Genomic DNA, 72,089 nt, shown 5'->3' with positions numbered 1-72,089 from the left:
CCAAGCTTCAGTCTGCAGAGAGGTACAAGACAGGGTTGCCCACTTTCCCCTCACTTTTTGCTATTTTCATCGAACCTTTAGCAGCTGCTATCAGACAAGATAGAAATATTAAAGGCATCCAACCCCAAAATATTGAGAATAAAATAAATCTTTATGCTGATGACGTATTACTTTTCCTTCAGAACTCACAGACGTCTTTCACTCACACGATCACACTCATAAATAAACTCTCAGCACTTTCTGACTACTCTATCAATTGGTCTAAGACCACAGTTCTGCCCATTAACTGTAGGGTCCAGAATATACCTGTGATCACTTTACAGTCAGGAAATATTAGATATTTAGGCATAAACATTTCCTCCAGGCTCTCAGAGCTAACAAAGCTAAATTATGTGCAATTATTAAAGACAGTAGAGGACGATCTCTCTCGTTGGAAGTCCTTACCTATATCACTTATGGGGAGAGTTACAACCATTAAAATGATGATACTACCAAAAGTTAACTATTTGTTCTCAATGATCCCCATAAAACCATCTGCTACTTGGTTTAAGTCACCAGATTCATGCATCTCCAAATTTCTGTGGAAAAAACAAACCACCACGTATTAGTTTAAAAATCCTACAGAAGACCAAGGAAAGTGGTGGATTAGATTTACCCAATTTTCAGCACTATTCCTTAGCCAATAGGTTACAACATATATCAAAATGGTTTAAACCTAGCCCAAAAGATGAACCATGGATAAATATAGAACAAGCATTGTGTGATAATCTGGAAATCTCTGACCTGCCTCTTATTAGTCAAAACATAAAAAAATCACAAATGTTTCAAAAGCATTAACATCAGCACCTCTCTGACAGCCTGGTGGGAATTTCTTAAAATAACAAAGTCTTCACTTGTCCCGTGTAAGCTTACACCCATCTGGAACAATCCTAACATCCTACAAAACAAAAAAATGCTAAACTTCACTCTGTGGAAGATCAAAGGAATCAAACATCTGGAACATATAATCCAAAATGGACATTTTATTTCATTTGATGAGCTCATATCACAACATGAGATAGGCAGCAATAAATTCCTAGAATATCAACAACTTAAGTCTATAATAACAAAGAAATATATCCTCCACCAACCAGACTTACAACTCCCGATTAGGGTAGCAGAATTCCTAAGCATCTGCACCCCAAAACTACTATCAAAAATATATAAATTATTGTCTAAGATAGATGACACAATGTCTCTACCATCCTCAAAAAGGGAGTCAGATTTATCCATCAGTTCTATTCATAGCTTCTGGCCACAAATATGTTTGAACACCTTCAGAATGACTCGAAATCTTAATTTACAGCTAATACAAGCTTAGCACACATGATCCTCACAGTGTTATGTATCACAAAGAAAACTATTCTCATGAACTGGAAAGCGAAGAACAATCTGTGTATTAACCAGTTTAGAAATGTTCTTTTAGATTATATTAGCATGGAAACAATGTCTGCCTCCTCAAAACATCAATTGGCTGAATTTCATTCTCTCTGGTCCCCGCTGATTAGCTCTATCACATAGTGGTGGTAGTGGGTTGCTGTCCCATTGCTCTGGGTGGTTTGGTGTGTGCTGGGGGGGGGCTATGTGGCTTCGGGCGTCTGGTGGTCTCTCGGGTCGTGGGGACCGGGTTGGTCATTGCTGGGGGGGATTGTGTGTCGGGCTTGGAGGGCAGTTTTGGGAGGGGGGGCTGCATGTGCCTGTGCCTGTGCCTGGGGGGTCTGGATTGCCCTGGACACGCCACGGTATGGGTGGGTTGGTCCTGGTGCCGGGCTTGTTGCTCTGGGACCTCCAATGTGTCCGCAGGAGGTTGTTCTTTTTAGGATGAGTGGAGTGGGGCGGGATGGGCTATTTCCCCATACCCCTCTCCCTTCTGGCTCCTGTACACAGCACACACTCACACATGAAGGGTTTTGGGGGCGTGTGTGTTCTGTGGGGTGTAGTGGATGGGGCCACATAGGTGGTCCCCTTGGCTGCACTCTGCAGTTCCCCACCCCTGTTTTAATTACACCTTAGACATCACTACTTATCAAACACACACACACATTAGGTCTTGGGGGGCGGTTGCACTGAGTGGCATCTGGTGGGCGGGGCTCTTTGGGTATGTAGGTTGCACAGAGGGCCGCGCTCCGAGTTCTACAAGGTTGGCTGCCCCTCAATTTTAATCGCTCACTATTAGAAAATATTGAAGAGCCAGAAGGGTGAGGGGAGGGGTCTTCTCACACCCCTGCTTCCTGGTTGCTGCTCGGGGCAGGAAGGGCCAGGAGGATTAATTATTCTGCTGGTTCGGGGTCTGTGGTGGCTGGGTGGCTGCTGGCACACACCAGCGGAGTTGAGGGAGGGAGGACGTGTGGATGTATGGGACGTACAAGTGTGTGTGGTGATGATGATTGGGCCTGGGTCTGGGACTTGCTGTCGCCTGGCCTGCTTGTGCTTCTCCCAGTGGGGGGGCGGCGTTACCTCTCCCCGCTGCTTCACCCACCTGTGGGCACGTCTTGACTCCCAGGGCACTTGGCCAGGGGCGCTGGGGCAGGCGCTGACCCACTGTGTGGCTGTCTGGGGCGCTTGGCCCTCTCGGGTATTGGGTAGGGCCTCTGCCGGGGGGTTTGGGGGCACTCGGGCTCCTGGGGCACGGCCCATGTCTGGGTGGCTGGGGCCTGGCGGGGTCGGTGGGCTGTTGCCCCTGGCTCCCGGGGGGCCTCTGCAGTCTTCTGGGTGGATGCGTGGTTGTCCCTGCGATGGGCTTCCTGGTTTCTGTGCTCCGTGGGGGCTGCTGGTGGCCTGGGTCTTGTGGCCCTGCCTGCTTCTGATTCTGATTGCTTGGGGGGGCTGTGGATTGTGGCACTGTACACTTATACACTCATAACTAAGCACGGTTATCATGTAGATCCTGTGCCCTGGGTATTGCATGTTCACGCACCCACGCGCGCGCGCACACACACACACACTCATTAGTCCAGTAGCATGGTTGCTAAGCAGTTGATGTATTATCGTCGTCTCAGGTCATATATATCCACAGTTGTGTTGTATGCACTTGCTGCTACTTGTGCTTGTTTTTGTTTGTTTGTTTGTTTGTTTTTTCTCTGCTTGTCTGCTTTCAGGTGCTCCTGGTGGCTCTAAGGCTTGATTCCCAACAGAAGCCATGGATTGTTGTCTGTTTTGTTTTTTACAGGTGTAGCAGCTGGTTGTCTGGTTTTTGTTTCTATTTTTGTTCTGTTTCCTCTTCTTTACTCCTCTTCTTTCCTTGTCCCCCGGCCCGGTTCAGCCCTATTACATGTTATATATTGTAAACAAAAATAAATAAATGGGCATCAAGGGGAGCTTTACATTTATAAAACTTCCCTTGGAAAGCAAAAGTAAGTAAGAAAGCAAGTCTGGCATACAAGGTATTCAGACTACAATTCTGCTGCCATAATGCTGCACAGGACAAGGGGAAAAAAAAAAAAAAAAGAAAAATAACTGAACAAAAACATCATGGATAAGGACCAGGTGGACGATACACAACAACAAACACAAGAGGTTCTTGTGATTTCCACTTTGGGAAGGAAAAACTGAGAATCAGAGATTCAAAAGAGCTAAAACTCATCTTGGGTCTAGGACTGAGTAGTAACCCTGATCTGAAGATAGCTGCCACTCCTCCTCCTCTGCCTGTGGTTCGAGCAACGTGAACATTTAAATAGTCAGAGGGAGTTGATTCATTAATGCTAACATGATCCTCCTGCTGCAGCCAGGTTTCTGTAAGACAAAATAAATCAATATGATGATCACAGATTTAGCAGTGGTCCAGAGAAAACTACGGTGTCCGACATTGTTTTTGCAAAATTACACACCGATGCAACATTAATTTTAGTGACCTCCGATTGGCGTAACCTGGTGTCATTACTGCCGACGTGAATAACTATTTACCGTATTTACACTTATCCTTAGTCAGCAGTTTTAAATAGGATTCTATGTCGCCCACTCTGGCCCCTGGAATACATTTGACTATGGTCGCTGGTGTCGCTAATGCCACATTTCTGACTATAGAGCTGCCAATTACTAGGGTTTTGTCCTCAGCGGGTGTGTTTGAAACATGGGCAGGTTGATGGTTGACTTTAGGACTATGACTCTTCTTCCTGACAGTTACCCAACCACCCTTAAGTCTCGGCTGCTCGGGATCTGCTTGGGGACGACTAATAGAGCTAAGTAGGCTAGTTGGCGCCGCACTGGCTAAAGGGGTCTGGCTCGCTATCGGGTGGTTTTCAACAGTGCAGAGCCGAGCTTCCAATTCAGATAACCTTGCCTCCAAAACTACAAAAAGACTACATTTTATTACATGTACCATTACCACTAAAGGAGGCAGAGGAGTTACTAAACATCTGACAAACGGAGCAGGTGAAAGCAGGAGATGGAGGAAGAGAACTGGTAGCCTTACTAAGCTAGAGAACCCGACACACCACTAAAAAGTGAAAAATAAAGACTAAAGATCTGTAAGCGTTAGAATATAACAAGTATGCGATAAAGTTAACTATGCAAGATGTGTAAATTATAGGGAGAAATAAGGTTATTATTAGTAGTTCAAGAGCAAGAAGAAATATCACAGTGCACACACAAAGCAACAGGAAGTGATGTAGTACGTCTTACCGCAAAGCAAAGCCGCAAATAACAAACAAAGAAAATCTAACACAAAACACAAGTCCTATTGTCCTATTCTAAGTACTATATCAGACTGTAATGGTGATAACACAATTTCAACTTCTGCAGGCTCATCAGCTATTATGCAAGCAATGGGTGAGAATGCTCAGGAATTTGGAGGTGAGATGGGTATCATTATGACTTCTGAAATTTCAACTTCTGTAGGCTCATCAGCTATTATGTAAGCAGAGGTTTGAATGCTGATCATTGATGACAGTGCTACATACTGGGCCCTTTAGCTTTAGCTAACTTTTTCAACAGCTGTATTAATTTCTGCTTTGTATCAAGATGTTGTTAAACAGAGCTTGTATAGATACCGGCTAAATAGTCCATTAACTTGGTGAGAACTAAAAATGCATGGAGCCTGGATGCAGTGAGAACACTCAAATTACTTGTTTATTGGTACAGACGCAACTTAAATAGGACATCACATGGCACGATCACATGACACACACCTGTGAGGAATCCACCATAATTGGGAGCACAGTCATCAGCCACTGAATCAATTGACAAGATGCTTATAAGTATTCAAAATCCTGCACTTTCTGCAGGGCCTCCTAGAGGGATTACTCTTTTTGTGTCTTGTCCACCTTCTCTATTTGGACTTGAGTTGAAACCAACTCTTGTTTTGTGAGTTTTGAAGTGACTGTACAAGCTTTTTGTTATTTTCATTTAGTTGAATCATTACTTTGGTGGACTTTTCATTATTAAAATAATTACTAAAGTTATGACGACATTAAATTGGCGAGTGGCCCTTTCAGTGAAGTTGAGTTGGTGTTGGAGGAAATTATTTTTTTTTCCTGTAGTAGTGAGATGTTCTGGGACTTGAGTTTAGCGCCGATCTGTTTTGCGATGAAACAGTCCCTGTTAAGGTTACCTGGTTTTGAAAAAGAAAACAAAAATTTTTGACCAAATAAATTCAAACAATGTTTCCAAATAACATAGGTGATATTAATTCAGTGTTGGTGAATTTAAATCCAATGAGAGATAGGGTCAAATTGTGAAATTGTTATTTTATTTTAAAACCAACAATTACTATTAGTATTCAAAGATAGCTGGCATTCATTAGCATAAGGCCAAATGATTAGCTTTTTTTTCTTTGTGGTTTATTTTTCTTTCGATGTAATTAATCGAAGCATCAAATAGATGATGCCAGAACTTCTGTTGGTGTCACAAGTAGGGACAGGGCTGAGAGAAGGAGGTAAGGCCTTGATGTCACCAGTGACGATTTTTAGCACCGCTCACCAATTGTCATTCACAACTTCAGGGGTTCTGTCTCTGTTTCCCTTGGGAGCGTTGAGGTCAACTTCTCTCATACAGACACTTCAAAACTACTAAAAACAGCACACAGAGAAAAGCGCTGCCTTTGCATGTTCTTTCAAGCACTCAAACTTTTAGGACACAAGACAAGCAGCTTTGTCAATGTTTCACAATTCTCAAAAATACAGCAGTCTGTTTCAGATGATATTTTCTTTTTAGAACCCCCTTAATAATAAAGCCATCAGAATCATTAGCTCAAATGTTCTGAAACAAGATTAGTTTGCCCACAAGTGCAGTTAATATTGCACTCAAAAAAATGTAAAACTTATTGAATGAATGAATGAATTTATTTCAGACAATTACCACAAAAGTGATTGGTAAACAGTATTTACAAAAAGAACAATCCCAAACAACATATACATATTCACCAGTATTCGCTCATCATCACATTATATGTCTGAACATAAATAGAAACTAATAATATAAACAACATTTCCAATTGAATAAACTTGTAAGTATATGTACCTTCAGATATGACATTAATGCAAATTGTCTGCAAATTGGTATGAAGAAGCAAAACTTATTTATTCATACCCCTTCTCCCTCTAATTGCCCTAATAGGGGTGGCAACACCCATTCCGAAATTCCGACATCCCGCTATTCCGACATCCCACCATTCAAACGTCCCACCATTCCGACAAGGCTTTCCGTATAAGGAAATGTGCGTTACTCAACAGGTGAGTCCCTTCTTTCTGTTCATGCAATTTATATGTTTAACACATGTTTACAGATAAGCGTTATTAAAAACACAAAGTCTCAACAACTGGAGGAGGAGATGCAGACCGCTGTGGTTTTCAATCACACACTCCAATGACACTTGTTTCAACTTCCGAAAATTTAATCCAGGAAAAAAAGGCTTACAAATATGGACCGAAACGGCTCCATAACATGCACAAGAATCCAAAAGAAACGAAAGTTAACTAAAAGAAAGCAAATAAACAGCATGAAGTGGTCAAGATTGGTTTTACGCATGCCTATTTGCGTCTAGCACATGCGTCTTTGGGCTCTCCCACGTTGGTTTGTGGATGAAAGCTATATGTTCAGCTGTAATGTCATGTAAAAACAATCTCTACATGACATTTACTCCCAGGTGTGACCAGTTAGGTCCTTAAGATATCAACAGGCTGTATAAAGCCTTGCGCAATAAATCACGTGAATAACATGAATAAACGTTTTATACATTCTATGCTGTAATTGCTGTAAAAGGCAAGGCAGAGTGCTCGCAACTGTGTCCTGTGCAGTAGCCATGATATCTATAATTGCAATTATTACTTTTGCATATGATGACAGCGTGCAAAAGACGCATGGGCTCTGTGGAGAGCTCGCTGCTGTGACAGCTCACTGACACTATATTTCTGCTTAATCAGTTTCAGTCTCGCCAGAGTTACATTAATATCTGTATTTTTATATTTGAAATTTCAGGGGATTTTGATAATATATTATTAAAGTTTGTTTGCGAGGCTGTGGCCTCTGCATGTGCAGAGTTTGTGCGGCCAAACTTTAGGGCGTATTTGCGCCGAAATATCATTAGTGCAAAATGTTTTGGGTAAAAAATAGGCTATTAAACGGAACTGTCAGAACGGCGGTATGTTAAAAAACAAACAAAACAAACATACCGCCATTCCGACCATAAGAGGAAAAAAGTGTCGGAATGACGGGACGTTTGATAAAAAAATAAGTGTCGCCATTCCGACATGGGTCTCCAATTGTCGGAATGGCGACACTTACATGGCAGCATGTAACGCCCTAATAGTAACCTTCCTGTTTGATTTCTATGCTTTTATCCCAAAGTCACAAAAAAAAATCAAATAAATACATATATATATACACACATACACATACATACAATACACACATACCAAACTGTATTCAAACCTATATAACAACAACCCCACCGCAGCTTGTGAGACAATCCCACCTAAATACACATTCACACCATTGTACATCAGCACTCAGAGTACAGAGACCCTCCGCAAACCCCCAATCATCTGTGCCACAACCCACCACAGTCTCTCTGCCAGGCCCCCTCACCAATCCCAACGCTGCACTCCAGGTGCCAGGAGTAAGACAAAGTCCCTGAGAGCCGTGCGAACCAGCCCGGGAGCGAAGTGCAGACACCACGGGCCTCATGTACAAAGACTTGCTTGGATTTCCTACTGAAACATGCGTAGACGCAAACCAAAATGCCCTCCAACAAAAATATCCGGATGTATCAATGTGTGCGCACGCATGAATCCAAGCACATTTCTTTTGTACATCCCAATCAACGTGGAATTGAGCGCACATGTCAAAGTAACCGACTCCTCCCTATCCACACCCCTACTTAAATATGCAAATCATATTTAAATGAGCCCTGAACCTGCGATTCCTCTCGCTGTGCGATCAGAAAATAAAGAAAAAATGAGTAAGACGGGGAAAAAGAAGAACTTAACGGAAAGCGAGATGGAGGTGCTACTTTCTGAAGTGGAGGCCCGCAAAAATGTGGTCTTTGGCACACTGTCCTACGATATAAGCAGCAAATGTAAGAGGAGTGAGTGGGAGAGCGTGAGTGAGGCCTTTGATGCTGTGGGGTCTTAGAAGGGCACACAAGCAGAGGTGAAAAAGAAGTGGTCCGATATTAAGGTGGATGTGAAGCGGGCTGCCGAAGTGTGGCCAAAACAGGCGGGGGAGGCTGTTTGAACAGAGAGTCGGAACAACTATGGGTGACACTGCTCTCTCAGGGGTGGTGGGTGTGAGAGTGTGAGTGACTCTGATTACCCCCAAGGTAAATACCTATATTTGTCTAACTCACAACAAATTGTTCATACAGTAACCAGTGCAGAAGTAGCCGGGGAAAAGGTGAGGCTGATTAAGACATTTCACACTTTAAGCACAAGGTTATTAACAATTGCACACAGAGATGATCAGGGGCTTGTTAGAAAAATCTTAAGCTGTTGTTTAACCAGCAAAAAACAGCAAGTTACTAACTTAGACCACCAACTATGATGCTGTGAAGACGGAATAGAAATCGGGGGCGCACATGCTCAATGCACGTCACAGGGAATAATATTAGGACAATTACACGAATAAAGGTACTGACCAAGAAGCCACCCATCGCGCACAGTGCCAGTTTGTAGTCTGTTCCCAACAATTCTGTTACTGTATGTTTGAATCGTGCTCTCGCTTCAAATTGCGCTTCAATGTTGGCCTGTTCAACTGCATTGTGGGAATTTGATATACCTGCTGAGATGCAGATAATTGCGTCCTACTCGGCTGGCATGGCTCGGCTCAGGGTCGACTGGCACAGTCCCAATCGGTTGGCCAGCTCCCTCTGGAATGCCCCGGTTGCTTAAACCCCAGTGTGCACATCACATGTGGCACAAGCAGCGCATGGCCCCTCGCTGTGTTGAGCTCCTGCGTCGGCCGCAGCTCTGCCACAGTTCCTGGAGGATTGCCCTCAAAACTGCTGATGAGCCAGTTGTTTTCTTCCAATTGCACCATTTATAATGTCTTCCAATACTGCCCAACTAGCCATTGTTTTTAATAGTATGCATTGCACTGCTTTGCACCTGCTTGTATATCCACTCGTGTAATTGCAGACAAATGAGTCTGCAATTACTGTGTTAATTGTTTATCAGTGATAATTGTTCGTGTGTCTCAGATGTGCACATCAGTCAGTCTGAGGACAAATTGTGTTCACATTTATTTATTATAACAGTTTGCCAACATCACCTCTAAGTGTCGCCAAAGAATCAACAGCTGTAGAAAAGTGCGTATGACAGGCCTGTAGTTGGCGTGAGGCACCGCACATTTCCACGGTCATTTCACTCTTGATACATCTGATCGTTAACGTGAAAAAGCTCGTACGCCACTTTTTTGTGTGTATGCACCCTTTGTACACGAGGCCCCAGCTGAGCTGTTTGAAATTCTACCAGATCTGGGAGTTTGAGGAGGCAGGACTCTATAAATAATACGTTAGTATAGTCGTGGAATCCTGCCTTATGAACCATTCTGATGGCTCTTTTTTGTAATGTGCATAACTGTTGCAGCAAAGTTTTGCAGGTGTTGCCTCATACTTCCATACAATAACTCAAGTAAGGCAAGATAAATGAGCAATATAGAATATGAAGTGCAGCATAATTTAGAAAATGTTTAGCTTCGCTGAGAACAGCAACACTTCTTTTTAGACTGAATGCATTTAATATGTGGTTTTCAGCAAATCTTACGGTCTATCCTCACTACCAAAAACTTAATTTTATTAACTCTCTCCACTGACACATCATCTATTAGGATTTGGAAATTTGTTTTGCTTTTGCAGTTTCCAAACAACATAAATTTAGTCTTATCCCAGTTTAATGATAATTTATTAATATCAAACCATGTCTTAAGTTGGCATAACTCTAAGTTGATTTCAGCCAAAAGCTGCTGCAAATTATGACCTGTACAAACAATATTTGTATCATCTGCCATCAAAACAAAATTAAGTATTTTAGAAATTTTACTGATGTCATTAATATAAAGAATAAACCGCTTTGTCCCAATACTGACCCCTGGGGGACGCTACAAACAATGTCCAAGCAAGATGACTGGCAGTCATCAATTTGCACAAATTGTTGCCTGTTGCTTAAATAGCTTTTCATCCAGTGCAGGACTACTCCCATACCATTGCACTCCAATTTCTTGATTAACATTTCATGATTTATTGTGTCAAATGCTTTTTTGAGATCAATAAATACAACAACTGCAGATTTCTTTTTGTCCAAGGAGGTGGTGACTTCTATTAATTCAAGGACTACATACTGCCGTTGCTGTGGATCTTTGTGATCTAAATCCATATTGACTTTCAGAAAGTAGTTTGTTAATTAATGAATGTATCCAATCTACCAACAAATAATTTTTCTAAAATTGTGGAAGTAGAAAAACAGGCCTATCATTTGTGAAGTGGTGTCTGTCCCCAGATTTATAAAGTGCTTTTGACCACTTTCCATATGCTTTTGCAATTTTCATCTTTTCTGGAAATTTACCCACTTGAAATGGCAGATTACAGATGTACGTTAGAGGCTGAATAATTTCCTCAATTACCTTCTTAATTATTGTTATGTCAATACCATCACAGTCAGTTGACCTTTTATTTTTACATTTACTAACAATATCCAAAATTTCTCTTTCTGCCACTGCAGTAAGACACATTGAATAAGGATTTATGCTGATTAATGTTTCATTCAGAGCTCCAGCTGTTTTAGGATCAGGGATTTTTTCTGCCAGTTTAGGTCCCACACTTACAAAATATTTATTGATATTTATCTTTACTGTCCTCAAAATTGTCTTCATTATTTGTAAAAAAACAAACAAACTGGAAAACAAATTTTTTAAATTTTTCTTGATAATATTATTTAATACATTCCAAATCCCTTTCATATTTTTCTTATTTCTATCTAATAATTTACTGTAGTAATCCTGTTTAGCTATTCGTTAATTTGTTCTCTACCTCCAATGATCTATGCTTTATGAAATTTTTTACAGGCATTTTGCAATCCTTTTGTGATCCATGGAGCTTCTGAGTATTTGTTTTTATGAGAGAAATGGTATGATTGATAATGATTCTTCTGTTCTTACTCTTTAAAACTGCGGCTTAATTTTCTCCTTATCTTTCATATAGAACTTGTCGCCAACTACAAAGACTGGTAGATGATCACTAATATGCTGAATTATTAATCCACTTCTTTTATTGTTAATATCTAAGATATTAGTAAATATAGTATCTATTAATGTGGCACTGTTAAGTGTGATCCTGTGATCCTGGGTCGAGTGACTCTGGGGAAAAAGGCTCAAACTGTACATGTTATTAATGAACTCTTCAGTAGGATTTTTTCAGTTTATGATTGTTTGAGTTGAGTCACCACAGATGAAAAAGACCTTCTGAGATGTAACTGTACATGTTTGCTCAAACCATTCTCTAAATATTTCCATATTAGAACCAGGAGCTCTGTATATGCAACTAACAATAACATTTTTAGTTTTTTCCATATATATTTCAACTGTTATACACTCAAATACATCTTTAGTCACTCTGGTCATGTTTTCTACTATTTTCTACTTTAGGTTTCTGTCCACATACACATACACAGCTACTCCTCCACCAGTTTTCCCTTCTCTGTTGATATAATTGAACTCATATCCCTCCAGGTCAAAGTCAGCCCCCTTCTCAGAGATGATCCAGGTTTCAGAGATGGCAATAATGCTAAATGGCTGTTTAAACTGGCTCAGACAGTCTTTGATGCTGTTAAAGTTTGCATATAAACTTCTGCTGTTGAAATGTATGATTGAGAACTTATTTTCTACTTTAACTGTCCTGTTGTATTGATCCGTTGTATAGTAGCAGCAGTTATCAACAATGTCATTGAAGAAGTTATTATCTGGAGCTGTGTCCGAAATCCCTCCCTAACCACTATATAGTGACCACGCCATTTTGTAGTGGTGTCCGAATGTTTAGGGATTTTTGATGCGCACTATATAGTATGTATCCCACAATTCACAGCGAAATGTATTGAGCATCCGATGGTCACTAACCGGAGCAAGATGTCCCATAATGCATTGCCAAAAATTTCTCTGGGCTGCGCGTATTATGGCAGATGGACATTAAATTAATATTTAAACTTTAGTAACGGAGATGGCTGCAGCTTTATCTAGAAAATGTACATAGATCGTTTAATAAGTAAAGCTTAATTTGCCATTTATTAATGATGGCTAGTACAGTGTGTGACTAAAAGCTGAGTGAATCTGACCATTGTGACTACTCAGACACAACTGGATCAATCAGTTTGTCCAATATTGTGAGACAGGAAATAAAGAAGCTGCCTAAGGTTCAGGCAGTTTCGCCAGTAGAAGTTGTAGTTTGACGGAGGGTAGTTTATTGTTCAGAGAATTAAAAAAAAAAATATTACTCTAATTAAAAAGGCAGTAAAAAGTAGGCTAACACTCAAAATTTGACGACGTCTACAAGAGCAGCACGTCTTCTCCTTTCACTCTCTCTCGCAATTCTAATTCTCCTCCGTATCATCATTAATTGAATTATTGTTAAAAGAAACACGGCCAGATTGATAGAAGACGACCTTGACTCGCAATCCGGTGATGATTACATCGTTCATCCTGGTTTATTGTTCCAAGTCTGCCACTCGGTTCTCCAGAACAGCGATCCGTTTATCCTTTTCCTCGTTGAGAAGTTGCAAAGCCTTCACACCTCTAATACCAAGTCCAAAATGGACTTCTGCTGGAGTCGGATAATAATAAAAAATTAATTTCTTCATTCTTTTGTCTTAACACACCTTTGTTCAGAGGGTTCTGAAAACAAAATACCTTAGTAAGATGTAGAAAAAGGCTAGCAACAATGGTTAAAAATAAACAATAGACACATACTTAATAATATGGACAGCAAAGCACAAAAATAAAGGTATGAAATTAAGGTATAAAATAAGCGACATACTCTGAACTGAAATCATATCATTGTTGGGAATCTTGAATACTTTTGAATACCAAATCCAGGTGAATGTCTGTAAGGTTACACCAGTTTGAGTCAATTCTCTAACACAGGAATGTTAATGGACCTGCCAAAGATTGAGTCTCACATTAATCCACTCCCGAATTTGCAACAGACAACATCTTCCATGGTTTGACATATGTTATTAATTTCAACTTTTAAGTGCACTGACATCATCAAGGTTATTTATTTTTTTTATATCAAGGTTAGATTAGACCCTGCAACTTCATATAAAAGACCTCTGTTCTAACCCACAGTCTCATAAAGCTAGTATTTAACCGATATATAACAGTACAAAGAACTGTCTACCACATCAATGTTTTTTACAAGTCTAAAGGCAGGAACTGTGTCATTTGCATTGGTATCATTAGAGACCTTTCGCTTATAGAATTATTCCCATTGAAAATAAGCCACTTTATTTCGAATGAATGTTGTATGCAGTTTTTTATTTATTTGTGTCAAGGTGTGTGAGTTCTGCACAAGAAGCAGATCCCAGGTACAATTAGTGTCCATGTATTGGATATTTTTCATTATATTCTTTTTTATTTACTCTGCTTTGTGTAAATAAAACTCCCCAGTATTGGCTGATCTACTGTCCCCAGTAGGGCACAACCGACATAAACACACTAAATGTACATGTGATTTCTCATCAGCAGTTTTATCTACCTTGATGTACATTCTCTGTCGAGAATTTATTGTTCAATGACAGATTAAATACAAACTAAGCCAACTCTAATGGTACACTGCCACCCTCTCACTGATGTAAATTAAAAAAAAAGAAATCAGCACTAGAACTCCCATACTCATCACATAAATGCAATACATTTACTTTTCTCTTATTTAGTTTGATTTAAAGTTCTGCACAAACCCATGACAATTAATCACACTATGCAACATAACACACTCTACATGCCATTCCTTGAGACTCTAAATGGGGTAATAACCCTAGTGCTCACCATGCAGAAATACATTTTGTCAAACAAATATGATCAAAACAAAACTAATGACGTGTAAATAGTTTATGTATTCTGAAATGAGCAGACGCAGTGCCCTGTCTGGGAGTAATCAGACAGGAGAAAGACATAATCAGAAGGAAATGAATATAAACATGACCGCAGTGCACTGTGACACTCTCTACTTCAGTGGTATGAAAGTGTATGATACAAATATGTCATGTCAGGCAGCAGGAAAACGTATTTCCTGCCATTTATACTTGCTGAAAAAAAAAAGGCTGGTCGAAGAGTGAATGATTCCTTGTCTCCATTTAATAAAGGAGCAATCACAATGCAAATGGTTATTTGAGAGAGGCGTGCTATATTGAATTTTCTGAACCAGCTACTATTGTGCAGGGATTCCATAAATTAACTTGAATGGTATCATTACAATACAATTAGGCACCAAAGAGACTACCAACAATTGTTACCATGTGCAAATTTTGTGTGTTGTAGCCATTGGCGTATATAATGAAAAACAACTCAGAAGTACTGACAGGTGAAGGAAATAGAACTGAATATAGCTTTACAATAGCACCTATTGCAGTGTGGGCTATTTTATAACAATCATATCACATAATTTGCCCGAAAGCAGAAAAACATTTTAAAAATGGGAAAGTGTAACAGTCTGAGTTATTCATTCAAGGGTAAATTTATTTTCATTAAACTGCACTTATTTTGGGGTGTTCCAAGTAGGCAGTAGTTACTGCTTACCAAAGTGGTAGAAGGAAGGACACCAGCAGTTTTACTGCTGCACATGGGGAGGTAAAGCTGGACTGTGTGGTCTGACCCAAAATAACAGCTACTCTAACACAAACAGCTGTAAACCTTATTACTGGCTAAGATAGAGAGACGTCAGAAAACAGTGTCAGGGATAGTGGTGAGTTAGGACCCAGATGCAGTTCTCTTTAGTTCAAATACAAGGTTTATTCCTCAAAACAAGACAGGGAGCATGAAAAAGGGCGTGGCACAGCCGGATCATCAAAATGACTTAACTGTGAAAAAAGGACTATGAAAAACAAAACGAGGCTATGAAAAAAACACTATGGCTATGATTATCTTAACAATGCTATGAGGCAGGAAAACCAGACTTATCTGTGCAACGCATGGAGGGAACGTGAGGATTCTGCAGTGACTGAAAGTAAACCAGGAAGCTAAATACTGTGAAGGGAGTGATCAGTGACATGAGGTGCAGCTGTGAACAATTAACCAGGTGACTTGAGTGAACTGAACGTGACGGGGGGAAAACATGACTAGAACAAAACAATGATTAAACATAAACTGTGACATGAGAAACTAATAGAACACACAGTGACAGAGCCCCCCCCCCCCCCTCCTCAAGGATGGCTCCCAGACATCCAACGAGGGTGGGAGGGAGGGGCTCTGAAGGGCCTAACACCGGGTCCCGTCCGGTGGACGGCCCGACCTCCGGTGATCCGGCCGTCCCTTCAGGGCAAAGAGCAGCGGTGAGTCCGCCCGGGCTCCCACCGGTGGCAGCGGAAGGTTGCCCGAGCCTCCATGGGCCCGGACCATGAGCCCACTCGGGCTTCCATGGGCGATGGCGAGGACAAGGTCTTGCCCACCCAGGCTTCCATGGGTGGCAAGGTCCAGGTTTTGCCCACCCGACCCACCCCCGGCGACGCCCATAGCCCCCCCCCCCCCTCAAGGAATGGCTCCCAGACGTTCCCAAAATGGGGTCGGTGGGTGGGACTCCGACCACCGCAGCAGGCTTAGTCGTGGTCGTGGCTACAGGCTTGGTCTTGGTCGTGGCTACAGGCTTGGTCTTGGTCGTGGCTACAGGCTTGGTCTTGGTCGTGGGCGAGGCGGCAGAGACGTGGAGGAACCCGACAGGACGGGCGGCAGAGACGTGGAGGAACCCGACAGGACGGCCGGCAGAGGCGTGGAGGAACCCGACAGGACGGCCGGCAGAGGCGTGGAGGAACCCGACAGGACGGCCGGCAGAGGCGTGGAGGAACCCGACAGGACGGCCGGCAGAGGCGTGGAGGAACCCGACAGGACGGCCGGCAGAGGCGTGGAGGAACCCGACAGGACGGCCGGCAGAGGCGTGGAGGAACCCGGCAGGACGGCCGGCAGAGGCGTGGAGGAACCCGGCAGGACGGCCGGCAGAGACGTGGAGGAACCCGGCAGGACGGCCGGCAGAGGCGTGGAGGAACCCGGCAGGACGGCCGGCAGAGGCGTGGAGGAACCCGGCAGGACGGCCGGCAGAGGCGTGGAGGAACCCGGCAGGACGGCCGGCAGAGGCGTGGAGGAACCCGGCAGGACGGCCGGCAGAGGCGTGGAGGAACCCGGCAGGACGGCCGGCAGAGGCGTGGAGGAACCCGGCAGGACGGCCGGCAGAGGCGTGGAGGAACCCGGCAGGACGGCCGGCAGAGGCGTGGAGGAACCCGGCAGGACGGCCGGCAGAGGCGTGGAGGAACCCGGCAGGACGGCCGGCAGAGGCGTGGAGGAACCCGGCAGGACGGCCGGCAGAGGCGTGGAGGAACCCGGCAGGACGGCCGGAGCGGCAATCTCAGCGGGCTGGGCCGGAGCGGGGAAGGCAAATGGGGAGGCGAGGATCTCGTGGTGAGCGTACGACTCCTCGTCCAAATCTGTGCCGAATACTTCCACCAACGCCTCATGGTGGATGGTTCTCACTCCCTCCCCGACAGCCTGGAGTGCGGCTTTCCCTGGACCGCGTCCCCAGCGGAACACCTCCAGGACCTGGCCCGACAGCGACCACCGCTCGAACATGTCGCCGCCCTCGGCAAAGCATTTGTGCAGGGCAGCGAGTCTGTTCTGCAGCTGCGCCAGAACTGCTGGGTCCATTTCTGGCAGAATCCTTCTGTCATTGACTGTGGTGAGTTAGGACCCAGATGCAGTTCTCTTTAGTTCAAATACAAGGTTTATTCCTCAAAACAAGACAGGGAGCATGAACAAAGGGTGTGGCACAGCCGGATCATCAAAATGACTTAACTGTGAAAAAAGGACTATGACAAACAAAACGAGGCTATGACAAAACACTATGGCTATGATCATCTTAACAATGCTATGAGGCAGGAAAACCAGACTTATCTGTGCAACGTATGGAGGGAACGTGAGGATTCTGCAGTGACTGAAAGTAAACCAGGAAGCTAAATACTGTGAAGGGAGTGATCAGTGACATGAGGTGCAGCTGTGAACAATTAACCAGGTGACTTGAGTGAACTGAACGTGATGGGGGAAAAACATGACTAGAACAAACATGATTAAACATAAACTGTGACATGAGAAACTAATAGAACAGACTGTGACACACAGTATGGGTCTGCAGTGAGGTGATAATTCCACGTCACGTTGATGTATCTCACAAAGTTGCCAAAAATGTTTATTTGCTAACTACATTTGAACTTGTGTCCACACAGACCTAGTAAGTAGAACACCAGTTTGTACATAGTTTTAGACTTTTTGCTTCCTGCTTCTGAAGAGTACAGATGTGTCTCTGCTTCTTCCGACTGCTTACTACTTTATTCACTTTTAAATCATTCTACTTCTTTCCACAAGTCTTGGATATAATTTTATTATTTTCTTTTTAGTATATATATATATATATATATATATATATATATATATATATATATGTAAATGGTATTAGCCTATTTACAAAGAGAATCGGACAAAACAATGGGCCTCATGCAAGAGCCGTCCGTACGAACAGATTTGTTCTTAAGTCGTGCGTACCAGTTATTTAAGAGAATTTGCGCATTCAACAATGTTTTCGTATTTTAAGTTTTCTTTCAGGTATGAACAGAATTTACGAGTCACCTGTCATAGGAGTTACGTAAAATAGTCTGCTGTTATTCGAATGAAGTTTGCTTGACTAATGTATTGTATATTTAATTACTTTTAAGCAATCATAAAATTATAACCCATATTTATTCTGACATTATTCTGCTTGACTGAAATTAGGCACTAATTGAAGGTTAATTTGACTCTGTATTTAACAAGGTAAATGGAAAGTGTAACCAGTGGCAGACTTGCTACTTTTGGATGCCTTAGCCCATCAGGCTCTTGGAAGAGAGCGTGTGTTCTGAGACCGTGTAGATATCCTTGCGAAGACAGACTAATGGCTGACATCACGATTTAGATTGCCTAAATGTGACTTGCCTACTCCAGAGAGAAACAAGTAGATCAAACCCAATTCCACCACAAGTCCAGGTCTTCACCACCCTTGAATTTTTGGCCACGGGAACCTTTCAGAGGGAGATTGGAGACAGATCAGGTGTGCCCCAGTCCTCTGTGAGTCGTGTACTCCCCTTGTTCATCAAACTCTCAGTTTATCACCCATGGTACATCAAATTCCCATACACTACTGTCGAACAAGTACAAATTTAGAGGGACTTTCATGTCATGGCTGGACTGCCAAACGTAATCGGAGCAACAGACTTGCACACATATGCATCATTCAAAGCACCCGTGCCATTGTGGAGCACACTGAGCTGAAGGCCAGGTGATTGTGTCTTGATACAGTGGGGGCCAACTGCTCTATAGCCCAGAGAAGGGATGTCAGAATAATTTTTTTCTGTGTTTTGCACAATATTGCCATGAACGAGGGTCTCCCACTACCTGAACCAACTCAGGCAGACCAGAAGGTGTGGTGCCTGGAAGACCCCTCATGGACCACCCCATCAAAGGGCTATCATGATGAGGCAACAACTAATTGCATGGCTTTAGTTGCAGTAAACGAACACCTGGCCATGGCGAAACTTTTTTTTTTAAAGCCATTTTCATATCAAACCATTTCTTCTTTATTTCGGTGACATTATGAACTACAAGTGACACGGAATTAAAAGCACTCGTAATTGCTTCCCATTTCTTCACTTTAGCAGGTCCTTTAGCAGTGTCAGAAGTGGAATTACACTTCTGACACTGCTAAAAATTACAGATTTTCCATTTTGGATATCTGAAAGCAGAATTTCAATCTCAGAGCCCGTAAAGTTGCTCTTTTTGCACCTTGATGCCATTCTCATGACTCAACATTCAACACTTCCTGGCACATTAGAGAGGAAGCGTAGCCTTATATGGTATTATTTTAGGCATTGAGTATGCAAATTTACTATCCTCGTGCACATGCGCTTAAATACGCACGGGTGGCCTTCATCATTTACACAGGTCGTTTACACACTTTTTCCGAAGATAAGAGCATTTTATTGAATCTGACGGTGTGTTCGTACGAGATCTTCATACAAAATAAATGAGAGAAATTTAGAATAAAAATATGAAAATGTTCTTGCATGAGGCCCATTGTCTCCTAACCCTGCAATGCCACTGAGCTGCACAGAGGGTGAGTGACTTTCTGTGAGGATAACACAGCTCGAGAAGAGGATTGAAGATATTTGTGCAAATGAGGAATTCGCTGACTCTATTACAGCTCCTGTGCAAGCTGTGGAGCCTTAATGTGCCAAAGGACTATCTCAGATCTTTCTATGTGGGATCACAGCTGATGTGGAGCCTCGCACTGCAGACCTGGCTGACACACTTCCCTGGATGTGTCCAAATGACACTGGAATATCTGGTAAAGCTCCCAAACCGGACGGCCCGACTGACATCTCCTACTGGAACAGTGTTGCTGCCAAACCAAAGTCATCAACCCCAGCCAGGACCTGGTCTCATGTTGTTCGTCGCAGAAGTAAACATACCCGAAATCTAAACCTCCAGCACTCACTCCACCACCTGAAGTCCCATTGCATAACAGATATGATCCACTGACTCCAAATAGAATGTGTGACGATAAATGTAATGCAGAAATGAATAAAAACTAGAACATTTCTGAAGAAATTTTGATGGGTGCCAAGCTGCTGCCCGTCCAGAAAGAGAGACAGAGAGGCTGTGCTGTGCTGTGCTGAGAGAGCTGCTTGTTGCCAGTCAAGCATTAGATATTACAAATCCAGTCTGAAATATGAGACTCTGGCTTGTTATGGTGAAACTTGCCTGCTTTAGACAGCATAAATGAGGTTACCACACAGAAGGAACGCCTAAGCCAAAGAGACACAGAGGAGGACAGGTTGTGGCCTCTGAGAACAAACAGCTGTTTGAATGGATTTATAAGTCAAAATAAAAAAAAGATTAGAACCTTTCAATAAGAGAAAGGTCTGCTGAAGACACTCATGTAATTTATATCAAGATCCTGTGTATAATACAGGTTTTATTGCAGTTTGAACACAGCCCTCACTATCAATATCAAGGAGAAAAGGACAGCCTGTTTATAATGGAAAAGTGTGATGTCTAAGAGACAGGAGCTGTCACGTTATTTTGTATTTTTTGCACAGATAACACAGGCTGTTACAATAGGCCAGCCATGTTGTTATTATTATTATTACTATTAGAAGAGGGCAGCCATGTTGGCTTTGGCCTCATAAGCAGTGAGGGGCTGACATGAACCTGTTATCACACATAAGGTCCGGTTGATCTGTTCAGAATAATGGGAACATGTGAGTGATTAAAAGTTAGGAGAATTTTTTCCAAAGTCTGAAGGGTGTTTGAAGCGAAGATCGTGTTATGGCGTTTGTCGATTAAAATTGATATCATCACCGCAATGTCATGAAACCTGGCACACATGTCTATGCTGACGACCTCATACGTATGTAAATAATAACATTTGTGGCCGGAGGAAAATGGCCCTGTAGCGCCCCCTACAAATTTTCAAAATACCCCTGCCATTGGGCTTAGTTTTGCGTAGGCTGGTCAAATTCTGTGCACACCTTCATCATGCCCAGGCGCACAAAAATGCCTCTCGACATCATGGCACTGGGGCCACAGGAAGTCGGCCATTTTTAATTGAAAATGCAAATTAGTGCCGTTTTTGCCTTTTTACATGCGTATCAGTTGATCGAATGTCTCCTACAGATTTAATGTTAACGGCTTCAAACTTGGTGTGCTTACTCGTCAGCCATGGGGGATTAAAAGTTGTGATCAGATTTTCCAATTTCTAAAAGGTGTGTCCATGGCAGACCCTCAAACTTTGATGACTCGTCACTGCTCGTCACAAAACACAAAGTCACTCATAACTTTTTCATACATTGTATGAACTTCACCAAACGTCATTGGCTTGCCAGGGACTCTGCCCGGAGTGCATACATATGCACATACTGACACTCACATATAGCGCCACCTGCTGGTGGTTGGATATGTCACTGTGTTTCCACACCTCCCATATGATCGAACTCCAACAACAGATTTAATGGTGTGCTTACTCATCAGCCATGGAGGATTAGAAGTTGTGATCAGATTTTCCAATTTCTAAAAGGTGTGTCCATGGCAGACCCTCAAACTTTGACGACTCGCCACTGCTCGCCACAAAACACAGTAACTTATAACTTTTTCATACATTGTCCGATCTTCACCAAACTTCATAGGCTGCACTTGGCCTCCACCGCAGAACGCATAAATATGCCAGAAATACACATGCTTATAGTGCCACCTACTGGTGGTCAAATAAGGCACTTATAACTCCTCAATACATTGTCTAATCTTCCCCAAACTTCATAGGCTACACTTGGGCTACACCCAGAACACATACATATGGCCAAACTTACAAATGCTTATAGCGCCACCTACTGTTGGCCAAAAATGCCTGGCTGGGATTCTCACATCCTGCTCTACACTTGACAGATGGCTGTGCTTTGTGCATCGGACGGAGTCCAGCGAATACCCCGATGTGCACACCTGCGAGGCCCCGTTCATGTTTGCTTGCAGCTTTAATTCTATTCTTCTATTCTTTCTTGGTGACAGGTGACTTTCGACCTACTTCCGGTTGCTCACAGCTGGACAGGTGTTCTTTTGACATCTAAAGGAGGGGGGTTGTGGGTAGGGTTAAGGAGGGTTTACAGCTAACGTCAGGAGGTTGTGAGAAATATATCTGTTGAATGTTCAAATAAGAGAAAGGGTTAGGGTTAATAGGAAAGATTAAGTTGTAGAAGCTGTCAGCATTTTAAGTTTCGTATGAGTACGGGTCAGGGGTGCTGGAAAATAATTAGATGTGCGAGGTATTGTTTGATCAGTGGCTTTGAGGGTCAGTGAGTGGACAGTGGCGGGGTTTTGGGTAAAGGAACCCTGAGACAGTCCGTGTGTACAGAACGACTTCGGTGTGAAAGATAGCTTATTCAAGATGGCCAGGACAAGAAGCAGAGTGAGAGTAGAAGAGAAATCTACGCAGGCACTGGAGAGGATATCTTGTCAGCGGTCTCATTTGTGAGGCTCCAATATCGATATATCAAGATCCACCCTTGATAACAAATGCTCCCAAGAAGAGTGTGATGTTTCTGTGCAGAACACAGCAACCACCGCCTGAGTCTCTATAGGAAGAATGGTCACTGGAGCCTTTTGGACTGCGGGGAAGATGGGGCTATGTGTTCAAGTATGAAACAGGTGACCTCTGTCTGTATCAGCTCGATGAGGAAGCTGGGAAGCTGGGACCTCTGACCACTGTGGGTATGCTAACTTCCAATGACTGGGGAGTGTTGAAACTAGCAATCCTGCATCATTTAGGAGGAGGTTTGGGCTCGGCTGAGGAGGTGTTAACAGTGAAAGAAGAACCCGAAGAAATCCCAACAGCGTCTGCAGCCAAACGTCCGAGATTGGAGAGTCCTCTGGATGACATTGAGCTAACCAAAACAAGGATCGTTTTCACTGCTGTGTGGCAATCGAAAACAGGTGTTACTGGCCGCTCGTTCTTCCGTGCAAGCTACTGGAAATCAAATGAGAACAAAGACGGGGATCTTTTTGTTCTTGAGTGTTTTAACTCTGGCTGTGGTGTGTTTGGTACACTGTTAGCAATACCTCATGCAGCTTGTGTGGAGAAGATGAATGAAATAGCAGATCGGATTTCCACGCTCTTCCGCAGCTGCCAGATCTGGGGTGAGATTCTAGCAGTCAAGAAAACCCTGGCTCTGTAGACCAGCCACCAATGAGCTTCTTCTTCCTCCTCCTCCTCCTCCTCCTCCTCCTAAACCTCCACCCCCAGACAACACCCCTTCGGGTTTAGAAGGACACATTCCAGCACAGGTCATGCACCAATCAACACAAAGAACAAGATGATAACTAACATCCATAAGATATTGTGCGAGGAGACCACTGATAGCAGTCTGGAGAATGCTTCTCCATCGCTCTTGATGCATAAAGCGAGCCCTTCTGCATCATTCATCTCACTGCAGTTTGGATCACCAGACAGCGACCGATACAGCCAGGAGCCGTATCACCCTCCTTCACCAGCGACTTCGCCTGAGTGCTTCTTCTCCTCCTCCTCCTCCTCCTCCTCCTCCTCTTCTCTCGAGATCGAATTCTCACCCTCGGCACCTGATGACTGCCTCTCAATGCTCTACCGGGTAGGATCCACCATTTCCGTAACAGTGGAGGAAGCTGAGTCTAACAAGATGGAGGACTCTGAGCTTCCACCAGGCCAGGGGCCCCCGGCAGGCACTCAGGATGACGGAGAGGAGGACGAGGATGAGAGAGGAGAGGATGAATTTGATGGATGGATTACAAGCCAGAGCCTGTATAAGTGCAAGACTTTTTATCAGAGCAAGATGCATATACTCTACATAAACCTGCAAGAATACATTTTCCGAGAAACAGAATGTGAGACCCCTAAAAAACTCCAAACTGATGCTGGGAAAGAATTTTTTAACAAAAGACTTTATTAGAGAACCACGGAATTGTGCATTTTGCTACGCTGAGCGAGGTAAAGATGTCTGTGATTGAGAGGTTTAACTGCACATTAAAAACCAGGATGTGGAAATATTTTACGGCTAATAACACGCATCGATACCTTGACGTCCTGCAGGATCTTGTGGGAATTTTGAGATGCCGGTATTGTTCACGGGCTTGTGGATTATTCACAGCGGAAAAAGGTATGTTAAGTTCATTCAGGACATTGAGAAAACTTGTCCAACCTGTTGGTTGCATGGTTTGGGCTTTTCCTTTATAAGGGAGCAAAAGGTTTTTAAGTAAATCAATCAAATGTGATCCTCTCACAGCATGTCTCTGATAAACAAATTCTCCTCTGGTGGTCCAGCCATTTCTGTCAGATAATTTCCTCAAGATGTATTCACCATTTCTGCGATCGTGCTTGGGAAGAATTTTTAATACCTCACTCGCTGTTGCATTCAATTCTAACTGATCGGGTTTGTGAACACAGCCATCTCACTGGAATCTGATTCAGGTAATGGATCATTAAGACTCATTCCTGACTCGTCGAGTATCGCTCTCATTTTATTATCCAAATCATCCTCTGCCGTTTGTCTGATAAAAGTCTCTGAGTCAAATGTTTGAACTGATGAGGTGAGATGAGAAACATCTTTTGCGCTGTCCTGAGAGACACAGTTCACACAGCTCAATCTCACACAAATCTTTAAGAAAGTCAGGTGAACAATGGCTGAGAATGTCCCTACGTTTCTGAGGTGTGGCGTGGTACAGAGCTCTGAGTAAAGGAGCATTCCTTTTTATGTGTGCAGACATGATAAATTACTTTGCTTTCGGAACATAGACAACAGGCCACTGACTAGGAAGTAAACCCGTTCTCAGTATGTATTGGACATGAGTGCGTCAGGTCGATGATTAAATACCCATGAGGCTCTCTGGTAGCGACTTGAAAACTCTACAGGAAGAGAGCTTTCTCTGAGGGGAAGATTTGACGGGCTAGTACATTCACCTGCAATTTGTCTCTGGGTTTCTTAAACAGCACCAGATAATTACTGTTCAGACTAATGGTGCAACTGTACTTCCCTTGATGAAATACATTTTGAGTCACCATCATGACACTCGTATTTCTGTGATGTCTGTACTTCAGGATGGTCTGAGGCCTGAGAAATAACATCATCCAAAATAACCAAGTGGTTACGATCAGGAGGAAACAGATTTTCATCTTCAAAAGAATGAGGCAATCCTTCCACAAATTTGATGTTTTTATTCATCCGCTGTAGTTCAGCATACAAAGGTGGGAAGGAGGTGTAAATCCAAATAATATTTTCAGGTACAACATCCATCACATGGTTACACTTTTGTAAAACACTTTTAACAAAAAACGATTTCCCATATCCACTGGGCCCCGCAATCAGACATGAAAAAAGAGTCTTTAGTCTGGGGTCAAAATCAATCTCCCTCACATCAGATAAGAGGGACATTTGTTTTCCCTCTTAATCACCTTAATACCCAAAAGGCAGAGTTATAGTGTCAGGAATAAGGTGTCTCTTGTCATACACCACCCGGAACTTTTTCAGGAATGTCGCATTTTTTAACAGAAACCTATTTTATCTCTTCTGATGGTACGCTGAGGGGTCTCGATCACCGTTTCTCTGGAGTCACTGTCAAAGTTGACCTTCTCGCTGCATTCATGCAGTTTGAGTGATGCCTTTAACATGTATCGATACTTTTTTCTGGTTTTTGGTCTGGTAGGCATAACTTTTAGGTCCTGCTGCAACAAACACCTGAATTGTATCACCCCCCAGTTCATCGGTCAAATCCTCCAGATAGTTTGCCAGTTTCAGGGGAGTCTCACCCTTTTTCACCACATAGATCAGACTGTCTGCGTCTATGTAGAGAATTTTGTCCTGCATTAGTTCCAGACAACTATACAGTTTTAAACGTGCATAAGCGATGGTAAATGCTGCAATGAATACATTGTTTACCTTGTTGGGAGGAGCGATGCATCGTTTGTTGTTACTCCATTGCAACATGCACATGTCAGGGTTTAGAAATTGGAAATAGGTGATCTTGTATTTACCCGAGAACATGAAATTAAAAAATTAATTTGGGTCAGTGATGATGGTTGTCTGAGCGAGATGAATCCTTTGTGCAAATTTCCCCCAAAAACTTTTCAGACACAGTTTAGCCACCTGTCTTTTAGCGGGGTTCACCTCTATTTTGCTGGTATCCAGCTGAATACCTTGATGGACTTTGTAATCTCTGACATACCTTAACTTACTCTCCTCATCAACTGCATCAGCTGGATATCCTGAAGTCTCTTGTTTACCCTTGTGTACACCAAATGTGTGTATGTAGCCTACAAAGATTGAGCTACTGCGTCTGTCAAAGTGCCACACCTCTGTGATTTTAGCAAGGCAATAACCAAGCTTTAACACCTTGCTAAACTCCACACTCACCCACACACCTGTTAGTGTATATTTCAACCTTTTATTTTTTCTCTAATGTATTATAATACATACACATACATGTGATCATGAAAAGCAGGAATGTTAGTAATATAGGATTTAAAAAGAAGAAAAAAAAAGTTAAATGTTATAACAACATCAAATTATCACAATATTAGTCTAAACACTTCCAACTGATGGAAAGAAAGAATATTACATCCTTCTTTTAACCCTCCCAAAACTTTGTCATGGTTTGAAGCTGTTGCAAATTCTTTGCATCTTCTCCAATCAACTGCTCATGCATATCATGTATAGAAGTGTTGATTTGTTTCACAAAAGTTAGTTCTCATCCTCATCCTCCTCTCCTCTCCTCCATCATCCTGAATGTCTGTCGGGGGCCCCTGGCCTGGTGGAAGCTGAGAGTCCTCCACCTCGTTAGACTCAGCTTCCTCTGCTGTTACGGCCACGGTGGATCCCACCCGGTAGAGCGTTAAGAGGCAGACGTTGTCGGGATTTCTTCGGGTTCTTCTTTCACTGTAAACACCTCCTCAGACGAGCCCAAACCTCCTCCTAAATGACGCGGGATCGCAAGTTTCAACACTCTCCAGTTGTTGGAAGTCAGCATACCCACAGTGGTCAGAGGTCCCAGCTTCTCACCTTCCTCATTGAGCTGACACAAACCTGAGGTCACCTGTTTCATACTTGAACACATAGCCCCATCTTTCCCGCAGTCCAAAAGGCTCCAGTGACCATTCTTCCTATAGAGACTCAGGCGGTGGTTGCTGTGTTCTGCACAGAAACATCATACTCTTCTTGGGAGCTGTGGAGGGGGCGTGGTGCATCAGCTGCAGGAGAGAGCTGTGGAGAGAGCTCAGGGGAGCAGGACTAGGTGAGTGATTAGTACACCGGAAGTCACTTGTCTAATCACTCTCTTCTTTTAAAAACTCAGTAGCGTGCTGGACGGGGGGCTGGAGCTGGAACGAGATTGAAGTGGAGTCGGCAGCACGAACCGGGAGGGAAGGCCTGCGAACGACTCCACCGATTCGTGTAAAGGGTTAAAAAAACTGTATGTTGAACCGTCCTCTGTCTCTGAGTCTCGCTGAGAGAACCCGCAGTGGCAACAGGCACGCCACATTGGGATTCAGTGGAGGAGACATGATGGAACCGCAACAGCCCATAACAGCTCTGTCCCAAATGCTGGCGGAGGTCGCGGCGATGAATTGGGATCAGGCAGCTCTCGGCAGGCAGCAGCTGGCCACTGCAAGGCCAGACGGAACGGCAGACGGAGCTGCTGGAAGCACTGGTGGCTCGAGCCGGAGCAGCGGCACCGGCCCCCTCGCTTTCTGGGGACGGCCTTTATAAGATGATGACAGAAGACGACCCTCAATCATTTCTGGGGATTTTCGAGGCAACGGCGGCGGCGTGCAGATGGCCGGAGGTGGAGTGGCCCGTGCGGCTGCTTCCCCTCCTGTCTGGGGACGCCCAAACAGTGGCGCTGAGCCTTCCTGCTCGCTCTCGAAGTCAGTACGCGGACGTCAGGAGGGCAGTTCTGGATCGCCTGGGGTACTCAGCGGAGGACCATCGCCGCCGGTTCAGAAGGACCAAACTGGGCCCCACGGACCGTCCGTTCACCTATGCGCAGCAGTTGAACGATGCAGCAACACAGTGGCTGCTGCCAGGGGACTCAAATGGAGAGCGAAGGATGCTGGGACAAATCGTCCTGGAGCAGTTCGTGGAGGGGATGCCGAGTGATACGGCGGAGTTGGTACGCTGCCACCGACACACTGACCTGGAGACCGCAATCACCCTCGCGGAGGACCATCTGGCCATTTTTTTCCAGGGCCGGACACTGGAGGCTCAGCCAGCATCGCTCGGCCGGCCCACACCAGCGCCCCGGGGGAGGCTGTAAACAGCTGGCTCTCAGCTGGCAACAGCACGACCGTCTCCTCTCCCCCGCACTCACCTTTCCTGTCCTCTCTTTCCACCTCAGGTTCCAGCCGCTACAAGTGCTGCTCCCGACCCTCAGGTGGCGGGGCAGGAGTGTTGGAGGTGCGGGCAGCCTGGTCATTTTCGCCACGAGTGCCCGCTCATGGAGGTTGGACAGGTGGAGTGCCCTCCCCCGGTCCAGGAGGGACGTACAGCGGTCCGGTAAGGATTCAGGGGGGTACACATCAGGCAATGGTGGACTCGGGCTGCACGTAGTCTATAGTTCACCAGAATCTGATTCGACCTGGGGCTTTGATAGAAGCAGAATGGGTGGATATTAGGTGTGTGCATGGGGATATTCACAGATACCCCGTGGTCCCGTTTGAAATTCACTGTAAGGGGAAAAAGCATAGTGTGAAGACCACGGTTAGCTCCTGCCTGGCTCACCCCCTGATTTTGGGAACCGAATGGCCCGGGTTTGATAGATTAGTGGGGCAGTGTGTGGGGGTGCGCTCACGACCGTCAGGGTCATGGGATATGTGCGCTGTGCTCAGTGGTGACGCGAGGTTATCCGACACTGCAGACGGGGAGGGGGGGGCCGACGGTATCTTCACAGGAGGCTCCGTCGGTTCCCGTGATACTCTACGCTATGCCTTGGATCAGGTGATAAAAATTGATGGTCATATGGTACGCCCTGACGCAGTGTTAACATATCTGCACTTTTCATTGTGCAGGGACAGAGTGTACAGAGTGAGTCGTGACACTCAGACAGAGGAAATCATAACACAGCTGTTGGTGCCGAAAAGCCGTCGGGAAATCGTTTTCCAGGCGGCTCATTATAACCCGATGGCGGGGCATATGGGATATGAAAAAACACTGAATCGTGTAATGGCCCGGTTCTATTGGCCAGGCATTTGGCCAGACGTGCTCCGCTGGTGCGCGTCCTGCTCCGAATGCCAGCTGGTTAATCAACCGGCCATCCCAAAGGCGCCTTTGCGCCCATTACCGCTGATTGAGGTCCCATGTGAGCGTATTGGGATGGACCTCATCGGGCCCTTTCATCAGAGCGCACATGGATATCGCTTTGTGTTAGTTCTGGTGGATTATGTAACACGATATCCAGAAGCAGTGTCGCTGTGCACCATCTCTGCAAAGAGTGTAGCGCAGGCACTGTTTCAAGTTATCTCCCGAGTTGGGATCCCGAAAGAGATCCTGACTGATCAAGGCACCCAATTTATGTCAAGAACACTGAGAGAACTGTACGGATTATTGGGCATCAAGTCGATTAGAACCAGTGTTTACCACCCTCAAACTGACGGCCCGGTGGAGCGCCTGAATAAGACGTTGAAGTCCATGATCCATAAGTTTGTGCACGAGGATTGTAGTAAGTGGGATAGGTGGCTTGATCCGCTGCTGTTTGCAGTGCGCGAGGTACCCCAGGCCTCAACGGGATTTTCTCCCTTTGAACTGCTTTTGGCAGAAAACCACGTGGGGTTTTGGATCTGGTTATGGAAAGCTGGGAGGAAGGTCCAAGCCTCAGTAAAAATCAAGTTCAGTATGTCCTGGACCTGAGATCAAAGCTCCACACACTAGGGCAGTTGTCACGGGAGAATTTGCTCCGGGCCCAGGAACGTCAGCAGCGGCTGTACAACAGAGGATCTAGGTTAAGACAATTTTCACCGGGAGCTAAAGTGCTTGTATTGCTCCCATCTTCTAGCTCCAAATTACTCTCCAAGTGGCAAGGTCCCTTTGTGGTCACACGACAGGTGGGTGATGTCGATTATGAGCTTGTACGATCTGAGAGGGGAGGGTCGACAAAGATTTATCACCTCAACCTCCTTAAAGCGTGGAGAGAGATTTCCTTGGTGATGGCAATTGCAGAGAGGGATGAGTCTGAGGTCCCAAAATCGACCAATCCCGCCTTGCTCCTTTGTGAAAACCACCTCTCACCGTCCCAGAGAGCAGACATAGCCCAGTTGTAGCAGCATTACGCTGATGTGTTCTCCCCCCTGCCAGGACGCACAAGCCTTATTCAACACCATGTTGAGACACACCCGGGCGTGACGGTGCGTTCATGTCCCTATCAGTTACATGAGCACAAGAGAAAAGTGGTTCAGGCAGAATTGCAAGCTATGCTGGAGATTGGTGTAATTGAGGAGTCTAACAGCGCCTGGGGTAGTCCCATCCTTCTTGTAGTCAAGAAGTAGTCTATCCGGTTCTGTATGGACTATCGCAAGGTGAATGATGTGTCACGATTTGATGCCTATCCTATGCCCCGGGTCGACGAGCTGCTGGATCGCCTGGGCACTGCTTGGTTTTTACGACACTGGATTTGACCAAGGGCTACAGGCAGATTCCCTTGTCTCCAGAGTCTAAGGAAAAAATGGCCTTCTCCACTCCGTACGGGTTGTACCAATTTGTCACACTTCCGTTCGGGTTGTTCGGGGTCCCAGCCACATTTCAATGCCTTATGGAGCGGGTGCTGTGGCCGCATGCTGCATATGCTGTCGCTTACCTGGATGACGTTATCATCCATAGCAACAGCTGGGCGGAGCATGTGCAGCAGGTGGCGGCAGTGCTGGAGTCACTGAGGCAGGCGAGGCTCACGGCCAACCCAAAGAAGTGTGCAGTTGGACGGAGGGAGTTACGGTATCTGGGGTACCACTTGGGCGGCGGGCAGGTGCGTCCACAGGTAGACAAGACAGCAGCGATTGCAACCTGCCCAAAACCTAAGACCAAAGAAGAGGTGAGACGGTTTTTGGGGCCGGCGATTTATTCCCAACTTCGCGGAGCTGACCAGCCCCTTGACCGACCTTACCCGAAAAGGTGCCTCTGATCCGGTCCGGTGGACGGAGCAGTGCCAGGCGTCACTTGAGAGGGTAAAGCAGACCCTCTGTGGGGAGCCTCTTCTCCACACACCTAACTTCTCTCTCCCATTTTTCCTGCAGACTGATGCATCGGGAAGGGGGTTGGGGGCTGTTCTGTCCCAGCAGGTGCGGGGCGTTGACCGCCCAGTGCTTTACATCAGCCAGAAACTATCCGAGAGGGAGACCAGGTACAGCACGGTGGAGAGGGAGTGCCTGGCCATCCGGTGGGCGGTGGGCGGTCGGCGCTCTGCGGTATTACTTGCTGGGGCGCCCATTCACCCTCTGCTCAGACCATGCTCCCCTCCAGTGGCTCCACCAAATGAAAGATGTCAATGCACGGATCACCCGCTGGTATCTGGCACTGCAGCCTTTTAAATTCAAGGTGGTCCATAGGCCAGGGGCACAGATGGCGGTGGCCGACTTGCTTTCCCGCTCGCATGGCGAGGTGGGGGGGGGAGTAGGTTAGGCCGGACGGCTCCCCGGCCAAAGTCAGGCGGTGGAGATATGTGGAGGGGGCGTGGTGCATCAGCTGCAGGAGAGAGCTGTGGAGAGAGCTCTGGGGAGCAGGACTAGGTGAGTGATTAGTACACCAGCAGTCACTTGTCTAATGACTCTCCTCTTTTAAAAACTCAGTAGCGTGCTGGACGGGGGGCTGGAGCTGGGACAAGGTTGAAGTGGAGTCGGCAGCACGAACCGGGAGGGAAGGCCTGCGAACGACTCCACCGATTCGTGTAAAGGGTTAAATAAACTACATGTTGAACCGTCCTCTGTCTCTGAGTCTCGCTGAGAGAACCTGCAGTGGTAACAGGCACGCCACAGGAGCATTTGGTATCAAGGGTGGATCTTGATATATCGATACTGGAGTCTCACAAATGAGAGACCGCCGACAATATATCTTCTCCAGTGCCTGTGTAGATTTCTCTTCTACTCTCACTTTGCTTCTTGTCCTGGCCATCTTGAATAAGCTATCTTTCACACCGAAGTCGTTCTGTACACACGGACTGTCTCAAGGTTTTATCCTTTACCCAAAACCCCTCCACTGTCCACTCACTGGCCCTCAAAGCCACAGATCAAACAATACCTCCCACATCCAATTATTTTCTCATCTTTACCTTACAGGGACCGGTCTTTGAAGCTGTCAAAAAAGGAGGACTTTCCGGCACCCTGAGCCGTACTCATACGAGACTTAAAATGCTGACAGCTTCTACAACTTAATCTTTCCTATCAACTCTAACCCTTTCTCTTATTTAAACATTCAACAAATATATTTCTCACAACCTCCTGACCTTAGCTGTAAACCCCACTTAACCCTACCCATAACCCCCCTCTCTTAGATGCCAAAGGCCACCTTACCAGATGTGAGCAACCGGAAGTATGTCAAAGGTCACCTGTAAAACTGCTTTAATCGATCAATAAGAGGTCAAAGGTCACCTGTAAAATTAGTTTGATCGAAGGGTGTCCATTTTTATCTCTCCCCTCCCTTAGATGTCAAAAGGTCACCTGTCCAGATGTGAGGCACCGGAAGTAAGTCAAAGATCACCTGTCAAATTACTTTGATCGATCGATAAGAGGTCAAAGGCCACCTGTCAAATTAGTTCGATTGAAGGGTGTCCATTTATTCTCTAATATACATTGATGAGTTTGGCTTCAACTTGGCCATAAACAGAGCAGACTGCACCAGCACAGGAAATCAGACACAGAATCAGCACATGAACTTCCGTCCGTTCATGTAGCCAATCGTAGCTTTACATCGACATTACGTCATGTCCAGTGGCACCAGGCCAGTTGTCAATCGATCAAAGATCAGCATGGCGACATGGACGACGAGAAACTTATAGTTGAAGTGAAACAACTCACAATCATATGTGATATAACACATCCTTTTTACAAGAACAATGGAAGGAAGGAGAAAGCCTGGCATTTAATTGCAGGAGTTGTTGGAGTGGATGGCGAGTACAAACTACTAAGATTATAAAAATGTGAATTTAAATGAACTTTACAGGAACTACCTCTGGGTAGCAGTCAAATATTTTATTATTCATCAAATTAATTATACATTGAAATTACAATTACTTACATATTTATTGTCTTGATCAGTGCAAAATTACTGAACATTTTTAATGACTTTAAAGTATTACTTTCCTTTAGTATTTGACTGAATAACTTTGAAACTTTTGTACTTTCAACCATGTTTTTATTCTAAGCTGTCTGGAAAAAAAGAAATACATAGAAAAGATTTCACACAGCTATGGTATCAAAGGTGTATACAAATATGTACTACTATGGAAAATGTTACTACCCAGTGTTAGATACTCTTGATATGGTCAGGTGTGGGGTAAGTGCATGAACATTCAGTCTCTACCTTATGCCATTTTAGCAGTGAATTCTCTCGATACCCACCGCATACCGTCTGAAATGTAAGAACAGGGCAGATCTTACTGTTAAGTCAGCTCCGAACCACAGGTAATAGCCAGTGGGTCCAACTGGGTTTATCTCAGTTCCGCATCTCGCGGCCTTCATGATGGTGTACTTTCGGGGACTGGACCGGTCACTCCCCTGCGCCGGAGGGGCTTCTGGTGGCTTCTGGTGGCTCAGAAGACAAACGGGGTGGTGTACAGGAATTCACTGCAAATAATGACAAAATTGTCCAAGGATCGTGTTGGTTTTGGTTGCTGACCAACTCTGATGAGGTGAACTTAAATCCACAAAAGATTGACAAAAAGGTTGACAAACTCAACGCTGGCTGTCTTGGTGAGCAAAATAGGTGAGGATGTGTGCAGCAGCAGAGTTTAAAGAAGGAGACAGGATGACAGACGAACAAAACCGCAAAACATATCTTTCTATTACATTCTTCTCTTTCCGTCTTTATTCGGACCTTTTTCTTCCATCTCTTCTTCCTCTCCTGCCATTTTCAAAGACTCTCCTCAAGACTCTCATTCCATCATTTTAGAACTCTCTGTTCTTCATGATTCAATCCGTTCAATTCTCTACCATCTTCTCTCTTCTCCGACTTTCTTCTGATTTTTCCTCGCGGTTTTCGGAGTTTGATTCGCAGAGGCGGGGCATGATGTAGGCTTACGCTACACTTTCAGCCGATGGTATGCCTGAAACTGTTGTGACGTCTGCCTGGGCGTATTTTGTAAGACGAGCCATTCTGGCTTATGAGTCTGCAATGAGGGTGCAACAAAGAAACTTGTTTCTTCATTTCTCATTGTCTCATAAATATTCGTTCAGAGGATTCTGAAAACACCGTAACTTGTTAATATATAAAGGTTAAAGATATAGCATAAACTTAGGATATAAGGACATCAAAAACAATGTAACATGACGATTATGAGTCTCACAATTCAGATGGATATATGTAAAGTTGTGACGTATGAATAACGAACCACACAATAATATCTTCCTGTGTTAACCATGGAATACAATAAGAAACAGCAGGACACATTGGTTGCATTATTTGATATAAATGTCACATGTCATATGAAAGTTGTTGACTTCATTTTGGGTTAAACTATTCAGTACTATGGACCACCAGGGGGCAATGTGCCCCCATAAGCTGATTAGTCATTTTCCAAAATAATAACTTCTTCGGTATCATTCCACGTACGATCATGAAAAAGGTATTAAAATGCAGCTTGTGATATCACTGAGAACATTCACCTAAATTTATGGCACAGGTCTGTGGAAAGGGGGGCTGAGAAACTCCCCCAAAATGCTTTCATACGCTGAAGGTTGGTGTAAATTTCTCTTTTTTGATGTAGAAATCCCCCATCTGGTATTTCGACACTGACCATCCCTACAAAAGAGTGTTGGAGTCATTTAAAGTCTTGAGTTTGTATTACATTCCACACTTGAGTTCACTACACATGCTTTCCATCTATTGCTCCCAGGCAGTTTGGAAAGTTCAACTTCTTCCAGAAGCCGTCAGCTACTTCCTTCCTGTGTGTTGTGTTGGCCTGGGTGGGAACCTCTCCATCATCGTTTTCTCAATGGCAGCACACACCATGGGGACTGAGTTCATGACCATAGTGTGCCCCGGGCGATAGCTATATGTCAGACTCAGTAGTGAATCTCCAGAAGTCATGTACCTGTGAGGGAAGAAGCAAATAAATATAAGTTATATGTAAACATTGTTAACACCGTGTCTCTCCTTTGTTTCAGCTGACACGTGTAAAGCAAGATGGAAGTATTATAATTGGCTTTGTTCTTAGACATTATGTATTCATATTCTGTATTTCACTAAACAATCTATGTTCCTATTTTGTACTTGTCCACTCTGGTCATACAACACAATGTATGTCCAAGACTTTAGAATGACATAGCGGGACAAAATAACTGGGTGTCACGTTTGTGTTTTGATTATTCTTGTTTTCAGGCCTTTTATCATGTTTTCAGTTTCTTTGTTATGTTTTCAGGTTCTTGTCATGTTTTTTCCTCTGTCACTTAGTCTCACTCAAGTCACCTGTTTTCTGTTCCACAGCTGCACCTCGTCACCAATCACCTCCCAACAGTATTTAGTTTCCAGGTTCACTCACAGTCATTGCAAATTCCTCACTTACCCTTTATGTGACAGTCACGTAATGTTAAGGCTTGTTTTTGCCTCATAGCCACACTTAAGTCAAAGTCTCTGTTCTCATAGTCTTGTTTTTGTCTTGCTTTATTTCTCACAGTCTTGTTATTCATAGTCATAGTCATAGTCTTGTTTAGTTGTTTCTCACAGCTTAGTGTTTTTGATAATCCGGCCCAGCCGGACAAAAGCCTTGCCTTTTTGTTCTTGGAATAAACCTCATTAGTTTTTTTTCTGCATATGGGTCCTCCTTTCCTGCATCGTTGTTGACACTGGGTCAGATAAAGTGTCACTATTAGAGCAGATAGGTCTGGTACATTAGATACATGCCTAAAGCAACTCTCTCTCTCTCTCTCTCTCTCTCTCTCTCTCTCTCTCACACACACAACGTTTATCACATCCAAAGAACATGACAAAGCCAGTAGTAATCCTGCTCATGTCACTAAAAACTGGTCAATTATACTCTGTCAAGTGTAAGTACAACCTCTGTGAGATAAAGGTGAACATAAATATGAAATTATTTCAGATATCGGGACTCAGCCTGACGAGTTTCCTGCGAAAACTCTGTCACTCCGAGTCCAGTACTGCCATATACTTTACATGTGACTGCTAATAAATACTTTGTTTAACTTAAGATTTCTCTAGCTTGTTCTTGGGTTTCCAATGAAAGAATCGGGCTAACAGAAGGCTTTAAGAGATGCGTTTGTGAAGAACCGGAAAAAAGGCCTTCCAAGTGGATCGGCAGGTGGCACACAAAAGGACTGGAAGTGAGCAGAGATCATGTCCTTCATTTTACCCTATATTCAACCAAGCAGGTATGTATGAATTACTTCAACAAAAGTAAATGTCATTACATTATTTAAGCCTCAAACAAGATTGATAACAGCATTTGTGTTGTCTTATTGTCAAAGTGCATTAAAGTGGTGAGAAGTATGTGAAACTGGTATGTTCATATACAAATTGTTCCCTGTGTGTAATTTATTTCTTTTTGGTTTTTGTACAGTTCAAAAACCAACCTGAGCCAGTTACATCATGAGTGTCAGTCACTGCCAGCCCTCAGACTGGTCCAGCCCCCCTGGCATTTCATGTCCACAATCCTCTACATCTCCGGCTCCATCAAACTCAACACGTCTACCTCTAGGTCCAGTAGCCCTAGGGAGAGCACTTCAAGACCGGCTGCTGCAGTGTAGACTCCCCGGGAACCCAGATGAGGAACCCAGACAAAGACCACCGGACACGGGCATTGGGGAGCGGTTGTCTTTGCTGGAGCAGCCAGTTCCGAAACTACATATGCCTGATGGTGAGCTGGATGAGGCATACCACTTTGCCTTAAGCATTGTGCCAATGCCACACAGACTGGATAAGGACAGAAGGAAACAGGCCACAATGGAGATACTGACTGTACTTCATAACCTTGAAAGAGGCCAGGGTTATCAACATCCTCCACCTTTACCTCCCTCTGCTCTCAAATTTTTATTTGAAAGTGAATTTAAGTATTATAAAATGTTGCTTCAGCTTGTGGCGTGCGATTGCATTTGTGGTTTACCTTTGTGCCACAGCCAGTCTCTGCTTAGGCTCTGCTGGGAGCTCTGTAGTTTGTGCTTTGCCTGGTCACTTCAGGGCTGATGAGGGATAGAAGTTCATCCATCTGCTCTGCACTCATCCTGAAATACTGATGGTGGCGTTGGCTATCCCTTCTCAGTTCAGCCACCAGATGGTAAACGTCGCCTTGAAGTCTTCTTTGCTGGTTGAGGGGATGAACCCAAAATCGTCTCCTGCTCCCTCTACCCCTCCTCTGCAGTCCTTCAAGTAGGAGAACTAATGCAAGTGTTCTCCTTCCTCGTTTCATGTGTATTGCTCACTGTATGTGAGCAATACACATGAAATGATTATGATGAATTAAACTCATTGTTTTATAAACAAACAATACAGCCACAAATCTTTGATAATTCATAACTGGACTTTTAACAGTATTCACTCTGGAATAAGATTAGATTACATTACATATACTTTATTCATCCCACATGGGGGAAAGTGTAGTATACGCTACAGAATTAAAGTAGAAAGACAAAAAACACTATAAACAGACAGAAATACCTATAACCTACACAATAAACAGGAAAAACAAGCAACTTTCAAACAGACAATGTGCAAAAAAACAAGCACTGAGGATAAAATGTGGCATTATATAAAAAGAGTATTATAATGTCAACTGACAATGATATGAGAAATAGTGCAAAGAAAGTGACCATGATACAAATAATAATATTGCAAGACTCAGTGACTATAATATGAATAATATTACAAAAGTGAGTGACAATGACATAAATAATACTGCAAGGCATAAATGAAATAAAATAGAAAGTGTCAATACAGCACAACAAAGTACGACGTGACGAAACAACAATTAAAATCTTATAAACCAGACAACCATAGAAACTGAGTAGCAAACGTACCTATGATAGAAGTAGAATGTAGAAGATAGATGGTCAAATCCACAGTTCTTACAGGAATCAAAGTAATCCGTTTATTGTCGTTTCCTTTATACACAGTTTATCGCGGGATTTCGCGGGCTCACGTATGTTCCGGATTATCGCGGGATCTAGCGATCTAGCGTGAATACGGCAGGCTCGCAAGTCAGCGCTCCGCTGCCGTTACGCGCCAGGTGGGGATGAACGCAAAACACAGGACGGACCAAAACCGTTCCCGGTGGAAATCCCCCTTTAGTTTCTGCTTTGCCTCCGTTTGCCTGGGCAAAGGTCCTTCCGCAAGAAGGCACTGGGGCCTTGTCTGTTGCATCTTGTGTGTTTGCTTTGTAGTGTTGCACCCAGGCTAGGAGGAGCACTTTCCCAGTTGTCTGCATCTCACTGAGGCCCCAGCTCACTGATTTTAGTCTTCTGTTTTAATTATTAATATTTTGTGTTGTAGTTGGTAATTTTAGTTAATTTTTGTGAGTAAAATTACCTAGCTTATGTCTACATTTTCTTCTTTCTGGGCAGCTTTTATCTCTCATTTGGTCTAGGTTTAGTTTTGATAACTGGTAGTATTATTTCAGTAAACTTATTTTCTCATTTAAACCTACTGGCTTTGCCTCCTCAGTCCCGAACTGTTTACTTGTTCCACCACTCTTTGTCACAGCTTCATAAACTTTGGGTCGCGCCTAATATTTTTCCCATTAACAGCATCTCTTTTTAAGCCGTGGCCTTGTGAAATCTTGTTCTTCCATAAAACATTGGTGTTTAAAGGGTAATGTACAAGGTGTTGCGCTCAATTGAACCCAATAGGGTCATCAACATCTGTGTGGATTACCCAGTATTTTTTGGGATCTTGGGATCTTTAAGTTAAGAGACACTTAAGTTGTTTCCCTTTCTTTTTACATGAGACCAGGTTTTTGAGTAACCTTTGTTTATGATGCCTTTATAATAGCAGCCCACTCTTGAAGGCCTCTTCCTTATCCAACCTTAACCTTCTGAGTTTGGCTGTGAACCAGGATTTGTCATTGTTGTAACTCACCCTGGTGCGTGGTGGAACACAGCAGTCCTCACAGAAGCTGATGTATGATGTCAGCCTCTGTGTACTCATCCAGACTGTTGGTAGCATCCCTGAACCAAGGCCGTAACTACCATAATATCGAGGACACAGAGGTTGTGTCCTCGATATTTTTTTGTTGTTGCTTAAAGTGATGTGATTTTATATTTGAAGAGCCAAGAGTAGCGCGACTGTTTAATAAAACAGTGGCTCAGTTTGGGCATACGTGCTGTGCGTCATCAACAACGGGTAACTATCACACACAAGTCGACTTTAATGTTACCGCTACCGTTAGCGAGTCAGTCAGTCACACCAAGCGAAGAGGAAGAGGAGCACATCAAGCTAAAAATGTAGGTGGAGAGCAGTTAAAGTGGTAAATGACTGTAAGAAAAAAATGCATTTTAATGTGGAGATATTTTTATTGCAGCCCAGCGTACCACTCGGATAGCAAGGAAACATGAATCAAAGTTTAATTTTGGTTAACTCCGTCAGTACCACTAGTCAATCAATTTCCACCGGTTGAGTCAACATTCATTTTGCGATTGAAATGTCAGCGACGTTTTCGATTGAAAATTAAACGTTTATTCAGTGTTGATTTCTCAATGTTGGATGCTGAACCTGTTATATATTTCTGCCGGATGCCGGAGCACCACACAGCAACACTGCACAGAGCAGATCGTGCGGGACAGGAAGTTGTGTGCAGCAACACAATAAAAAATTTTCAAAAAAATATTAATAATAAATAATTTTCTGTGGTAACTTGCCCTTACTTCATGAGTCACCATAATGGTCCTTCAAAAAGCCTCAGAATGCCCCATTTTTACCTCAGATTTCAAAAGCTCCGCCCCACTGCAGCTGAATGCTGAATGACCCAGCGACAGGCCAGCTACTCAAGGATCTTTAATTTTAAGATTTAGACTGCAGTGATTTGCTGCAGTATGTTGTTCATGAAAGCTTTACTTCAGAGACCCCAAAGTCAAGTGTGGTTGACATCCATTAAGAGAACTTAGCTTTACGCCCCCACATCATTTTGAGGCACCGTTACTATCATGACCACCCCACAGCAGGTCATGCTCTACATGCTCTGCTGGATATTGGTGTTGACTCCTGACATCTGACCACTAACCAACTGACAGGTTGCCAGTACAATGAGTACAATACTGTAATTATTGTAAATAATGCCTTGGGTATTATCGGCAAGGTGATCATAGAGTTGGCAGAGTGTGATCACTCTATGCCTTGGAGTTTTGTTTCCCTTGTTTGGCTGGTTGTGCAGTTCAGTGTTGAAACTCGGACTGGAGGGGGGGTACAGAGTATAGGAAATTTAACTGAACTTTGGAACTGAACTGAACACTGTATTATACACTTACACGCACAGTTTTCTTCACATAATACACAAGTTAAAACGGAATTCAGTTGTCAGATTGATTTCTGGTTAGTTTCTTGTGCTCTGCTCAATGCAAAGTTGCTGTTGTGAAATTAATAATGCAGTTATTTTTCTTGGGGGCTTTAACAACTTAATCAAGACTAAGAAAGATTTACCATGACTAATGTCAGACTTTACTCTGACTGGCACCCCTTTGTCATAATAAAATGCTACAGAAAATTGGCACCCTTGACTTAAAAATGTCTTAAGAATGCTGTGAGGATTATGTACAGTCCTAACTTTTCCCAGGACAAGCTGGGACCCTGTTTATTAGAAGGTTTTAAAATTTCTGTTTTTTTAGGTGACAGAAGAAGAAATAAAGTAATCATACCTTGTGTGCCACAGACCGCTCCCAAACACGAGGGGGCAAATAATATCTCTAAAACACTTAAGTTGGCTTTATTAAATGTTAGGTCTTTAGCTGGGAAAATATTTTTAATTAATTATTTTATCACTGAGCACACCCTGGAGTTCATGTTTTTAACTGAACCTTGGTTAGACCAAAATAACAGTGCTGCTGTTCTCATTGAGTCGACCCCTCCTGGTTACCGTTTTATCAGTGAGGCCAGAGTGAGAAAGAGAGGAGGAGGGGTTGCAGTCGTATTCAATGAATCATTTCAATGTAAGCAGTTATCTCCTGGAAGTTTTCAGTCCTTTGAATATATGGCTATACAGCTGAAGGCCTCTCCCAGAGTCCTGTTTCTGAATGTATACAGGCCCCTCAAATACTGTGCAGACTTTTTTGATGACCTGCTGTCTATGATCTGTGTTGATTTTGACTGTGTAATAATTGTTGGTGATTTTAACATCCATACGGACAACCCTCAGGACAAAGGGACGAAAGACCTTAGTAACACTATGGCAACTTTGGGCTGACTCAGCATGTAACAGAGGCCAAGCACAATAGGGGGCACACTCTAGACTTACTGATCTCTAAGGGTCTGAGCATTTCAAAGATTACTGTGTCTGATGTGGGCCTGTCTGACCATTCCTGTGTTATCCTTGAGAGTACAATTTCAGTGCACACAAATGTCTCAACAGCAGTGATCTCAAAACGGTGTATAACTGAAAACAGTAGTGAGAACTTTAACCAGGTTTTCTCTTTAACACAGGGTTCAGTCAGTGAGCTCGTCAGTAGCTTCCGTGCTAAAATGTTAAATGTTATGGACACTATTGCTCCCATTAAGGTGAAGGTTATCTCTGGAAGAAAGAAGTCTCCATGGCGAAATTCCACACAGTGTCGGAAAGCTGAGCGCAGATGGAGAAAAACAAATCTCCAGGTTCATTATGACATCTATAAAGAGAAACTTCACTCTCATAATCTACAACTGAGGAACGCAAGGAAGTCCTACTTCTCTGACATCATCACCAAAAACAGTCATAATGCTCGGGCCTTATTTGCTATAGTTGACAGGCGAACAAACCCTCCTGTGTCAGTGGCAACTGAACTTTATTCCACCATGGCCTGCTAGGACTTTGCCAAATTCTTCACAAAGTCCAAAATATTAGACAAGAAGTTGGTGCATCAGCAGCATGTATAGCATATGTACCGTGTCAACCAAAAAACGGTTTAAACGCCATGACGCTGTTTCAACCCATTAACAGTGAAGACCTGGAGGATCTTATGTAAGCTGAACTCCTCCTCTTGCTGTTTAGACATCCTGCTAACAGACTCAAATGAACACCTACAGGCCCATCTCAAATCTCCCATTTTTAAGTAAGATCATTGAAAAAGCATTTTGTCAACAGTTTATTTACTTTTTAACACAAAATAACTGCTATGATACCTTCCAGTAAGGTTTTAGTCAGAAGCACAGCACTGAGACAGCTCTGACCAAAGTGTTTAATGACATATGTCTGAATACAAACGGTGGAAAAATGTCAGTCGTAGTTTTAATGGATCTCGGTGCTGCTTTTGATACAGTTGACCACAATATATTACTCAAACAACTAGAGAACTGGGCGGGTCTCTCCGGACCTGTACTAAACTGGTTCAAATCATACTTAGAGAACAGGAAGTACTGTGTCAATAGGTAACTTTACATCTGTGCAGACAAGAATCACATGTGGAATTCCTCAAGGTTCCATCCTGGGACCTCTTCTGTTTAACATCTACTTGCTCCCACTGGCAAAGATTATAAAAAACAACAAAATAAACCACCATAGCTATGCAGATGACACACACATATATATTACAATGTCACCAGGAGACCGAGGCCCTGTACAGGACCTTGGTAAATGCATTGAGGAGATCTATACACCTAAAAACTACCAACCAGGCCAGAAATCTGGGTGTAGTGATGGACTCAGACCTAAATTTGGAAAATCCCATTAAGACAATAACAAAGTAAGCCTTCTATCACCTTAAGAATATATCAAGGGTAAAATATCTGATATCTCAGCAGGACCTGGAAAAACTAGTCCATGCATTCATATTTAGTAGGCTTGATTATTGTAATAGCATCTTTATAGGTCTACCTAAAAAGTCAATTCGACAACTGCAGCTCATTCAGAACTCAGCTGCTCGAGTCCTCACTAAGACCAAAAAAATGGACCACATCAGTCCAGCTCTAAGGTCTTTACACCGGCTGCTTGTCCATCAGAGGATAGACTTTAAAGTTCTGATGCTGGTCTATAAAGCTCTGAATGGTCTAGGACCAAAATACATCGGTGACCTCCTGACCTAGTATGAACCTTCCAGACCCCTCAGGTCATCTGGATTCGGTTTTTATCAGTTCCCAGAGTCAGAACCAGACATGGAGAAGCTGCATTCAGCTTCTATGCTCCACATGCCTGGAACAAACTCCCAGAAACACTGAAACACTGATTTATTTAAGTCCAGGTTGAATCTGACCAGTGATGACATGTTTAGCCGTATGTCCTCATTCAATCGCTGGTTGTCTAGATGGTGTCCAGCAAACAACGTGGGCTACATAGATAATTGGCAATCTTTCTGGAGAAAACCTGGTCTGATGAGGAGAGACGGCATCCATCCCACTTTGGAAGGAGCGGCTCTCATTTTCTAGAAATATGGACGAATTTATTAGTTATCCAAAAACATGACAACCCAGGGTTGAGACCAGGATGCAGAGTTGTAGTCTTTCACACTTCTCTGCGGCTTCCCAACTGATGCTGACAACCCCCCCCCACTAAAAAACATAAAAAGGAGCAAATCCTCTTGTGCAAAAAAGATTTCAAACAAAAACTTTAACTGAACAAAAACATCAAACTATTAAATGTGGTGAGCTGAATATTAGATCGCTCCTTTCGAAGTCTCTGTTAGTGAATGACTGTTCACGTTCCTCAAACCACAGGCAGAGGAGGAGGAGTGGCATCTATCTTCAGATCAGGGTTACTAATCAGTCCTAGACCCAAGATTAGTTTCCACCCAAAGTGGAAATCACAAATACCTCTTGTGTTTGTTGTTGTGTATCGTCCACCTGGCCCTTATTCTGAGTTTCTGTCTGAATTCTCAGTTTTTATCACAGTTAGTGCTGAGTACAGACAAAGTCATTTTAGTGGGTGACTTTAATATTCATGTAGATGTTGAAAATGACAGCCTAAATATTAACTTTAGTTCTATATTAGACTCTATTGGATTTTCTCAAAGTGTTCACAGACCTACTCGCTGCTTTAATCATACCATTGACCTTGTGCTGACTTATGGCATTGAGAGTGAACAGTTAACAGTGTTCCCTCATAACCCTGTCTTGTCTGACCATTTTTAATAACTTTTGAATTTACATTACTTGACTATACGGCTTCTGAGAAGAATTTTACATATAGAAGGTGTCTGTCAGAGAATGCTGTAACCAGATTTAAAGAGTGGATTTCATCATCCTTTTCTTCACTGCCATGTGCAGATATGACAGAGGACGGCTACCTAAATTTTACTCCGGTAGAACTTGACTCTCTTGTTGACAGCACTATAGCTTCAATGCGTACAACACTGGACAATGTTGCCCCTCTGAAAAGGAAGGTAATCAGTCAGAAGAGGTTGGCTCCTTGGTATAATTCACAGCTGCCTGCTTTAAAGCAGACTGCAAGAAAGCTGGAGAGACAGTGGCGTTCCTCTAATTTAGAAGAGTCTCAATTAGTCTGGAAAGATAGTTTAATAATGTATAAGAAAGCACTTCGTAAAGCTAGAACTGCTTATTATTCATCATTGATAGAAGAGAATAAGAATAATCCAAGGTTTCTTTTCAGCACTGTTGCCAGGCTGACAAAGAGTCCGAGCTCTGTTGAGCGATGTATTCCCTTAACTCTCAGCAGTGATGATTTCATGAGATTCTTTATCAATAAAATTGTTTCTGTCAGAGAGAAGATTAATGGAATCCTTCCCACTATTATCACTGATGTATCATCAAGTAGAGCAGCTTTAGAAGTATCTTTAGAACCTGATTTGTATTTAGACGGCTTCTGCCCAGTTCATCTTTCTGAGCTAACAACAGCAATAGTCTCTTCTAAACCATCAACTTGTATGTTAGACCCAATCCCAACCAGACTGTTCAAGTAGGTTTTCCCCTTGACACTTCCATATTGGATTTGATCAATCGGTCTTTGTTGACAGGATATGTACCTCAGACTTTTAAGGTTGCTGTAATTAAACCTTTACTTAAAAAAACCTACTCTTGATACAGAAGTGTTGGCTAATTATCGATCAATATCCATTCTCCCTTTTTTGTCTAAAGTTCTTGAAAAAATAGTTGCAGTTCCACTTTGTGATTATTTACATAGAAATAATTTGTTTGAAGAGTTTCAGTCAGGATTCAGAGTGCATAATAGCACAGAAGCAGCACTGGTCAAAGTTACTAATTATCTCCTCTTAGCCTCTGATAGCAGACTTGTTTCTTTGCTTGTCCTGTTGGATCTCAGTGCTGCATTTGAAATGATCGATCACAGCATTCAGACTTGAACATGTTATTGGGATTAAAGGAACTGCATTAGGCTGGTTTAATTCATATTTATCTGATAGATTCCAGTTTGTTCTTGTAAATGAAGAATCTTCCTCACACATTGGAGTAAGTCATGGAGTTCCTCAGGGTTCTGTGCTTGGACCAATTCTTTTTGTACATGCTTCCATCAGGTAACATTATTAGACAGCATGGCATACATTTCCATTGTTATGCTGATGATACTCAGCTGTACTTATCTATGGAACCAGATGAAACAAATAGGTTGGTCAGACTACAAGCATGTCTTAAAGACATAAAGACCTGGATGACTCAGAACTGCCTGCTTTTAAATTCAGACAAAACTGAAGTTGTTCTCTTTGGACCTGAACGCTATATAACGAAGTTGTCTCGTTATATAGTTACTCTAGATGGTATTTCCTTGGCTTCTAGTTCTACAGTGAGGAAGCAGACACCTTTCCACTTTTAAGATTTGGCTTAAAACTTTCCTTTTTGATACAGTTTATAGTTAGGGATGGCTCAGGTAATCCTGAAACATCCCATAGTTAGACTGCTGGGGGACCTCATCTGTCACACCTTTCCTCACTTTGCTCTCTTTTTCCCCCTGTTCAATTTCTCAAATGATTTTATGTACATGTGACATTATTGTGGTTATTAACTTGTGTTTCCCTGTTCCAACAGGTATCCTTTGAATGGTTTTATGGTGTTTTTCCCCCCTCTTTTCCCTCTTTTCTGTCTTCTCAAACCCCAGCTGGTCGAGGCGGATGGCCACCCTTTCTGAGTCTGGTTCTGCCAGAGGTTTCTTCCTGTTAAAAGGGAGTCGTTCCTTTCCACAGTCGCCACAGGCCTGCTCAGGACGGGAGATTGGACTGAAGACAAGTTTCAGTCCAATCTGTTGGTTTCCTTAGCTAGAATATTATTTTTTGAATTGGCTCTATATGAATTAATTGGATTATGATTACAATTAATTGAATTCCAATTGGCTTGAATTGGATTATATTATTTAAGTGCCTTGAGATGACAATTGTTGTAATCTGGTGCTATATAAATAAAATTGAATTGAATTGAAGACTAATGTCGAATAGACATCTATTTTCAGTTGCATTTAAATAAAGCTCCAAATCGAAACGTTATCATATTTTACATATTATTATCATATTTTATATATATTTTTTTTATTTTAAATTATGCATTCTATCTCTACTGTATTAATTTGTCTGTAAAGCACTTCGAATCACCTTGTTGTTGAATTGTGCTATACAAATATATTGCCTTGCCTTTCTTAATTTATTCTGTTTTGTGGAAAATTACTTCCAGAAAGGAAAGGAATGTGGAACATCAGAAGGAGGAAAGGCATGAGAAAACTGAATCACTGCATGTCCTTTTACAAAATACAAGCCTAAACACTGTGGGATAAGGCAGTGATCAAGTTAATCAAGCTGAACCTACAAGCACAATGTACTCCCTGCTTGATATGGATTTGTGCATTAGCTCTGAAACAGGGCCATATGCAAGGCCCAAAAAATACAGAGGTCATGAGTCAGAACTTCGGGGGCATGCTCCCCTGGAAATGTATTTTAATTCCGTTATTTAAATCTGGTCGTTTTCAGAGTCTTAAGGAACAAAAACAACATCATAATAACTTTCAGGCTTATTTGTTTTGTTTGTTATCAGAGAATATCACCCTCATCCTAAATGATTTGCAAATGTACTGACTGAGTTAACCAAAATTAAACTTTGATTTGATGTTCCTGTGTTATCTGAGTAGTACGCTGGGCTGCAATAAAAAGTATCTTGTGGCAGCTGTCGCTCTTGTCTTCCTCTTGCTCTCTGACGCGGAGCCTTGCCCAATTCTGGGATGTGTGGCTTTATCAGCCAATCATAATTAGAACTTACGTATAAGAAGGGGAAGGGTGCACTTCAGCTCCCAGCTTGCTTGTAGGCTGTAAACAAGCCCATTCCCTGGTCGTCTCACTCCATGCTTACATGAGCAGGTAAGTTAACAGTAGCTTCACCGTTGTATTGGTGGGACTTTTAAATGTTTGCTTTGTTTTTACAAGCAGCCTTCCTTTTATTTGGCAGCGCTGTGTTCCCTCCTCTGCTTTGTCACCTTGTGTGTCCCGATGAGCGTGTAACGCTCTCCTCCGAGTGTCTGTAGACTCGCATATCGGTAGGTGCGCCTGATAATAGCCTGTTGGGTTAATTTACAAAGCATGGGTGTTATTGTACTAATTATTTGTTTGCAGCTTCAAGAGGCCCTGCTGCTTTGTCTCTGTTGCTGTCTGATCTAACCTTTGACTCGTTGCTGTCCGGTCACGCTTTTGGCTGCTCTGTTTTCAACGCTGCTTTCCAGTCCTGGGGCCTCATGTACAAATGGTACGTACGCACAAAAAAGTGGCGTACACACTTTTTCACGTCAACGATCAGATGTATCCAGAGCGAATGTGCGTGCCTCACGCAAATTTCAGGGCTGTCATACGCACTTTTCTACAGCGGTTGTTTCTTTGGCGACACTTACAGGTGATGTTGGGAAACTGTTATAATGAATAAATGTAAACACAATTTGTCCTCAAAATGAGCGATGTGCACATCTGAGACACATGAACAATTAACACTGATTAACAATTAACACACCCATGTGTCTGCAATTACACGAGTGGATATAAAAGTATGCGTAAAATGGTGCAATGCATACTATTAAAAACAATGGCTGCTTTAGCGGTGTTGGAAGACATAGCAAATGGTGCAATAAGGAGAGAGCGTGTATTTAGAGACAGGCATGATTTGTTGGAACATGAGGACAAGTGGCTCATCAGCCGCTTTAGGTTCCCGAGGGCAATCCTCCTGGAGCTAAGTGCAGAGCTGCGGCCGGCGTTGGAGCGCAACACAGCGAGGAGCCATGTGCTGCCTGTTCCCATACAGGTGACAACCACGTTGCGGTTCCTGGCAACCGGGGCATTTCAAAGGGAGCCGACCGACCGATCGGGACTGTGCCAGTCGACCCTGAGCCGAGCCATGCCAGCCGTATGGGACGGGATTATCCACATCTCAGCCAGGTATATCAAATTCCCATACAATGCAGCTGAACAGGCCAATATTAAAGCGCAATTTGCAGCGACAGCCGGTTTTCCTAATGTAATCGGAGCTATCGACTGCACCCACATTGCTATAAAAGTGCCATCACAGGATGAATTTGTGTATATCAGCAAGAAGCAATTCCATTCCATCAATGTACAGATCATTTGTGATGCGCAAATGCACTTAACTAACATTGTGGCGAGGTGGCCTGGTTCAACGCACGACTCATACATTCTGAGTAACAGCATTGTTGGGAACAGACTACAAGCTGACACTGTGCGCGATGGGTGGCTTCTTGGTAAGTAACTATATTCGTGTACTTGTCCTAATATTATTCCCGGTGACATGTATTAAGCATGTGCTAAATTTCTATCCCGTCTTCACAGCACCATTAGTCGGTGCTTAAGGTTAGTGTTTTATAGTTTTATTTTTTTTGTTCACTCTGGTTAAACTACAGCGTAAGATCTTGACCCGATTATCTCAGAGTGCAAATTACTCATGTTAATAACCCCGTGCGAAAAGTTTAAAATGTCTCAGCCTCACCTTTTCCTTGGCGCACTTATGCGTTATTTTGCAACAATAGTAACTGATACATGTAGAATAACAAATGGAAACTGTATATCCAGTTAACTTTGTCTCCTTTCAATTTACCCCAGGTGACCGTGGCTACCCACTTAAAACCTGGCTGATGACCCCTCTCACCAACCCTCTGACTGACCAAGAGCGGAGGTACAATGACCTCCATTCCCACAGTCGGTCAGTGGTTGAGAGGACGATCGGTCTACTGAAGGGACGGTGGCGATGCTTGGACAGGACTGTGGGTATGCTGCTGTATAGTCCTGAGAAGGTGTGCCGCATTGTGATGGCGTGTGGCGTCCTTCACAACGTGGCAAACCGGCACGCCATATCACTGCCAGAGCAGCACATCCCCCCACCAGATGAACCAGAAGCTGGACCCATGCATGTGTGTCCTACCCTGGAGGCCATTCGGGCCCAGCAACAGTTGATTTCAACCATGTAAAAGAGGCAAGCATGCAGAATTCACTTATTCACCAATGCATTTATTGATTCCCCAATATTTGTGAGGACATTTATTAGTTGATCGAGGCGATCATTTATGCTGCCTATTGCCATCACGATTTCCTCCTGTGACTCCAGCACACGACGGGTGAGGACTCGACCAGCAGGGACGACGGCAGCAGCTGGTGGTCGCGGTGTACTGGCGCTGGAGGCACTGGGCATGTCAGAGGAATCGGTGGAGCCCGTGGCACATGACTGCAACTCCATGTCCTCTCCTGTGTAACAATAAAATAAATTGCTTAATCAAATATGAGTTAAAGTCCTTAATTGAACAAATTTGAAACCATATACAGCATTTACGCATGAAACTCTAGCTTACAGGGCTGTGAGCAGGCTACTGTATGAACACATTTGTTGTGAGTTACACAAAATTACAAAAATATATAGGTATTTACCTTGGGGATTGTCAGAGTCACCCACACATGCTCCCACCACCCCTGAGAGAGCAGTGTCACCCATAATTGCACCGACTCGCTGTTCAAACAGGGTTGGCCCCACTTCTCCTGCCCCACCGCCTGTTTTAACCACAATTCGACGGTGAGCAGCCAGTCTCCGCTTCACATCTACCTTGATGTCGGACCACTTCTTTTTGACCTCTGCTTGTGTGCGGTTCTCCGACCCCACCGCATTCACAGCCTCGCACAATCTCTCCCACCCACTCCTCTTACATTTGCTGCTGATGCCGGAGGACAGGGTGCCAAAGAGCACCGTTTTGCGCGCCTCCACCTCGGACAGTAGCACTTCCATCTCGGTTTTCGTGAAGTTCTTCTTTTTTCCCATCTTAGTCATTTGTTTTTCTATGTTTTCTGATGTGCAGAGACAGGAATCGCAGGTGCAGGGCTCATTTAAATATGATTTGCATATTTAAGTAGGGGCGTGGGCAGGGAGGAGTCGGTTACTTTGACATGTGCGCTCAATTCCACGTTGATTGGGATGTACAAAAGAAATGTGCTTGGATTCATGCGTGTGCACACATTGATACATCTGGATATTTTTGTACGTTGGAGGGCATTTTGGTTTGCGCGTACGCCATGTTTCAGTAGGAAATCCACGCAAGTCTTTGTCCATGAGGCCCCTGCTCCTATCGGCTGTCGGTGCCGCGCTTTGGGCCCTTTTTTCGACTGCTGATTGCAGAGACTGCATGTTCAGCCCTAAAGCCCACCGGATACCTCTCGGTGGCGGGGATTGGTGTCTGTGTCCCGGTTAACGGGGTTACACCATTCTAACCCATGTTTAAATGGACTGTGATGTGAAATCCAACTATTCAGTGGTTTTTCTTTAATTGGTTTATTGTTTGGTTTTGTTTGTTTGTTTGTTTTCTTTCCCAGAATCTAATCCCACTAATTGTTTTGTGTGAAAATTAGTATTTTCTAAATAAAATTGTGTATTTTAAAATGGAACCACGTCTCTGTGGCACAGTAATGACGGACCTGACTGCCTTATAGGTAACTGTTCAATGTATTTCCTTCGGTGTAATTCCCAAGGTGGTGTTGTCTGACCATATTACTTGGTATCTCCTCCATAAATATATTTTCCTTTTGTTTTGCTTCTTCCCCATTGCTCATGCCACCACAAACTTGGCGTTGTCGGCAGGACTCTATTTTTTGTTGGCAAGACACGTATGTACCAATTCGTTTTTTATTTTACCTGATTTTTGAGTATTAGTGTTGGAGTCAAAGCAGCAGTTGGTTTCTGGTGGACCTGTAGCAGGTCTGGTGTTCATTCAGGTCTTTTTTTTTTCTTCTTCTTTTCCTGATTGTGGTGTCTCTGTGTTGTTAGTCAAGCTATGGAAGGAGAATTACAGGAGATGAGGGAAGTAATTGCCCAGTTGCGAGCAGACAATGAGAGGCTGCGGCAAGAACAGGCTGCAGTTGTGCCTGGCTCTGGCACAGTGCCCCTTCTCCTGCTACTGCCCCGTTAGCGGAGAGACTAATGTTTTTGCCCCAGGAACGAAATGTCCTATGTTTTGGGGTAGAACAGGCATAGGGCTAGCTGAGTGGATTGAGGAGGTACAGGCATGCATGAGAGCATGACATCTGTCCACCTCTGATCAGGCTTCTTTTTGTTTGACCGCTTGGAGGGAAAGGCATGCGAGGAAATTAAATTCTGTCACAGTGCTGAACGAGGGGACCCAGCTAAGGTCATTGCTGTCCTGCAAGAACTTTATGGTTGCTCTGACTCTTATATAGTCCTATAACATGCGTTTTTTTTTTTTTTTAAAAGACACCAGCAAGAAGGGGAGATTCTGCAAGAATTCTCTGGCGCTGATGAGTTTAATGGCATCTGTAAAACTGTGTGCACCTAGTGACTTAATAAATTATGAGGTTTTGCTGTGTGACCAGTTTGTCAAACACGTTATGAATGGTGCCCTTCGCCGCGAGTTGAAACAGTTTGTGTGTGTGTGGACAACCAACCACTGACCAGTTCAATTCTATTTATATAGTGCCTGATTACGACAATTGTCATCTCAAGGCACTTAAATAATATAGTCCAATTCAAGCCAATTGGAATTCAATTCATTGTAATCATAATTCAATTAATTCATATTGAGCCAATTCAAAAAATATCCTAGCTAAGGAAACCAACAGATTGCACCGAAACTTGTCTTCAGTCCAATCTCCCGTCCTGTGCGGGCTTGTGGCGACTGTGGAAAGGAACGACTCCCTTTTAGCAGGAAGAAACCTCTGGCAGAACCAGACTCAGGAAGGGTGGCCATCCGCCTCGACCAGCTGGGGTTTGAGAAGACAGAAAAGAGGGGGGGGGGCCCAAATAACACCATTCAAAGGATACCTGTTGGAACAGGGAAACACAAGTTAATAACCACAATAATGTCACATGTACATAAAATCATTTGAGAAATTGTACAGGGGGAAAAAGAGAGCAAAGTGAGGAAAGGTGTGACAGATGAGGTCCCCCAGCAGTCTAACTATGGGATGTTTCAGGATTACCTGAGCCATCCCTAACTATAAACTGTATCAAAAAGGAAAGTTTTAAGCCTAATCTTAAAAGTGGAAAGGGTGTCTGCTTCTCGGACATTTACTGGCAGCTTATTCCACAAGAGAGGGGCCTGATAACTGAAGGCTCTACCTCCCATTCTACTTTTAGAAACTCTGGGAACAACAAGTAAACCTGCAGTTTGGGAGCGAAGTGCTCTGTTAGGAAAATATCTTACAATGAGATCTTAAAGATATGATGGAGCTCGGTCATTAGGAGCTTTATAGGTGAGGAGAAGAATCTTAAATTCTCTTCTGAATTTAACAGGGAGCCAATGAAGAGAAGCTAAAACTGGAGAAACATGATCTCTCCTGTTAGTTCTCGTCAGAACTCTGGCTGCAGCATTTTGGATCAGCTGGAGGCTTTTCAGAGAATATGTGGGACAGCCCAATAAAAAAAGGAAAAAAGGAATTACAGTAGTCCAATCTTGAAGTAACAAATGCATGAACTAGTTTCTCTGCATCACCCTGAGACAGGATGTTCCTGATTTTAGCAATATTACAAGAAGGCAGTCCTAGAAATCAGTTTTATGTGTGCGTCAAATGATAACTTCTGGTCAAAAATATCTCTAAGGGTCCTCACTGTAGAACTACAAGCCAAGGAAATACCATCTAGAGTAACTATATAACGAGACATTTTTTCCCTGAAGCGTTCAGGTCCAAAGACAACAATTTCAGTTTTGTCTGAATTTAAAAGCAGACAGTTCTGAGTCATCCAGGTCTTTATGTCTTTAAGACAGGCTTGTAGTCTGACCAACCTATTGGTTTCATCTGGTTTCATAGATAAGTACAGCTGAGTATCATCAGCATAGCAATGGAAATTTATGCCATGCTGTTTAATATTGTTACCTAATGGAGGCATGTACAAAGTAAAAAGAATTGGTCCAAGCACAAAACCCTGAGGAACTCCATGACTTACTCCGATGTGTGAGGAATATTCTTCATTTACAAGAACAAACTGGAATCTATCAGATAAATATAACTTAAACCAGCCTAATGCAGTTCCTTTAATCCCAATAACATGTTCAAGTCTCTGTAACAGAATGCTGTGATCGATCGTATCAAATGCAGCACTGAGATCCAACAGGACAAGCACAGAAACATTCCACTATCAGAGGCTAAGAGGAGATCATTGGTAACTTTCACCAGTGCTGTTTCTGTGCTATGATGCACTCTGAATCCTGACTGAAACTCTAAAAACAAATTATTTCTATGTAAATTATCACAAAGTTGAACTGCAACTATTTTTTCAAGAACTTTAAACAAAAAAGGGAGATCGGATATAGGTCAATAATTAGCCAACACTTCTGAATCAAGAGTAGTTTTTTTAAGTAAAGGTTTAATTACAGCAACCTTAAAAGTCTGAGGTACATATCCTGTCAACAAAGACCGATTGATCAAATCCAATATGGAAGTGTCAATTAAGGGGAAACCCTCCTTGAACAGTCTGGTTGGGATTGGATCTAAAATATAAGTTGATGGTTTAGAAGAGACTATTGCTGTTGTTAGTTCAGAAAGATGAACTGGGCAGAAGCCATCAAAATACAAATCAGGTTCTAAAGATACTTCTAAAGCTGCTCTACTTGATGATTCATCAGTGATAATAGTGAGAAGGATTCCATTAATCTTCTCTCTGATAGAAACAATTTTATTGATAAAGAATCTCATGAAATCATCACTGCTGAGAGTTAAAGGAATAGATGGCTCAACAGAGCTCGGACTCTTTGTCAGCCTGGCAACAGTGCTGAAAAGAAACCTGGGATTATTCTTATTCTCTTCTATCAATGATGAATAATAATCAGTTCTAGCTTTATGAAGGGCTTTCTTATACGTTATTAAACTATCTTTCCAGACTAATTGAGACTCTTCTAAATTAGAGGAACGCCACTGTCTCTCCAGCTTTCTTGCAGTCTGCTTTAAAGCAGGCAGCTGTGAATTATACCAAGGAGCCAACCTCTTCTGACTGATTACCTTCCTTTTCAGAGGGGCAACATTGTCCAGTGTTCTACGCATTGAAGCTATAGTGCTGTCAACAAGAGAGTCAAGTTCTACTGGAGTAAAATTTAGGTAGCCATCCTCTGTCATATCTGCACATGGCAGTGAAGAAAAGGATGATGAAATCATATCTTTAAATCTGATTACAGCATTCTCTGATACAAACCTTCTATATGTAAAATTCTTCTCAGAAGCCGTATAGTCAAGTAATGTAAATTCAAAAGTTATTAAAAATGGTCAGACAAGACAGGGTTATGAGGGAACACTGTTAACTGTTCACTCTCAATGCCATAAGTCAGCACAAGGTCAATGGTATGATTAAAGCAGCGAGTAGGTCTGTGAACACTTTGAGAAAATCCAATAGAGTCTAATATAGAATTAAAGTTAATATTTAGGCTGTCATTTTCAACATCTACATGAATATTAAAGTCACCCACTACAATGACTTTGTCTGTACTCAGCACTAACTGTGATTAAAAACTCTAAGAATTCAGACAGAAACTCAGAATAAAGGCCAGGTGAACGATACACAACAACAAACACGAGGTTTTTGTGATTTCCACCTTGAGTGGGAAAAACTGAGAATCAGAGATTCAAAAGAGCTAAAACTAATCTTGGGTCTAGGACTGATTAGTAACCCTGATCTGAAGATAGCTGCCACTCCTCCTCTGCATGTGGTTCGAGGAACGTGAACATTTAAATAGTCAGAGGGAGTTGATTCATTAATGATAACATGATTTTCCTGCTGCAGCCAGGTTTCTGTAAGACAAAATATATCAATATGATGATCACAGATCAAATAATTCTCTAACAGAGACTTCGAAGTCCGAGGTCGGAGCTGAGGCGATCAGATGAGAGCGTAAGGGATTGCCGGTGGGTGTTAGAGGGCGAAGTGACTCTGTCCCTTCTGTACTTGGTCTTCAGTGTGGAGTGAGCAGCCGTCGGTAATCCCAGCACCCCAAGCCTCAGAGTTGAGTGAGATGAGGGAGATGCTAAAACTGCAGCAGGAACAACTGAATAGACTCACTGAAAGCATTTCCCAATTGAAGACTCTTTATCTGCCTCGACATGCCTCTCAGCGTGGCCCCGTCATTTGTAGACGCTGTCAGCAGCCTGGTCACTTTGCGAGGGAGTGTAACAGGCTACCGGTGGTGCCTCGTTCTCATTCCCAGTTGCCTGCTCCCCAACAGACAAGGAGGCCGGCCGTTTTTTCTCAGCCAGGTTTCGGGAGTCCTTGGCATGAACGTCATACAAAGATGTTACCGTCAGCTCTTTGGGCAGCACGGTTTGGCCTTGTTTGATACCCCTTCAGTTTCTGCGGCCTCAGAGTGCATGATGGAGGCATTGCAGAAGTGCCATCAGGCTAACGTGCAGGCCTCAGAGAGCAGCTGGTAAAGTTAAAGTGCATGGTAAGGGGACTTGTCGAATCCCTGGTGGTACGATGACGCTTGTCAAGGTCACCTGCTCTGAACAGTACTCCGGCACCATTGGGTGGTTTGAACCCCGTGACTCTGGCCTTCCGGCTGGGTTACTTGCCTCTCCAGCTCTGGTTCGGGTGGAAAGGGGCACTGCTTATGTCCTTATTGTAAATGTAGGAGCCACAGACGTGTTGCTCTATTCCCACACAGAGGTGGGCTCCTTGGAGGATGTTCACGTGGTCAGCTTGCCCTCTGGAGTCATGGAGGTAACTTTAGTTTCTGGTTCTGTGCAGGACCGTATAGAGACTATGGATTTGTCTGCCAAGGATCAGACTAAGATGAGGTCTCTTTTCATGAAATATGCTTCGGTCTTTTCTGCACACGACAGGGATCTTGGTTGTACTAACCTGATCGCCCATGATATTCCCCTGTTGGAAGATGTCCCTGTTCGGCAGCGTTACAGGCGAATCCCTCCGTCTGATTATTAGGTAGTAAAGGAGCATATTAATAAGTGTTGGAAGCACAGATAATTCGAGAGAGCAGCAGCCCCTATGCCTCTCCGATTGTGCTTGTCAGAAAGAAGAATGGCAGTTTCTGCGTGGGTTGATTACATCCGGTTAAATGGCAAAACCAAGAGAGATGCCTTTCCTCTTCCTCGCATTGATGAGTCCTTTGATGCACTGACTGGTGCCCGTTGGTCTTCCACCATGGATTTGGCCAGTGGGTACAATCAGATTCCCGTTGCCGATGTTGATTGGCCTAAAACTGCTTTTCGTACACCGTTTGGACCTGCAATCTGCAATGCTCCTAGCACTTTCCAGTGATTGATGCAACAAATCTTTGGCAACCAACAGTGCCAGTCCTTGCTTCTCTATCTCGATGATATTGTGGTTTTATTCTGCCACCATCGAGCAACATCTTGAGAGACTGGAGGTGGTGTTGGGGCGGTTGCAGCATGAAAATCTTAAGGTAAAGCTGTTTAAGTGTGCCTTCTTTTGACCGAAGGTGCACCATTTAGGGCATGTGATCTCCAAGGAGGGTGTGTCCACAGACTCGAACAAAGTGGCAGCAGTAGCCAATTGGCATCCCCACCAAAACCATTTCCGAACTGTGGTCCTTCCTTGGCTTTGCCAGTTATTACCACCGTTTTGTGGAGGATTTTGTCAAAGTGGCTGCTCCTCTGCATTGGTTAGTGGCTGCACTGGGGAACACTAGGACAAAGGGAAGACCAGAGCATGTAGTTACCAGCGAGTGGACTGATGAGTGTCACACGAGTTTTGAGACACTTAAGTCCAAGCTCACCACTGCACCAGTGCTGGCCTACGCTTACTTTTCTCTCCCTTTTATTCTTGAAGTAGATGCCTCTTATGGCGGTCTTGGGGCCGTATTATCACAGGAGCAGGGTGGTAAAGTGAGATCCATCGCGTATGCCAGCAGGAGTCTGAGGACCAATGAGCGGAACATGATGAACTACAGCTATATGAAATTAGAATTTCTGGAGCTTAAATGGGCCCTGACTGAGAAATTCAGGGAGTACCTGCTAGGTCAGAAGTGTGTGGTCTATACGGACAACAATCCACTCAGCCACTTGTCATCTGCTAAGCTGGGTGCTACTGAACAACGTTGGGTAGCACAGCTTGCCTCCTTCGACTTTGAGCTCAAATATCGCTCAGGAAGGAGCAATAAAAATGCTGATGCTTTGTCCCGTCAGCATCCGCCTGGGGTTCAGGACTTGGAGTCTTTACTCCCTGTGACCTCCCTCCCGAAACCTTTACAGTAGGCCTTGCAGTTTCCTAGATCTGCAGCGTCTCAAGCAACAATGGTTGCCCTGCCCCAGTATACACCCTCTGATCTTGGTACCTCTCAACGCATCGACCCAGTTATCAGGGAAATCCTGGCAGAAGCAGCATCCTAACCAAGAGGAGTGCAAGTGGCTCACTCAACCGGCTCTGGCACTGCTCCGCCAATGGGACCGTTCGGTTGAGAGGGACGGGGTCTTGTACCGCCAGGTCTTCCGTTCAGACGGTGTAGAGGCAGTACTTCAAGTACTGTTACCTGTTACCTTGAAGGAAGAGGTTTTGACAGATGTGCACCAGACACACGGCCATCAAGGGGTTGAACGACCCTGGAGTTACTCCGACAGCAGTTTTATTGGCCTGGTATGTCTTTGGCTGTGGCCTGTTGGTGTCAAAACTGAGAGGTGCCAAGTCGCCAAGGAGACACGACTAGCGGCTAGTACCTTGATGGGGCATTTGTTTGCCTCTCACCCTAACGAAATCCTGGCCATGGATTTCACGACTCCAGGTTGCAGGTAGCCTTGGAGGTACCCATGATAAATTGAGGAGCCCTTTGTGGTGTATCGGGATGGTTACCTTCAAACAGCCAATGTGTAGATGATGCAGGAAGAACTCTGCTGACACAGATTTGGTCGAACACAGAAACTTTTATTGTTAACCAGGTCCGTATCAGAATTACAGAATGATTCATCTATCTGGAGAGATCCCTCAAGCCTGAATGTCCACAGATTTTCTGCCTTACTGTGGGTGTGCTTTTCATTAAGTAGAATCTGCCTGTTTTCAGTGACCTTGAAGATGTTGCATATTCCCATCAACAGGCACAAAGCCCAGATATGGTTTGTGCGTATATGTTGAGCCTCTTCTGAATAAACTAACTGGCGAGTGTATTATTCTCAAAATATCCTAATTTAGCCCGAGACTCCCAAACACAGCTGGTAGTTATCAATCACTACATATACCTCTTATACCACGACATCCTCTTATACCTTTCCATATCATTCAGTGTGTATGTGGCCCAAACCCAATCTGTATTTGGCGCCTGTTGTCTGACAATGCTACTACATCTTCGTTATTATCTAGACAGGGTTAGTTCTGACCTTAAACAACATCTTGTTCAAGCAGTGTGAGCACACAATATGTTGTTTGAGCTATGTCAAGGCCCTGCTCTCCCACATAATTCCCCCTGAAATCACTTATTAGTGATTTAAAAATAATAAAAAAAAAAAAAAAACACAATATTGTTCTAATGTGTTTGCTAAACCTTGTATATCAGGAGTGTTTATTATGATGCTGGGAACAGAACCTCTTTCCCAGAATAGGTCAGCCTTAATTACTCAACTGTTCGTAACTCAACAAATGTAAGTATCACAAAATTTTAACACAAAATTATTCTAATACTCAAAAATGATCAATTGAAACATATCTACTATAATGGAATGAAATAGAATATATTGAATACATAGAATTAATACAAAAGGGAATAAATATATAGCAAAAGCAATGATAAAACAAGGAAATCACAATAATAATGAATGAATACTAAAATGACTACATTAAAAATTAAACTGAAAAATGTATATAGTGTAAGTTTTACACTTGGAACCAACAACTTAAACACTGTAACAACTCATCATCTTGTACAATACTGAATCCAACCATCTAACATTACCTTTAAAATTGTCCACTGTTCGCAGTGCATAGGAGCAAAAAACCCATTGGCTGCTTCTTTTGTAACTCGTGTTCTTATTCACGGGCAAATTCTCCTATGGCCCCATCCCCACTTGGCGACCGACTACGTAATTACTCTTTCAGTACTGAAGGTTGCACTCCGAACAGTTGGCTGACACGAATGGCAATGGACATATGTGATTAGTTATGACTGATAATAAACATAAAATTAATACGCTATCAATGTCAAATTAATAAACAGTTTTGTACCATGTACAATACATAAAATCTGGAATAATCAAACAATAATAATAATAACTAGAAAATTTCTGGAAATTTTGATATGGGCATGCCCTACTGCCCATTTCTGCCCCCTTGCTGCTTTGCTTATGAGGTTACAATATGTTGTGGTCCAAATCGTCCAGAGTCTTTAAATGTTTGTACGATATGTATACGATAAACTATGGCCGAGCAAAAGGCTTCCAAATTCAGCATGTGTTCATTAGCATTAAAGTTACGATAGAATTAACATTGAAAATTCTCAAAAATTGTAAATGCCACCCCAATGAGACTTTAGGATGTTGTAGTCCAAACCTTCCAGAGTCTTTAAAAGTTTGAACGATGTGTGTACGATAAAGTTCGGCCGAGCAAAGCCTCTCCAAAATCAGCATGTCAATCATTAACATTAAAATTTAAAGTGTCATATCTCAAAAACCGTAGTAGCCAGCATAACGAGACGCTAATATGTTGTAGTCCAAACCGTCCCGTGTGTTTGAACATTTGAACGATGTCTCTACGTTATAGTGCGGCCGAACAAAAGTCCTCCAAAAATCGGCATAATAACCTCATAGCATTTTAGGCTTCCCTGCAAAATGCTAATGATGCTAGTATGTTAGCATTTTAGCAAGATGTTAGCATCTGCTGGTTCTGTCTAAGTTGGTTCTGGTTATGTCTGAGGTGGCTCTGGTTATATTGCATTCACTCTGAGGCTCCCCCTGAAGAATGCATAGGATTTGTGTTGCCACGGTAACAAGCCTCATGTTAACGGTTGGGTAAATTTCAACGTTAAATTTCTCAAAAACCGTAATAGCCAGCATAATGAGACTGAAATATGTTGTAGTACAACGCGTCCCGGGTTGGGGAACATTTTAATGATTTTTCTACAATGACCTGTTGCCTAGCAACAAGCGTCCAAAATGAAATTGACACTTTTTTTTTTATTTAAACTTTGCTAGCGCAAAAACCGGAACACCTAGCGTAACGAGACTTAATGACCATTTAGTACGATGCGACCCAAGTGTTTGAACGCACGAATGATGTCTCTACGAAAGTTCGGCCAGACAATAAGCGTCCAAATTTCTTCGCTTCCTGGCTTCTACCGTTACCATGGTAACGCTTTTGATTGAGACAAGTAAGACCCATCGAGGCACGATGGACATGCACGTAATGACGTATGCATTACGTGGGTTGCGAGTTTTGGTTCGGGCCAAATTAACAGATTAATTTTTTTCTTTTTCGTGGTAACAAAGTGTTCAGAATCCTCATAGCATTGGGATGACTCGACAAAAAAAAAAAAAAAAATTTAATCACAGCTTCATGAGATTTGAATATGTTGTAGTCCACAGTGGGGTGAGTCGTGGAATATATTAATGATGTCTCTACGACAACCTGTTGCCTAGCAACAAGCGGCCAAAGTCAAAATGACGGTTTTTAAAAATTCAAAGTTCAAAATCTCAAAAAGCGTAATAATTCGCATAATGAGGGTGTACGGGCGCTTAGTACCCATCAGCCTGAGTCTTTGAAAGTTTGAACAATGTCTCTACAATAAAGTATAGCTGAGCGATAAGCGCGCAAATTTTCGACCTTTTTCCGGTTTTCGGCACCTAGCGTTGCCACGGTAACACTTTTGAACATTAAAAGTAATGCCCATCGAGGCATCGTGGAGACGCACGTATTGATGTATGCCATGCGTGGCTTCACATTGCAGTTCGAGCCGCATTAACGGACGAAAAAGCGTGCGGAATAATAATAAAAAGGAAAGGGAAACTTTTCTAGATACTAATAAATCGCCTTCTTTTTTCATGTTTTTCCACGTTTTTTCAGCTGTGTTTTTTTTTTTTCGGATTTTTTTTTAGGGAGGTTTTAGGTAAATACCCCCTGCTCTTTTATTTACTTTTTTTTTAGTTAGTTAGTTAGTTAGTGCAACTAGTTAGACCAATTGCAATATTGGCATGCCCATAATAAGATCTAATGTAGCTCATCTGGTCCCGTCCCGTCTCCAATACTCTGGAGTCGTCTGCTTCTGGCTGAACATCAGTCCGGCTGGGTCTGGAACTGCTAAGCTATCTTGGAAGGAGAGATGACTAGGACTTCACTTCCATGAAAGAGGTATTTATCACCTCCTCTCCCTGTTAGGCTACATTTGGTTCTACACATAAGGAAAGAACTTTGTGAACAGTTCATTGGCAACCTTCGTTTGCTGACCAGTTCTTCCATGTGTTGGTCCTTAGACCAGGCCTCGCAAGCGGCAGTCTGGCTGCTTTCACTCTTTGTCTGAACACTCAACTGCAGCAACCACCTCCTCAGAATTGGTATAATGCAACACACCAATAGGGAGATCGTTATCAGTATTACCAATACAGTCAAAGGCAAATTTATTTGTATAGCACATTTCATACAAAACAATTCAAAGTGCTTTACATAAAATAAAAGCATTGCAGCAGGGAGCAGAAAAAGCATTAAAAATATGTAAAATAATATAAATAGAAAGAAATGAAATAATTAAAATTAATTCAAATGAATGAAAACAAGCAACAGTCTAGAGTTAAAATATACTGTGCAGATTTCATGCATAGACACATGAGAAAAGAAAGGTTTTTAACCTGGATTTAAAAATGTCTACATTTGGTGACAGTTTAATCTCCACTGGCGGTTTGTTCCACTTGTTTGCAGCATAACAGCTAAATGCTGCTTCTCCGTGTTTAGTCTGGACTCTGGACTGGACTAGCTGACCTGAGTCCTTGGATCTAAGAGCCCTGCTAGGTTTGTATTCTCTGAACATATCACAGATGTATTTTGGGCCTAAACCGTTTTGGGATTTGTAAACCATCAGGTTTTTAAAATCTATTCTGTGACTGACTAGAAGCCAGTGTAAAGATTTTAAAACTGGTGTGATGTGTTCAGATCTCTTAGTCCTGGTTTAAAACACAGCATTCTGGATGAGCTGCAGATGTTTAATGCTCCTTTTGGGAAGTCCAGTTAAAAGGCCATTACAGTAATCAAGTCTACTGGAGATGAATGTATGGATCAGTTTCTCCTGGTCTTTTTGGGAGAGAAAACCTTTAATTCTGTTAATGTTTCTGAGTTGGTAAAAACCTGCCTTGGTGACAGCTTTGATGTGGCTGCTGAAAGTCAGATCTGAGTCTATCAACACTCAAAGGTTAAGAACTTGGTAAGTGATTGTAAGGGCCCGAGTCTCAAGATATTTAACAATGCTAACCCTCTTCTCTTTTCTAACACACAGAATTATTTCAGTTTAGTCTTCATTTAATTGTAGAAAATTCTCTCTCATCCAGGAGTTTGTTTCCTCCAGTCGCTGACACAGCACATCTGCTGGGCTGCAGTCGTCTGGTGACAAAGCTGTGTGTCATCTGCATAACTGTGATAATTGATGTTAAAGTTCTGCAAAGTCTGACCCAAAGGTAGTATATGTAAGTTAAACAGAAGAGGTCCAAGAATTGGCCCCTGGGGGATTCCACAAGTCATGGCCACTCCCTCAGATTCATAGCTGCCAATTGTAACAAAATAACTCTAGCCTTCTAAATAGGACCTGAACCAGTTAAGGACCGCTCCAGAAAGTCCAAACCAGTCTTCCAGCCTGTGCAACAGGATTCTGTAATCTACAGTATCAAATGCAGTGTTGAGATCCAACAGAACCAGGACTGAAACATGAATGAAACGTGACCAGAATCAGTATTCAACCTGATGTCGTTTAACACTTTGACCAGAGCTTTTTCAGTGCTGTGATGACGTTGGAAGCCTGATTGAAAGTTATCGAGACTTCCACTTTCATTCAGAAAGTCGTTGAGCTGATTAAATACAACTTTCTCAATAATCTTGTATATAAAAGAGAGGTTAAAGACAGGTCTGTAGTTGTTCATCACAGAGGCGTCTAGAGTTTTCTTCTTTAGGAGTGGCTTAATGGCAGCTGTCTTTAGTGACTTTAGTGTGAAAATGCCTGATGCCAGTGAGCTGTTAACTATTTGTAGGAGATCACTTTCTGCTGAGGTAAAAACAGTTTTTAAAAAGTAAGATGGTATTAAGTCCAGAGTTTAATTTGTTGATTTCAGATGCTGAACTGTTTCCTCTCTGATTTTTAAATCAATAATATTAAATTGTGACATAACGTCAGAGTTAGTTCTAGGTTTTAGACACAGATTCATCTAGTTTTCTCGTTGGTCTGTGTGGTGTGAATGTTTTGTCTAATTGTTTTTTTTTTTTTTGGCAAAAAAGTTGGCAAATTCGTTGCATTTCTCAGTGGAGAGGAGGTCTGGGTTTAACTCTTTAGGAGGATTTAGGAGTTTTTCAACCAAAGAAAACAGAGTTTGAGACTTTTTGGTGTTCTTATTAATCATTTCAGATAAATACAGCTCTCTGGCCTTGCACAGCTCATTGTTAGAACTACGCAGACTTTGTTTGTACAGCTCATAGTGAATCTGAAGCTTTGTTTTCCTCAACTTATGTTCAGCTTTCCTGCATTCTGTTTTCCGGATTTTTACCGTTGTGGTGTTTCTCCATGGTATTTTCTATTTGTTTAAGGTGCTCTTGATTCTTATCGGTGCAACAGCTTCCATTAAATTCAAAGTTTTCAAGTTGAAATGATCCAGCAGTCCATCAACCGACTGTGCTCACTGTTGGTAACTTAGCTATGGCCTCACTAAACTGAGCACTTGTTTTCTCATTAATGTACCTATTAACATTCTGAGTAATCAATAAATGAAATAAAATACAGAAATGGTCAGACAAGGCCAAATCAATAACCACAACAGAAGAAATATCAACACCTTTAGAAATGACCAGGTCCAGAGTGTGACCTCGAAGGTGAGTCGGTTCTGTTACATGTTGCCACAAACCAAACATGTCCAGCATAGAAGAAAATTCTTTGGAATTACCATCTGCCGTATTATCTATGTGAATGTTAAAATCCCTGGTCAAGATAAAATTATGTTAAAATCAGTCAAGATAACAGACAATAATTCAGAATAAAACTTATCCTGGAGTATCCTGGAGTTCATTCCCACATCAACTGCCATCGCTCCCCAAGTTCCCAAAATCCCATCCAGACCACTCCACCTGTCTGAGTGGGTGTGTATTGTTGCATAATACTCATCTGACCCAGGTTGGCTACCTCCCCTCCGGGGTGGCTTCATCACGGAACCCCTTCCAGCCCTCTCCTGTTTGTGGGATTACTGTCCATCATCTCCAGACTCTGCTCTCTTGGACGGATGCTGTCTGCCAAAACCCATACCTCGATGCTCATTAGTGCCAGAGATCTTAACACGTTCATTTTGTTCATCCTTTCGCTCAGACCTAACCTTGTCTGTGTTTTTGGTCTGAACCTTAGTGCAATGATTCAAGTGGTACCACGTGTTGCTACCTTCCACTTGAACTGCCGTTGGCGTTACTTGCGCCACTGTGTACGGTCCTTCTCGTCTTGGCTCGTGCCACTTCCTCCAGAACACTTTTATGTATACCTGGTCGCCTGGTACCACTGGCCTCTCAACCAGCTGTTCAAGATCCAAATCTCTGGCCTTCTCCTGCAGATAGATTGTATTATGGATAGCAGTTAATTGTTTCATATAAGCTTTCAACTCTGTTTGTAACTGCTCAAGTGGGGTCCTTTAAAGGTACCCCTCAGCTGAGGTAGTGGCATGGATCAACCCATTAGCATTTCATGCGGTGTTTGGTGCTTGACCCTATGAGTCTGCATACGATAGCTCATTCGTGCAAGAGGCAAAGCATCCATCCAGTTTAGTTTAGTTGAAGCACAGATTTTATTCAGTTTTACTTTCAAGGTTCCAATGATTATCTCAACCATCCCCTGACTCTGTGGATGATGAACGGTCCCATAGCGCTGCTTAATCCGCAGCTGCTGCAATATGTCCTTTGCAACTTTGGGCACAAACGCTGAGCCATTATTTGAGCTAATTTCTGATGGAATGCCAAACTGGGGAATCACTTCCCTTACCAAAAATTTTACTACTGTCTCAGTTCCCAAAGCTTTGGACATAGTTGCTTTGACCCATCGGGTGAAACGATCAATCACCACTAGCATGTATTTTTTACCATGTACTTTTTTAATCATGTCTACATAGTCTATGACTAATGATTTAAAGGGTCCACCAGAATGTGTCCCATTGGCAGGGGCGGCCCACCACTGGCCCGCAACGAGCCCACAACTGGCCCAACTCATCCCCATATATCAACTACACTAACAAAATGTATGTATGTATAATTTTTGACCATTTTGATGCACTCTCCTCCAGCAACCGCTTCTTCTTCATTCTGACCTTTTCGGCGCCTCCTTTCTCCTATCTTTTCTTTCCCTCCATCAGGTGTAACACAGAGCAAAACAAACGCGCAAATCCGATTCCTCTTCGACTGTAAGAAAATCCACTACTTCAACCTTGCCCGCTTTAGATCAAGATAGGAGGCTAAACAAAAATTAGTAGGCTGGTTTAATGAGAGTGAGTTTGACACTCCAGCAACCATGGGTGAGATGTAGAGAGACAGCAAGTGTTATAAATATTGGTTGGACTACTTTCTGGTATAGCTGTCAGTGATCTTAGAGATTTTCATGGGAATGTGCTTTATTGACAAGAGTTTAAACTCAATGGGCCGCTAATGAACAGAACAATGTGCGAAAGGGTGTGAAGACACCAGTGGGCAGGGCAGTCTGCAGGCTGGTTCTCTTGAGCTTCCAACCAGGAAGTCTCCCGGTCATCCCGATGGCCACTCCGCCCCTGCACACTGGTGTCTTCACAGCCTTTCGCACATTGTTCTGTGCACAGATTTCACACTGACCCAACACTTCATCAACCATTGCATGCATGTAAAGTGACCAATATCTTTGCCTTTTTTAGTACTTCTCCCCTGGCACAGTGATGCACACTGAACATCAGAAATCAGCATTGTCAGCAGAGCCACCAGTGCCACCAGGAGACCATCATGTTTATGTTTATGTTTATGCATTTAGCAGACGCTTTTATCCAAAGCTAATTACAAATGAAGATATTACAAGCTATATGAAAAGCTAACAATAAACTACATAGAAGGAACCCACTAGTCCGACTCTGTCAGAGGTGACAGAGTAGAAAAAGAGTGCAGGCATAGAGGGAAGTGCAGAAAGGTAAGGTGCTGAGATAGAGGGGGTAGGAAAGTACAAGGGAAGTGCTAGGATAGGAGATGCTCTCTGAAGACCTGAGGGAAGTGCAGAAAGGTAAAGTGCAGAGATAGAGGGGGTAGGGAAGTACAAGGGAAGTGCTAGGATAGGAGATGCTCTCTGAAGACCTGGGTTTTCAAGAGTTTCTTGAAGATAGACAGGGACGCCCCTGTTCTGGTAGCGCACCATCGTGGAACGATACATGGAAAGATTTTGGATTATCTTAGGCATTGTGTAGGCACTGCTAGACGACAAAATCCTGCGACGAACGGAGGGACCGAGTTGTGACAAGCCTTTGCAAGAGCATTCAAGTAGATGGGAGCCGTTCCATTAAGCACTTTGTAGGCTAACATCAGTGACTTGAAGTTGATGCGGGCAGCTAAGGGTAGCCAGTGGAGTTCAATGAACAGAGGGGTGATGTGTGCTCTCTTTGGCTGATCGAAGACTAGACACGCCGCCACGTTCTGGACCATCTGCAGAGGTTTCACAGCACATGGCTGGGAGACCAGTTAGGAGAGCATTGCAGTAGTCAAGGCGGGAGATTACCTGCACCAGGAGCTGGGTGGCATGTTGGGTTACGTATGGTCTGATCTTTCTGATCCCTCTTTAGCAATGCAAAGCAGCATGAACGAGCAACTGTGGTAACGTGATCTTTGAAGGTTAGTTGGTCATCAATCATGACACCCAAGTTTCTAGCAACCTTTGATGGAGCAAGAGATAGGGATTCAGTTTGGATGCAGATGCTGTGTTGTATGGTTGGTTTGGCTGGGAAGACAAGCAGTTCAGTTTTTGGGAGGTTAACCCTTTAGACGCCAGAGGTTTTTTTATAAAATCCTTGATTTTGACAAATAAATTTCAAAAGGCTATATCTTAAAAACGATAGGAGATAGAGACTTTCTGTAAATTAGAGAAATGTTGAGGATGACCCAAAGTTTATGTGGGAAGCAAATTGACACACCTAATTTGCATATTATAACGTCATAGCGTGGCGGCCATCTTGGATTATAGAATTTTTATGAAATTTTCATGTTTAAATGATGAAATGCAGCCTTTTTCCCCAAATATGCCCCTATGAATGTCTGTGCTATATTCAATATTCTATATTCAAGGCACTAGACAATGCAAAATGTTCAGGGAAATAGCAAAGAGTAAACCAACACTGTAAATTATTTCTAGTAAATGGCCGAAAAAATGCACATGAGCGATAACCTCACGTTTGCCTGCAGAGGTCAAAATAGGCCCATGCCTATCCATCCAGGTGACACTGTTTGTAGTTTTTTATGGTGTGATACCTTTCATTGCATGGTACCACACAAAGACCCACCCCACACTACCTACAATTGTAATTTGTCTGACGGCGCCCTTAGGGCGGGTTCGATCAGAACATACAACACAATCTGGGTGGTCATCAGCCTTATACAGAAAGTGACGTTCTGTGAGTCTCTGTGGCATTTCTCCTGATGACTTCTTCCTCCCTTTATGGCTCCCTTTCCTGGAGTAGCCTTCCAGTAAACCAGTTACCAAGTCTTGCACAAAGACCTTCAGAAACTTGTGAGGAGTTGGAATACAACTTCAGTAAATTATGTGAGCATTTGCTTATGCTTATGCTAAGAATAGCATGGAAAATTCTGTTATACCACTTTCTTGATCTGTGGGGAAAGAGTTAGGTCTTCATTCTTTGATCTGCAGTGTCAATGCACCCCATGAATGAATTATAATCATCAACACACACAGGTGTATTTGTTCATCTGTACCCACTGGTAGTGTGTTTTGTCCTGATGCGTTTTCGATTTCACTGACAGTTACATCAGACCACTGGTGAAATCTTGAATGTGGCTTGATTTCATGGGAGGCTAAAAACTGATGGGCATAACAATTTGTTTATACAGTCAATAAATTCCAGAAATCATCATTGAGAAAAAGTGACAAAAAATCTAGGGCCGAATCAGCATTGGATAGTTCTCTGTCCCCCTGATATCCAACTGTTTCATCAAATGGCTTTATCTAATGTTGCTACCCCACCTCATCAGTCAAATACTCAAAGCCTGCATGTCCATAACCTGGTTTAGTGAGACGCATGTTGGCTGACTTGGCTCTGCGCTGTGTGACAGCGCGTCTGTCTCTAAATGCGCTCCTGTCATGTCTCCACCAAGTGTGCCAACACGCGCTCCGGTCAGTGAACAGACAGCATGGCTGCGTCTGCATGACCTGCGCCACTACGTTTTCCCCCAGCTCTCCCACTGACACTTCGACCACGTCTGACATGTCCATCAGATTTGTCAAGCTACTGGCTGGGCGATCGCGAACACTTTGTGGGGCGGCTGTAGCTGAGGAGGAAGATTGGTGGTTCGACTCTGGCTTCCCCAGGATACATGTCCAAGCGTCCTTGGGCAAGACACTGAACCCCACGTTGCCTCCCAGTGTATCACTGGCGTATGAATGTGTGTGAATGATTAGAAAGCACGTAGTTATGTGTATCTTAAGACGTGCTGTACGAGTGTGTGTGAGTGGGGTGAATGCGTTATGTAGTGAAGCGCTTTGAGTGGTCAGTTAGACAAGCGCTATACAAGTACAAGTCCATTTACCATTTACCATTTGTGAAGGCACCGTGTCAGAAAGCACAGCGTTCACATGGTGAGCTCGATAAAAAGACCGAACACACACATTACTCCCAGCCTCGTTCCCTCCAGTACTACCATGCCTGCCAACTCCTAGATGCAAACTTCGACCCCCTGAAACATTTTCCTCACCACCAACATTGCTGGGCAAAGGATCTGAAGTCGGTGTTTGGTGTAGGGAAACACTTTGTCCAACTGCTGGTGAGGCAGGGATGCGGCGCGGGAACGTGTCGCCACTAGCGGGACTAGCTAACAGCTGACCGTCATCTTCTGAAGGTAGATTTTCCCCTTCAGAATAAGGATTATTGAATAGAAGATCCAGCGCTTCTTTGCAGGTAAACTTTTTAGTGGACATTGTGCGATTTTTGGAAAAAAAAATACTCGCTAATGCTGCCTATATCGCTCTGCTGCTGTCGCTCAATGACTACTCGCTCGGTGAAGAACTCGTACTGATTCAACTTGCTGTAGCTCAAAAAAATTACATTGAAGGATGACGTTTTTTGCGTCAAAGGGGAAGTTTGACATGTCTGCCAACCAGAAGTGGAGAGTAGGAACAAAATATGACGTTATTTTTGCCACAGTGGGTCGACCATGGCGCTTAGAGGGTTAAGTTGGAGGTGATGGGCTTTCATCCATGCTGATATGTCAGAGAGACAGTTTGAGATTCATGCTGAGACTGTGTGGGCGTCAGGTGGGAATGACAGATAGAGCTGGGTATCATCGACATAACATTGGTATGAGAAGCCATGTGATCGGATGATCTGTCCCAGTGAGTTGGTGTATATGGCAAAGAGAAGAGGTCCCAGTACTGAACCTTAAATGACCGACCAGTGAGGTATGATTCAAACCAGGAGTTTGCTCTCCCTGTGATGCCCATGCTAGAGAGTATGGACAAAAGGATACTGTGGTTGTCAGTGTCAAATGCAGCCGATAAGTACAGAGGACTCAGCTGTCGCTCTGGCTTCTTTTAAGGCTTATGTCACAGCCAAGAGAGCTGTTTCGGTGGAGTGTCCACTTTTAAACCCAGATTGGTTTGGGTCAAGGAGGTTGTTATGTGAGAGGTAATCAGTGACCTGCTTAGAGATCACCCTTGCAATGGTTTTAAACAGAAACGGGAGGAGAGAGACCGGCCAATAATTCTCCAAATGAGTTGGAGGGAGGGAAGGTTTCTCGAGCAGTGATGTAACCTGAGCTTGCTTGAATGTGGTAGGAAATCTGCCCGATGTCAGTGAAGCATTAATCACATGCGTGACTGCTGCAGTTACAGTGGAAGCAATGGATTGGAAAAGATTAGTAGGAACGGGGTCCAGCGGGCATGTAGTAGGATGGCTACATGTGAGAAGTTTAGACACCCTGCTCTGAGCGAGAGGAGTAAATTAGGAAAATTATGCAGTAGGACTTCTACATGCAGATTTTGTGGTACAAGGGTCGGTAAACTGTTTGCTTATAGCTGCCACTTTGTCAGTAAAAAATGAGGCAAAGGTGTCTGCTGTTAGATTGGTAGCAGGTGGCAGAGGCAGAGGATTAAGTAGAGTTTTGAATTTTCCGGGTGTCAGTAGTATTGTGAATCTTGTTCATGTAGAAAGACTTTTTAGCATCAGTAACACTGTGCGAATGATGACAGTAGCGCCTGGAGTTTAGTATCATTAAGCCAGGGGTGAGACTGGGAGGATCGAGCGAGTTTGGTGGATAGAGGACACAGACTATCCAGAGATAGGCTCACTGTAGAGCAAAGGGACTCCGTGGCATGATTAACCTGAAGGGAGGAGAATGTGCTGGAGGTTGGAAGAGCGGAGGTAACAACGGAGGAGAAGCGGGTGGGCGACAGGTTGCGGAGATTGCGACGGAAGGAAATCATAGGGGTAGAGGCAGATTGTCTTCTCGGGAGACTCACTCTGAACTGAATGAAATAGTGGTCAGAGAAATGCAGAGGTGTGACAGATAGGGCCTCTGTGGCACAGTTTCTTGAGAAAACGAGATTGAGCACTTTGCCAGCTTTATGGGTCAGAGGACTGCTGAGCAGTTGTAGCTCAAACGAGTGCATTAATGTCAGAAAATCAGAAGAGTTAGGACTGTCAAGGTGGATGTTCATGTCACCAAGGACCATTATGG

The 72,089-nt window shown here is 43.4% G+C and overlaps 2 pseudogenes; one reads left to right on the top strand and one right to left on the bottom strand.

Moving 5' to 3' along the window:
- The first annotated feature begins 33,269 nt into the window (after nucleotides 1-33,269).
- LOC140274761 (uncharacterized) lies at nucleotides 33,270-49,989 on the top strand (annotated as a pseudogene).
- Nucleotides 49,990-71,501: 21,512 nt separating this feature from the next.
- The window catches only part of LOC140274760 (uncharacterized), a 6,017-nt pseudogene continuing 5,429 nt past the window's right edge, over nucleotides 71,502-72,089 (bottom strand).

Source organism: Leuresthes tenuis, unplaced genomic scaffold, assembly GCF_036924035.1.
Source record: "Leuresthes tenuis unplaced genomic scaffold, fLeuTen1.0.hap1 SCAF_18, whole genome shotgun sequence".
Taxonomy (NCBI): domain Eukaryota; kingdom Metazoa; phylum Chordata; class Actinopteri; order Atheriniformes; family Atherinopsidae; genus Leuresthes; species Leuresthes tenuis.
This window is presented reverse-complemented; position numbering and strand designations above follow the sequence as displayed.